This window comes from Dipodomys ordii, unplaced genomic scaffold (genome assembly GCF_000151885.1).
Source record: "Dipodomys ordii isolate 6190 unplaced genomic scaffold, Dord_2.0 Scaffold31, whole genome shotgun sequence".
NCBI lineage: Eukaryota > Metazoa > Chordata > Mammalia > Rodentia > Heteromyidae > Dipodomys > Dipodomys ordii.
In genome coordinates, this window is record NW_012267247.1 from 310,495 (window position 1) to 381,885 (window position 71,391).

Sequence of the window (71,391 nt, forward strand, 5' to 3'; positions counted from 1 at the left end):
TGGAAAGATGGATGGATGGCAGATAGATAGACATAGATGATAGATAATTGAGGCATTTCTGTTGAGACTGTATATATATATATATATATATATATATATATATATATATATATAGTTGATTTAATACACTAAATTTTGGGGTTGTTTGTTGTGCAATAGTAGCTAATTGATACATATGCCAAAAAAATAGGGGGGAAATCCAGGCACTGGTGGCTCATGACTGTAATTCTAGCTATTCAGGAGGCTGAGATCTAAGAATTTCAATTCAAAGCCAGTCCAGGTAGGAAAGTCTGTGAGGCTCTTGTCTCCAGTTAACTACTAATAAAGCTGGATGTGAATCTGTGGTTCAAAGTGGTAGAATACTAGCTTTGAGTACAAAAGATCTGAGACAACATCCAGGCCCAGAGTTCAAGCCCCAGGATGGGTATGCACACACAGAAGAATATTAATTCATTAATATCAAGTACCTAATCCTATTAAAATGTCCATGATTTTCTCTTAGACATTTTTCTTACAGTTATTTTCTTATTTCTGTGCCGATAAGGATGATACATTTTTTAAAGAAAAAAAATATGTTACTAGGGTTTAAACTCAGGACTTCATGCTTACCTGGGCAAGCTCTCTACTGCTTGAGCCATGCCTCCAGCTTAAGGTCTATAAGTTCTGATTGATGGATACATCTTGTTTTTTTTGTCATGGGACTTGAACTCTGGGCCTGGGCACTGCCCCTTAGCTCTTCAGCTCAAGGCTAGTGCTCTACCACTTGAGCCACAACGCTACTTCTGGTTTTCTGGTGGTTTATTGTAGAGAAGAGTTTCACGGCTTTTCCTGCCTGGGCAGGAAATAGCTAGGATTATAGGTGTGAGCCACCAGCTCCCAGCTTGGATACATCTCTTAAGTCACCCTTAGACAATAGTTTCCACTTTCAATATTTTCCTCCCATCTCTTTGTCCTTATCCTGCAGATTTTCCTACAATCTGATTTTGCTAAATGCTTCAGTACCACTTAATGGGCTGCTCTGTCCCTAAATTTCCTGTAACTGGGCAGCTAGATAAATTGGGAGACATGATTGAGTTAGGGCTTGATTCATTGTAGTCAGGGACATTACCTGGGCAGCCTGGGCTTGTCTAGCTAAACATATCTGTGTGTATTTGTCTTTCCCACATCTACCAACTCGTTAGTTGTCATGAAATTTTCCAGCAATTACTCATCCTTTACTTACCACTGATTACTTATGATTATTTATCATTTATCAAGACTGCAATATTCCTATTCAAATTTCCTCATAAATTATTTGGTTACCCAGTGGTATCATTTGTATGGAAAGGGAAGGATTTGTGTTTGATTCTATCTATTATTTCCTGGCTTTCAAAATTATGAGCGATTTCCCCAGCATGCTTCAGAGGCCACCAATGAGGCTTGTTTTTCACATATCATAATAAACTCATGGATTTAAGTGTTTTGATATATTTTAATAGAGTGTAGTTACTGTCTTCACTGATGGTTAAATAACATGGTTTTTGACCAGGGCAATGATCATTTTTCACCCCAACTCAGAAATATTTTCTAATGGTTAATAGTTTCCTTGTTTCTGGCTTTAAAATGCTCCAGTTTATTTTGAGCTTTTAAAATTTTTGGTTTTATTTATTTAATAATTAATTAATTAATTATACTGTTCTGGGGCTTCAACTCAGAGCCTGGGCACTGTCCCTAAACTTCTTTTACTACAGGCTAGCGCTCTACCACGTTAGCCACAGTGCCATTTCCAGCTTTTTCTGAGTAGTTTACTGGAGAAAAGAGTCCCATAGACTTTTCTTCCCCAGGGTGGCTTCTATCCACTGTGATCCTCAGGTCTCAGCCTCCTGAGTAGCTAGGATTACAGGCATGAGCCACTTAATTTTTGGTTTTAGAATGGGCCTTTTCTCCAAAGGTATTTGGCGCTTTTTGACCCTGTCACACAAGATGTTTCATAGTTTTGAAGGATGACAGCAAAGGCTTTGAGAAACATTTGTTGAAATAGGAAGGCTAAGAAATTTCCAAGAAGTCCAGTTCCTTAGTATAGACAGATGTTCTCCCTGGAGATAAATTGGAAAATTTCAACCAATAGCACGACATGATAGCATTTGCAAAGAAATGTTGGTTAAGGAGAGAGGCTATTTCTTGGTGAGCCATTGTTTCCCATTGGGAAAAGCTAGAAGAAACCTAACTTTTGTTGACAAAGGAGAAAAATGAAATGTGACTTTAGCACAGGTTGATTCCATATCCCAGGAGATCTGAAGATGCCCAGTACAGGACTTGTGATCTAATCTCTGGGGTAGAGGAGCTTTGAGTTGAGTCACAGGGTACCCTGGAGAGGCTCAGTTGTATCTTTGAGAGCAGAAACACCAGGGCTCCCCCATGCCTGGTTAGAATCCTGCTTATATTACTACAGTTTGAGTGATTGCCTTTTCTCATAGAAGGAGTGGAAGAAACCAAACAGCTTCAGACACATTTTGAGAACAAAATGATGAATGCCTGCAGACATGTGGTGACAACCTATGTCTCTCGGCCTGGGCTGTCTCCTTTTATTTTCTACATTCTTGCTGGGAGCTGTACTACTCTCAGACTTTTTCCATTTGGTTCTTTCTCAGAATCAATGTTTGGCTGGCACAGGTGGCTCACGCCTGTAATCCTAGCTATTCAGGAGGCTGAGATCTGAGGATACATGGTTGGAAGTCAGCCACGGCAGAAAAATCTCCGTGAGACTCTTATTTCCAATTAACCACTCACAAACTGGTAGTGGAACTGTGGCTAAAGTAGTAGATACTAGCCTTGAGAAAAAAAGAGCTCAGGGACAGTACCCAAGCATGAGTTCAAGCCCCATGACCGAAAAAAATATGTTTGTGTCAAAAAGCCTGGTCATTCCTTTCAGGGGATCTACATTGAGCAGGGGCCATGTGAAACATTTATCCAGTGCTTCTTTATTCCTAAAGTACGTCCTTAGGATCTCATGGCTCTTGATGGGACTGGAGGCATAAACTGATCTGGGTATTTCCTGATCTCCTACCCTACAGGATGGTGGTGATGAACTTGGCCATGTTGGCCTTAGTGATTATAGAGAACATTTGCTGAGAGATGTCTAGGCATCATGCTTTGCCCTAAGTATGATATATGTCATTCTTATGAGCAGTATTTATCTTCTGACCACCATGATTTCTCTTCTAGGTGACACAGTGACTTTGTAACTGGGCTTCCTCACTTCATGGCTGCCCTGATGTCCATTCTTCACAATCTCTCTTGGGGAAATCCTTGGAACACAACCAACCCAATCAGGCCATTCATTGTAGGCTTTCAACCATGTTTTATCTTGTTCTGAGTAAGAGATAAGTCAAGGGCAAAGGTCCTTGGGTCCCTTCCAATCTACCTCTCACTCTTTCTCTGATCTTGCCTTTAGTCTTCTCCATCCACGTTTGCCACACCAACCTCTTGGGTCGTCTTTAAGTCTGTCAAGCATGCTTCTGCTCAGTCTTTGCCTATGCCAGGCTCTTTACCTGCATTGCTCTCCTCTAGCCCATCTCTCACTTTCTTCTGGTTTCTGTTCAAATATCACCTTGTTGGCAAAGCCTTCCCTGATATGGTGTATGAAATTGTGTCCCCCATCCTGATGTTTTTCTACCCCTCTATCTATGTAGGATTTCCATCGCTTACCACCTTTCATTGCTTCTCCCTCATGATCACCTGTTTCTGCTGCCTGCAATTAGAACACTATGGCCAATAGAAATGGTTATCTGTATCTCAAGGACATGACAATGACCGGCAAACAATAGCCAATCATTACATATGTGTGATGAATGAATATTAACTCATATCACAACCTAAGCAACTCTCAAAGCTAGCGGAGAGACGTATCCAGTTTTACAATCAAGAAGAAGCCAAGACAAAGCTCTTTAACCGTCTGCTTGTTCAAGATCACATAGCAGGTAAGCGAGAAGATGGATTGGCCTATCTAGCTGCCAAATGGGCACCAACGTTGAGAATCTACATGTCAGGCCCAGTCTTTCTTTATCTCCTTGGTGCTCTGGCACTTTTTAAGGGTATTCTTTCCTCCTTAGAACAAGTTCATTCCCATCTGAGGTTCTGGGTGATTTGTGTCTGCCTCTCTCCCTAGAATTCAGGCTGGATAAGTAGAAGGCAACTGGAGGTTCCCTTCAGGTCATGGTGAGAAGTTGTTTCCAGCTGCATGTGCTGGCTTCCTGCAGCTTGAACCTCTCAGGCTCTCCCAGCAAGGGATCTCCATCATCACAGACCCATCTGCTTCTGATGGTACTAGTTCAAAGATAAATGATGTACAAAGGGAGACAAGGCAGCCTGGGCCATTTTTTCCCCTCTATCTCTGGAACCACTCCCCATCTCTATTCCAGAGACCTGAGAGGCACAGAGGTGGAGGGAAGAGGAGCCCTACGTGGCTATCATGTTAACTGGATGTCACCTTTTTACTTTTTTTTTTTGGTAGTACTAAGTTTGAACTCAGGGCCTCACACTTGCTAGGTGAGCGCTCCATCACTGTTATTATGGCCATTTTAAAATTTTATTTTATTCAGCCATGTTTGCTTTACTTTTTTTTTGCCAGTTCTGGGGCTTGAACTCAGGGTCTGGGCACTGTCCCTGAGTTTCTTTTGCTCAAGACTAGCACTCTACCACTTGAGCAATAGCACCACTTCTGGCTTTTTCTGTGTATGTGGTACTGAGGAATCAAACCCAGGACTTCATGCACACTAGGCAAACACTCTACGTCACATTCTCATCCCTTACTTTAACTTTTTAGTCCTGTCAGACAGTCTCTCACTTTTTTTTACCCAGAGTTGGGTTTGGATAGCAATCTTCCCTCATATGTCTCCACATAACTTAGATGACAAGTACATGCTACCACACCCAACTTGTTTACTGAGATTGAGTTTCAATAATTTTTTTTTTGTCAAGTTGGCTTTGAATCTCAATCACCCTGTTACTGCCTTCCATCTAGCTTGGATTTCAGGTGTGAGCCATCATGCCCCGCTGATGCTGCTGTTTTTAAACAGTGCTATGTCAAAATGGCCTTGCTAACACTTTTTCCCCCTCCATTAAAAAATTAGTTTTAGATATATCCTGAAAATAAATTTTACATTTTTGTGGTCAATAGTTCTGTAGGTTCCGACAGATGCATAATGTCATGTCTCCACTATCAAAATCGTGGTGCCGACTATCCAACCCCATCACTTTCCAGAATTCTCTGAGCATCCTTTTGCAGAATACCCACCCACACATCCTTTGAGTGTCTACTACACTCATATCTACCATCACTCATAACTACTCCAGCACTTTGCTGCTTTTTGTGTGTGTGTGCAGAATTATACAAAAGGAAGCATATCACACACAGCCTTTTGGGTCAGCTTCTTCAATGTAGTCACATGCACTTGACACGCACTTGTGTATTATTCCTGTCTCAATGGTTCCTTACTTTTATTGTGGAGTAGTTTCCATGTATGGATATACTGCAGCTTCATTTTCTTATTCCAGTTGATCCCTACTCCTCCTACCTTTTTTGTCAATTATGAAAAAAACTACTGCCAGTCTTGTGCAGATTTTTGGGTGAATGTAAGTTTTATTTTTTTTGGATAAATATACACCTAGGCACAGGATTTCTGGAGCAGGTGACAAGTACATGTTTCAGTCTAAAAGAAACTAATAATCCTCACCAAGACTTCATACCTTCTAAGTATATTCATATTCTTCTAAATCTTTGCAGTCATTTTCATGGCCTATGACTTAAGATTGTATATTCTCTTGTATATTCTTATTTGTATTTGCTGTATCTTCATGGTTGATATGCCCAAATGCCTCTGTAACAAAGATGTTTTTCTTTAGCCAGGTACCAGGGGCTCACACCTGTAATCCTAGCTACTGAGGATGTTGAGATCTGAGGATCACAGTTCAAAGCCAGCCTGTATAAAAAATCTGTGAGGCTCTTATCTCCAATTAGCCACCCAAGAAAATAAAACAGAAGAGGAGAGCACTAGCCTTGCGAGAAAAAGCTAAAGGAGAGGGCTTAGGCCCTGAGTCCAAACCACAGTGCTGGCACACACACACACACACACACACAAGATAAAAGATGTTGCTACTTTTATTTGTGTTAGTTTGTCAAGTATCCCCAGAATTTTGCTCCCTTGTCTGGGGAGCCCAGGGCAGAGCATCATTTTAAAGATGCCCCAGAACCTTTTGCTAGGCATTGAGAAGGCTCTTGGGTGTGTGTATTATCTAGAACTAGGAACCACAGAGGCTTTTACTTTTACTAGCTGAGAAAATTCTTCAAGGCTATCTAGTCTAATCCAATTCTCTGCTTTGTGGCAGAGATGTCTCTGCTTCTCAGAAATAAGACAACTGAAGCCCAGAAAGGCTTAAGACCTTCCATTTAGAAGGTTGATGAAGTAGATCAAGACCTTATATCATCTAACTTCATTTCTAAAGCTCCTAAGCTCTTGGAACAGAAGACCTTGAGTGTAGTGGTGTAAGATGTGGCCCTCATTCCTGGAAAATTTGGAAGAGAACTGGAAGCAAGACAGGGATATTTGAGGTTGCATTTCTGGGTTGCTGAAAACCCTGGAGGGCACAGAGAAGAAAGATGGCGTTGATCATGCCAAGCCTCAAGGAGGAAGGACACTCGGGTCCAGCTTAGCTGTGAAGTCTAACTTTCTCATTGGTTCCTCCATGGCTGTGTGGATTCCATCTCATCTGGTGCTCTATACCCCTCTCTATTCCTATCTGGCAGTAAACCCAGACATCTATAGGGCTCATAATGAGTTTTGGTTGGCAAATCTGTACCCTATTTTCTGGAATTCTGGCAAGGGAGTTCTTTGGTGACACCGCCTCCCCCCATACACACCCCATTCCAAACTCAGCTGCCAGAGCTGAAATCCAGCAAGCAGCTTCTCAGATTTGCTTCTAGTTGAAATCAATATTTGCTGAGAAGAATGCATCTTAATTTCAGCGGCCAGTTCTCCGGGCGAGAATTGCTCTAAAACAAACCTCCAAACCCACAGACTTAATGCGTCCTAGTTCAGTTGTTTAGTAAATCTCTCTGTACAGAGGAGAAAAATCCATTAGCTGGCAGGGGCCAGGGTGGATGGGTGTGTGTGGGGAGGGGTAGAGGAGGTAAGGTATAACAAGAAAGCTCCATGAAGGCTTCAGAGGTGGAGATGGGACCAGGCCTCAGAGCCCAGAGGACCCAGGCTCATCCTTGGGTGCAGGCCAAGTCTTCTCTAGCCAGCTGCTGCAAGCCTTCAGGTCCAGGCTCCATGCTGCTGATGGAATGAATGGGAAGTGACCTGACACCCCTTCCCCAGTGCCTGCCTGGGGAAGTGTTTTCTAACTGCCCATGGTCCTATTCTAAGTCTACAAGAAGGCAATCGATTTTCTTTTCAAGCAGGACTAGGGGAAAGCAACCATTTACCCCAGAACACAGACCTTAATGAATCCATGAAACCTAGGAGGTCACTCTGATTACATCTTCCCTGACAGCCCAGCCTGGCTCCTCACCCCAAGCACTCAGAGGACTAAGCTAGGAGGTTTGGGGAGTCAGATTTCTTCCCCTGCACCTTGCACTCTGCTGAGTCAGGCTGTGTCTTGGAGCTTTTCTACCTGGAAGGCAGGCGGCCTGGGCCTAGGTCCAACCCTGAGTGCATTAGGCACAGGCAACAAGAATCTGAGGGGAGAGCCGAAGGCTCCTGTCTCCAGTAGTCTGAAACAGAGTCCAACCTTTCCCCTTTCAAGCCATGTGTATGTCTTGGTAGAAGACCTAACTTTTCTGAATCTCCATCCTTTAAGAATTCCTATAGGAGCTGGGCGCTGGTGGCTCACACTAATAAGCTATTCAGGTGGCTGAGATCTGAGGCTCGTAGTTCAAAGCCAGCAGCAAAGTCTGTGAGACTGTTACCTACACTAAAGCTTACTCAGAAAACTGGAAGTGGTCATGTGGCTCAAGTGGTAGAGCACTCACCTTGTGCTGAAGAGCTGAGGGACAGATCCTAGGCCCAGAGTTCAGGCCCCATGACCAAAAAACAAAAACAAAAGAATCCCTATAGGGCTCTCAGAATTCTGGGTTATATATTTAGCCTACCAGAGGCGTAGATGGTGGGCAAGGCAGGGTGCCACACTATCACTTCTGTGCCTTAACTTTCTTATCTCTATAATGGGTTGAATAACATTGGTCTCACAGGACCGAGAGGGGGAAGGAGGATCCCAGTAAGGCTTGGAAATAAACAGTGGTAGTAGAGGAGGGTCCTCTGTGGTCAGAGGCAGCAATCAGAAGCAGGATCTCTTGGGGAAAGCAGGTCCTCCCCTCCCAGTCCCCCTTGGCTCCCCCCTCCCGCCCATTCTTTGCCTCTCATGGTGTCTGAGCATCCTGGGCTTTAAGCTCTGAGTCAGGACCTTACATGTCTAGCTTACCTCCTACACTCAGAGAGTAACAGCGACTTTCCTGGCGGCATCAGCCAGCTGGAAAGAGTGCAACCTTCACTCTGGGGCTCTAGACCCCAGGTCCTCAGCCTTTCCCCTCATGCTCAGTTCCAATCTTTGTCTTTCAGCTGACCCAGGGGAGATAGGGTGGGGTGGAGGATGTGTGGGGGGAGTGGTAAGAAAGCCAGCCAAGGTGGAGTTGATAAAGGAAGAGGGAGGGAGCAGAGAGGAAGAGGTATTTTTACCTTGAATTATTATTTATTAAATGTCACCACGGCTTTGGCTTCACAGCACTTGGGATCCAAGTAGACAAATCAATGAAAATAATTATAGTCAACATCCTGCCTTCCTCCTTCTCCCCTCCCTTACCCCCTCAGCTTCCTGGGCTCTCTGAGAGGTTGCTACCTCAGTCTGTACTCCAGCCTTGGGGGATGTGAAGAGCAGGGTGGTGACCCCTCCAACCTGGACCTTTTCTTCACTGGTTTGCAGGCAGCTCAGACTGGTTGGGGCTGGAATCCTGGAAGAAGGGCCAGTCTTATAGCAGCAGCATCAGAGAAAACAAGGCAGAGGTGAGAGAGAGAGAGAGAGGAAAAAGAGAGAGAGAGAGAGACAGACAGACAGACATATAACTCTTTCAGGGACTTAAAAACTAGGAAAGAGGCTTTTTTTAATTCTTAGAAGCCATTTATGGTTTAAAAATGAAAGCTTCTAACAGTTTTTGTATTTTGACTCAGGTGATAAGATTACTTAAAGCCACAAGAATGATGTCAGCTGGAGTTATCCAGCCAGCCAGCCATCTATCCACCCATCATCCATCCATGGTGGTGGGTAGGTGACCCTGTCTACATAGCCTTTTCCACCCTTGAGAGCTGTGATTGCTCCTTCAGGTAAGGACCCCTTTGGTTACCTGTCTTAGGTACTTCCTTATTCCCAGGGCTTCCCAGGGCTCATATCTTCGCAAGTGAACATCTCGCTAAACCCCTCGAGGTGGTTCCCATGTCTGCCAGCTACTGGCTTTGTGCTGGGACCCACCTTGGCTGATTTCCCATGTGACCTGAGTCACCAGTTTGAGCCTCAATTTCTCCCTGGTTACAAGAGGGTGGGGGGCGCAGGATCAGCTTTTTGTGGTTGTTGGGAGGTTGAAGAGGAAAGATGACTTGCCAGAGTTGGCTTTGCTTTCGGAGGGGCAGAGCTGGGAGACTAAACCAGGGCTGTTTAGACCTAAGCCCGGCCTTCTCACTGTTTGCTGGGATCTGGGGTTCCTGGGTGGTGGCACAGAGGATCACAATAGCGAACTCAGTGTCCACCCCAGCCTCCTGGAGGCCTCCTGGCCAGGATGTGGTGGGTGCCTAGCACTCCTTGCCCTGGTGAGGGCTCAAGACCCATCAGCATGACTTTTCCCAGGAGAATCTGTTCTGACTCTGTAGTGGTGATGGAGAAACACACCCCTTAAAGATATCTGATGTCTTTAAAGAAGTCACTGTCAGTTTCCTTTCAGACCAAGCAGATGGAGAACATAAGGAGAAGAGGAGACGGGATTTAATGAATGATCCTTGGAGTGCCGGATGCTTTGTAAATGAGCTCTTTCCCTTTTCTCTCCCGACAAGCAGTACAAGATGTTGGGCTCTTCAACTGATTCTGGGTAAAGAAACCGAGGTGCAAAAAAAGTTAAACAAGTAAGTTAGAGCAGGGGAAGGACAATGTCAATCCTGGGCTCTCAGGTGCTCAGCCTTGCCCACAATACAAGGCCAAACAGGAAAGCAATCATGGGCTTTATCTGCTCGGCAATCTGCAGCCGTTCCTGAATCTGTTGGGGGCTCAGGTTCATCATGTAATTTCTCTCTCTCTCTCTCTCTCTCTCTCTCTGTCTCTCTCTCTCTCTCTCTCTCTCTCTCCAGTATCTTCCACGTTATTCTTCTCTTCAGCCTGGAGTATAGCAGAGCAAAACAGGAGCTTGCTTCCCCTCACCTGCTCTGGTCCTTACCTCCTGGCCCCTTGTTACTGCCTCAGCCAGGCATCTGTCCCCATTAGACCCTGTCCAGCAGAGACCAGCCAACCAGTGGCCTCCTGGTTGGTGGTTTCCATAGCAACTCGGGAACTCCTACCTTCAGCATCACTCATTCACTCAACAAACGAAACCAGGACCAGATGTGCCAGGTACGAGTCTAGGTACTGGAGATAAAGCAATGAGCAAAAACAACAACAACAAAAAACCTCCCTGCTCTCAGGTTGCTCATACGGTTCACATCCAAGTGGGATGGTGGCTGTAAAGAAGTCTAAGGTAAGGAGTCAGTGATCAAGAGGAGAAGTGAGAGAGGGGAGAGATTAGCATTGAGAAAAGGGGGTAGGGTGGGACAGCCACCTCTGCACTATTTGCTACGGGAGGCCATCTTCCTTGTCCTTCCAGCTCTTTCTGCTCACCTGATTTCCTTGGCTCCTGGACCATTTCTTGGTCTTAGGGGATCCCTGACCTTGTTCATCTTTCCTCCTGTAGGTGTTGACTGTCCCTTGGCTGTTGATGGCCCTGCCCTTCCAATTCAGTAAGAATACTTACATTCCCTGAATGTAAGCATTGAGATCCCCATTGCTGCTCCTGACCTCCACGTGTGGTGATTCATCTGTCTTTGTCCCTTCAAGCACACCTCGGCCTCCATCCACAGTAGAGTGGAATTTGAATCTGGTCTTCAGGATGTAGAACCTCCTTGTCCTGTAGCTTTGTGGACAATTCAGCCTTCAGCTTTTTTTTTTTTCCTTATATCAGAGGCCCTGGGTAAAATATCTGCGCCACCTGGCACCATGCTCCTGAATTTGTGGGAATACCCTTCTGTGTGCTGAAGGATGTCCAGGTGTCTTCCTTGTCTACCCAGCAGCACCCTCTCTGTAAGCCCCAAACACATACGTCAGTATTTCCCTTTCACAGCTCAGGAACTATAGATCAAGTGCGGCCCTCCTGTCTTGTTGGATTTGAGAGATCTGGTACTTGGGGCGTTGGGGAGGGGTTGAGACAATTTTAGCAGCTACTTGCCAAAGAAACAAGCAGTTCCCTGAAGGGTGAAGTAGAGCTCACTGCGCCAAAAAAGCCGGGATTCTCAACTCATCCTCCAAAGGAGAGGAATTAGGTGCACACATAGACAATCCTGTGGGAGTGCTGGACTGCACAGGTCAGACTGAGCAGACTGAAGTTCTTATTGGCCCAGGGGACTAGAGAGAGCCTGCCTCCCAATCAATCCTATTGGGGGAGGAGGTGAGCTGACCCCCACTAACATTCATCCATTCTCCTGTTAAGACCACTGGCTGCCTATTGGAGCAGCATGAGGAACGAAAACAGAACCCCAAGCAAAACATTCCACTGCAAGCTGTGGAGGGAAAGAAAATATGCCATAGCAATGCATATTAAGTATATCTGACACTGTGTGCAATATATTTTCAATGCCAGGCAACTTGTTAGCTTCCTAATATGTATATTCTGGGATGTTTGCAAATATGTTACAACTGCTCTCAGCAAACAGCTCGGCAGGCATGCTGGAGAAGTTCCCCGGTTAAAAGCTGATGCTGCTTCTGGCTTTTCAAATCCAGCACCTTGGGTGGGTGGGTGGGTGGCTACTAGAGCAGCTCATTTCATTATCAGCCTTTCTTTATCACAGAGTGACAGTCAATAGATGGACAGACATGCCTGCTCAGTTTTGACCTATGCAGTCCTCTCCGCTCAGGCTGTCTGTCATAAGATCCTGCAGTATTGGGGGCCCATCCTATGGCAAAGAGAATTGAGGTCCCCGGAGGAGAGGCTCTGGCTGAGGCCACTGGTGCAGGAGATGGCAGAGGTAGGGTCTGGTTTGTATTCTGTATGTTCTGATGGGCAGTCAAGAGTTCAGGGAAGAGGCTGCACCCATCACTCCCCCTACTCTCCCTACCCATCCTCAACCAACCAGACCAGAAATCTGAGAAGGAAGGAAGAGAAGCACCCTTTTCTCAGGCCCCAGGGTGGGCAAAAGCCTCTGTCTTGGTCTCTGTTCTCCCCTGAGCTCACCACATTACAGAGAAATGGGTGCAGGCATTGCCCATCAGCCACAAGTAAGCTGTGATAAGGGTTCGAAGTCCAGTACTACCAAGGCCACCTAGAGATGCCCCAATTTGGCCTAAGGAACAGAGCCTGGGGACTCACCCCAATCAAAGGAAATCCCCAGCCGGCCCTGGCTTTATAATCTGACTGCAGATCTTGACTGGGTAACAGGCCGGGTCATTTTAATTTTCCAGAAGCTTTGGACTTTCCTTTGGATTCTTAATCAGATAAGGGGATCTGTGTGTGTGTGTGTGTGTGTGTGTGTGTGTGTGTGTGTATGTGAGACTCATAGTGGTATCTGAGCTCCTTTCCTCTCTTCCCATCTCCTTTCCTCTTCTCTCTTCCCCCCTCCCTTCCTCTCATCTCCTCTCCACTTCTTTCTTCTCTCTCTCACCCCTTGCCCCCCATAATCACTTCCCATCTCTTCCAGAATGTTTAGTGGCGTGTAGACCTGAGGATGGAAGGGTTTCGTCGGGAAGCAGGGCCGGCCTGTGTCTCCTCTTCCTGTTGCTTTGCAAATGCTTTTGCATTGGAGACAGAGCATTTTGGGGGAGGGAAGGGACCATCCCCCCACCCCTCTGGTAAAGATATTTTTGCCAAACACATAACACCATAGCTCAGGGCTGCCTGCGCTCAAGGAGCAGCATGGAGCTGAGGGGAATGAGTGCCTGGAGAATTAGAGGAGGAGGAATGGCGGGGGGCTGGTGACAGTGCCAGGGGAGAAAGCCTAACCGAGCATCTCCATCAGCTTATGCCCTAATACTTGCTAGAAAGCTCTTGTCTTGCCTTGCAGCCTGTCTCCCTGAGGAAGCTCAGTTGGGCTGGAGCCAGCCATCTGTTGTCTGGAGCCCCCAGCCCCCTCTTGCCTCTGATGGCTACTGGCCCCCCTGATAGTGGGCATTCTTCTCGAGCAGGGGCCTGGCCCTTGAGATGAAGGTTCAGCTGGTAGTGGCGGAAGGGGAAACAAGGGTTAATCTTTGTTGTATCCTATTCTTGTGCCCCATTCATCTGGGCACCACTGTGCCTGGCAGGGTGCTTTACAGACGGCAGGTACTTTATAAATGTTTGTGGTTCCAAACAGAAATTAAAGGCTGGACCGGTCACCTGAGGCTTTCCAGCCCTGAGAACCCTGGGTCTGATGATGTGTGCTGATGTGATCACAGCATGGGGCACTAGGAAGAAGAATAAATCAGAAGTGAGGTGGACAGTCTATGCTGATCGGCTCCTGTCCCAGGTCTTCTGAAGAGAGCCACTCTCTACGGAGAATCATTCTGTCTCATCACTTACAAGTGAAATCGTGGGGTCCCAGGATGGCTTGGCCCAGGACCTTAAGTCAGTCTGAAGCCAGTTAGAAAGCCACCTCAGAGGTATAGTGAGGGGATGTAAATCTCAGTTGCCTTCAACAGCGTGTAATGGCCAGAGAGTGAAGACCATTGGCATGGCATCAAAGCTGGGTCAGCCATCCTTGGAACTTTGGACCTGACAGGAAGTGTTGTGTTGTAAAGATTTCAGTTAAAGCAATCCCAGCCTTTATAATTGTAAGCTTGTCCATTAGCTCATTCATTCATTCATTCATTCATCCACCCAGTGACCATTTCATGAGCGAACACTGGACATGGTCCAGACGATCTTTGCAGAAGAGCATCTGAATCTTGCTGCCTCAGACCTGGCTCTGGCTGGAAGTCTTTGCTCTTTGAGCATTTTGTCAGCCCTCTGGGGTAATGTTCCTGGTTCTCACAGCTCCTGGGAGATCCACACCTGAGCCCCTGTGCTCAGCACATCTCACCTGGCCTGGCTTCACAGATGGAGCTCGGGTTCACTGCCCAGTGTGAAATGCATGCTAGGTGCACCGTACGAGTGTGTATACCCTCCCCAATAGGCAGAGATGCTGGGAGTGTGCCTCTGGCTTGCCGATCTACCTGTCCATGGGTGGTCTGGAACTCTGCACTTCTTTCTGTGGCTTCAGCCATGTCCAGCACAGGACCAACTGTCTTCAGTGAAGGGACAGGTGTGAGAACTCAGCTCAGTTTCTGGCTCAGTTCTGACAGCTGTTGACTTGGTTCCTGGCAGCTGGGTCATCAAGGGCCTGCCCAGGGTCTCTGGGAGGCCAGTTTCTCTGGGGAGAAGAGTCTTTCCAGGAAGAGGTTCTGTCCTCACTGCTATCTCCCCATGTTATGTTGTCATATTGCCCTGTGTTCACTTGCTCTGCCCTCATCCCCCTCCCCTACTGGCTTCTGGATCTCCCCCTATGGAGGCCCCATGCCAACTGCTTCTCTGATTGCAGCCTTCAGGTCTGACTCACGACACTGACCCAGAACCATCTGGGTAAAGCCAAGTCCACAGGAATCAATCTGCATGCTTGTCAGTGATTCCGTTTTCTTCCTTCCCTCCCTCTACCCTCCCTCCCTCCCTCCTTCTTACTTTCTCCCTCCCTCCCTTCCTTTCTCCCTCCCTCACCACCCCACCCCCCTCCTCTTCTTTGGAGCTAATGCTGGAGCTTTAACTCAGGGCCTGTGCTCTGTCTCTTAGGTTTTTTTTTGTTTTTGTTTTGACGGTCATGGAGCCTAAACTCTGGGCCTGGGCACTGTCCCTCAGCTCTTCAGCTCAAGGCTAATGCTCTACCATTTGAGCCACAGTGCCACTTCCGGACTTTTCTGCTTATGTGGTGCTGAGGAATCGAACCCAGGGCCTCATGCATGCAAGGCAAGCACTCTACCACTGAGCCACCTTCCCAGCCCCCTGTCTCTTAGTTTTATTACTCAAGGCTTGTACTCTTATCACGTAAGCTATACCTCCACTTCCTATTTTTTGGTGGCTAATTTGAGATAAGAAGCTCATTGATATTCCTGCCCAGGCTGACTTTCGACTTCAGTTCTCTGATCTCAGCTTCCTGAGTAGCTAGGTTTATAGGCGTGAGCCACTCATGGCTTGTCTGCAATTCTAAATTTTGATGAAAGTGGACAGGGAGGAACGGATGAATGCCTAGGAGCCCAGGAAATACCTTCCTAACCTGTAAACTGAGGCTGAGAGTGCAGGGCCGCCCCTGGGGATGGTTCCACGCAGGCTGATCTCCCTGATAACAGGCTGGGGTGGGGAGTTGGACTTGGGAGGCTCGGAGCTGCTTGTCCAGGGCCCTGGGCAGAGGTGCCACAGGAGCAATAGGCATTCCTGGTCCCAGTAGCATAGCCTTTCCCCAGCCTCCCTCCTACCCTGCCCCATACTTGCTCTGCTCCCATTATCAGTGGGTGAAGTAGAAAACTACCTGAGTCTTAGGGGGTGTCTTTGCGCCTTTCTCTGGCTGCTCACGGACCCTGCAGCTGTCCCTGGCCATATGTGGCTGCCTGACCCTCTGAGATAGGAGTGGATGAGGGTGTGGTGATGGGCCAGGGGAAAGGGTGCGGGGCTCAATTCTACTTCCCACAGGGCATGGCAGTTGGCATCAGGATGAAGGTAAGAGAAACAGTCATTGATTTGGAGGTAGAACCTGGTGTGGAATCACAGCTCCTGTGTATTGAGCTCCTCCTGTGAGTCAGGCAGTTTGCAAGTTGCTGTAGACACATTATCTCACGTAATCATCTCACCAATCCCTGAAAGTAGGTGGGGAAGCACTGCTGTGTTCTCCCTTCCCTGAAGCTCAGAGAAGTTCAGCTACTGCTCACAGCCACACAACTAGGTGAGGTAAAGGCTGGGATGTAAACTAGGATGTTCTGATTTCTAGGTTTTTGGCCCTTGTCCGAGGCTTCATGATGGGGTAGAAGGGCTATTAACCTCTTAGCTCAGAGCCTCACACTTGACTCCACCCTGGACAGTTAAGAACAACAGGACAGTGGGAAGGCCTTTGCAGATGATCTTGGTACAGATGATCATGAACCCACTGGAGTTTCCAAGAGCTCAAGAGAGGATCAATGGAATGGAGCACAGAAGCAGCCTGAGGCTGCGTGGTCCCGCAGAGAGCCAAGGGCCTGGCATGGGCTCAGGGCTGGCTACAGGAAGGTGCTTATGGATGCAGCACTCTGCTCATAGTGGCTGCTCAGTTAGTATCTGATCAACAGCCTACAGGCTTCCTGTGAAAGTTGTATTGCTCTGACACCTCTTGCATAAATAGGGAACCAATGTACCTCTTTTGAGCGTCAACTCTGCAGTGAGTACTGGCGAGTCTTTGGGCTGTCCCCCAACCTCCTGGGGGAACAACACAGTGGAAGGAAGCCCCATTCCCCATTTCCTGCAGATGCACAGGGTCCTGTCCTCTAGTATTCTTGCAGAGCCCCTGCCCTAAAGTGCATTCTGAATTCTACTTTCTACTTTCCTTTCGTAGTGTTCCCTGCTCCTTTCCTGCTGGGATGTGTTTCATTCTCTTGTGGCCACATCCATGTTTGAAAGTGGTGGTGACTAGTTGGGCAGATGGCTCTTGCCTCTAGCCTCCAAGGCCTCCATAGTTACTGGGTGGAGACCTTGAGCTCTATGGAGAGCTACGGAGACCTTAAGTCCCGACTTCCGTTTTGCTGACTAAGCTGTGTGAGTTCCATCAAGCTCGGCTCTAGCTGGAATCTGATTGCCAAAGGAGAGTCAGAAAGGACTCAGTGACCCAGCCCCACTCAGTCCCCAGCTCCTTTCTAACCAAGCCGTCTGTCTTCTCTATCCCTGGCTGTGAATCACCTGGAATGGGTGATTCCTGGCTATTTCCCATGCTGTGTCTCTGTGACACTGGATAGGTTCTTCACCTCCCTAAACCTCCATCCATGAAGGAATAACACTTTTGTGGGCTGTTGGGGGAATTAAATGAGATAATGTGTGCGAGCAAGGCAAGCACTCATCCAGCCACCAGCACAGTGTGGGTAGGGGGAAGATCCTAGGCTGCTTGGCCATCCTCCCCCTCCTCCCCACCCCTGCTGCTCATGTTCCTCACTGCCTTGGGATTTAGAATCTCTTACAAGCAATGCCACTGACCCAGCACTTGGGCAAAGCCTGCAGGGATTTGGGAAGTCACAGGGGTCAGGGCCAGGACAGGAGCTGTGGCTCTGTGTTTTCGGGATGATTGTTTCAGAGACCTGGGCTGGGTCCCCAGCTTTGATAGGAATTCTCTGAGTGACTGAGCTCAGTGTTTGCCCCTTTGAGCCATGATTTTCTCTTCTGTGGAAAGAGTTGGGATTCATGACTCTTAGTCACTTTTTATTTTCCAAACTATGGCTTGAATTCAGACTCCACCCCCCCCAAGGCTAGCACTTTACCACTTGAACTATAACTCCACCTCTGGCTTTTGGGGAGTTCATTGGAGAGAAAGGTTTCCCAGACTTTCCTGCCTGGGCTGGCTTCCCACCATGGTCCTTAGAGCTCAGCCTCCTGAGTATCTAGGTTACAGCCCTGAGCCACTGGTACTTGACTCCTAGCCTCTCTGGACTCCATGTCTATATTTCTGAACTTCTGCAAGTCTTGGTAGAGACAGCTGCCTGGGTTCACTACCAATCACAGACCTTTTCCTTCTCCTGCGCCCCCTCCACCTAGTCCTGACTGCAGTCGGGGAACTTCTTTACCATCCTAGAAAGGGTAGCAGGGCCCTGCCTTGTCTCCCTGCACACTCTCTTCTTCCTTCTTCTCTTCCATCCTTTGCCCACTGTTGGGTCAGCCCTGGTTGAGGTGCTGCCACACAGATGGACAGAGTTTACCATTTCGAGGTGCTTGCTCTGGGGCAGACAGTGCCCATGAAGACATCCACAGCATGCCTGGGAGGTGGGTGATGTTCTAGATCCACAAAGGAAGCAAGGACACATAAGGGAGAAGGGACAGGGGAGGCCAAGAATCTGTATCGAACAGGCAGTAGAAGTGGATCTCGAAAAGCCCTGTGGACAAGAGAGGGAGCAGATGTGTGGAGCATGAACGCTGGCACGTGCAAAGGCATGGAGGCCTGAAGGCCCAGAAGGTGTAGGGCCCATGTGGAGTGGAAGGCCTAGGCTCTTGTGGGGACCATGTGCAGCACAAGGGTCAAAAGGGGTATTGGGCTGATTGGGAGGGCAAAGTGTTCCTCACCTGTTCTACACAGACCCTCTGTCTATGAATGATGCTTACAGTGGTCACTCGCTCTCTCAATGCCCACTCTAATTCAGAGGCCATTCTGCATCCTTTTGTCCTCTCCAGCCTCTGTGAGGGGCACATTCTCAGCACCCCATTCTCCTGATGAGGAAACCAAGGCACAGAGAAGCCGAGTTACTAGCTTGCAAGAGTCAAAGATTGAAATCCAGGTAGTCTGGCTGAATGCCAGTGCTCCCAGCCACCATGGGGGTGGGGTGCAGGCTCAGAGGTAACCCTCTGTTCTGAGATGAAGGTCTCCCTCCAGGTCCTCTCTCTGACTGATTGGATCATCCTCTCCTCTCACCCATGCTCTCAGACAGACAGTCAGGGACAGCAGCCAGGAGCCAGATTTTTGGGGTGGGGTAGGGGCATCTGGGCTCGGATCTGAACATCTGCCTCCACTTTGATCCGATTACACCCATCCTCTCTCCACTGGCAGGAGGCTGCACCTGTTTCCCACCATCTTAATTAAGCTGCATTTTGGTTTTTATTAACTTCATGCCAGGGTGGGAAGAAGTGTCCCATGTACAAATGAGGACTGTCAGGGGAGAGGTGGGAGCTGACACTGAGAAAGGGGTAGCCCCGACCAACGCCTCCAACTCCCATACCTCCAAGCCCCCCTCACTGCCCAACAAGCCCGGCCTGCAAGGGCCCCCCTTCCACAATCTGTCACTTACCTGTTCCACTGCCTTCCACCGTGCCTCCCAGCTCAGACTCTTAATATTTTAGAGCCTCAGTTTCCTCATCTGTAAGGTGTGGTTCAAAGTACTTGCTGGAAGGAATTCATGGGTGACAAATGATATTCTATGAGGCCTTGAATCTGAGGTCATTACATTCTCCATGCTTTCTAGCTCTCCTGGCTCCATTCTATGCTCTGGCTTTGATGCTCTTGTCTTTGCAGAGTCTGTCTGGATTTATCAACAGAATGGGACTTCCTTGAACTTACAGTGTGTGTGTGTGCATGTGTGTGTGTGTGTGTGTGTGTGCGTGTGCGCGCACGCATGTGTGAATACAGGGCTTGAACTCTGGGCGCTGTCTCTTATGTTTTTGTTTTTGTTTTCCTCATGTCTGGCCTTGGCTGGCTCCCTCCAGCCTTGGGACAGGTATAGGGAGGGAGAAAACACCTGGGTTGGGATGCTAGGAAGAATGGCCAGGCAGGAGACAGGGTTTTTCTCCTCCCTCCACAGGTTGCATTTACTTTCCTAACAGTTCAGTGAGCTGAAAGCAAATTCTAAGACCTACCCTGGCAGAAGCTGCAGCCACTACTGTGTTCCGGGCTCCACCCATCAGTCAACCATCAACATGGTAGCCTGGGATGGCAGTGCAGGCCTAGGGCTGAGTGAGGGCATAGGCACTGCTAAGAGGAATTGCTGCTACCAGATCTGGCAGCCAGCTTGGATGGGGCATGGTAGGAGCTGAGCAGGAGGCACACCACACACACCTACCTGTCTGGGAAATGGGGGCACCTGATTTCAAATCCCAGCTTGCCAGTCTCCCCCTGGGAGACTTGGACCAAGTTCTCCCAGCTCTGGGCCTCATTGACAGAATAGGTACAGTCGCTTGCCTGCGTTACAAGGCTCTAGGAAGGATTTTTTTTTTCATAGAAGATCAGCATGAGCCAGGTGCTTGTGATCCTAGCTATTTAGGAGATTGAGGCAGGAGAATCTTGAATCAAGGTCCTATACAGCAAGACCTTGTTTCAAAACAACAACAACAAAAAAACAAACAAACAAAATTGAAATTTTGAACACCATTCTAAATGTGACTATGATTACTGATTGCTCTAGATACCATGCCCCCAACCAAAATTAGTATTTGCTCTTTGTAATTGGCTTATTTCACTAGCAATGTTTCCAAAGGTATTGGCCCAGAGACAGGCCTGTCTTCCTCTTATGTGAATAGATAGCCCAGCCAGGCAAGAAATGGATGTTTGGGTGGGGGGGAATCTCAAGGCCCAGATCTGATACCTTAGAAGATGGCTTGGGAAGGTCTCGTTGAGCCTCTGGTAATCTTGCCCCTTCCCGGAGATGGGGACAGAGTAGAACAGCCAGTAGCAGAGTCCTGAAGGTCACACAAGCCTGTGTGCTGTGGGTCTCCAGGGCTCCAGGACCTTTTCTTTCTTTGTCAGTCATGGAGCTTGAATCCAGGGCCTGGATTCTGTCCCTGAGCTCTTTTACTAAAGGCTAGCATTCTACCACTCGGACCCACAGCTCTACTTCTGGTATTCCAGTGGCTAATTGGAGATGAGAGTCTGAGGGACTTTCCTGCCCAGGCTGGCTTTGAACTGCAATCCTCACATCTTACTCTCCTGAGTAGGGTCTGAGGATTCTACTCCCCTGAATAGGTAGGATTACAGACATGAGCCACCAGTACCAGGCAAAGAGGACCCTTTCCATCCTGACTTTAGTTCAGGAGGCAGAATCCTTTCTCCTTGGTCTGCAGAGCCCCTACAGGCCAAAGGATACAGGGATACAGCACTACCAGGAGCCCAGCATGCTCTGCTTTCTCCTGTCCTTGGGTCCTGGAGGAGGCAAATACCCTCTGGGAGCCCTGTAGCTTTGCTCTCTGACCTCTGGAGGAAGTCTCAGTCATAAGACAATCCCCTGTGTTGGAGAAACCAGTAGTCCTAACCAGAAGTCTTAACAGCTTCCCAAACTCCAGGATCCTTTGATTCACAGGCAGGTCAGTGGAGGCCCTGGGATCCCAGACCCCTGCTAAGAGAGTGGATGAGTACATGAGCATCCATGCTGCTACTTTCCTCCCTCCTCACCATGCTTGGGAGGGGTGGTTACCTCAGCCCTGCAGATCCCATGCCATTTGCTTTTAAGAAACTCCCCAGAGTCAACATTCTGGGGACCCCAGGGAACAGCTGTCTTCAGGCTCTGGAAGAGGCCCCGTGCCCTGGAAGAGGTCAGCTGTTGCCACCTGAAAGCCCATTAAGGTTGCATGAGGTTTAAAATGTGAGTGAGACCCAAAGGCGGCTGGGTCTATAATAAACCTCTCCATTTAGCTGCTCCTTCCGCCCTCACTGGCCGGTGTGGTGGAGACATTAGGTGGTAGCTAATATCACTTATTTATTACAGAGCACTCAGGCAGCTGCTCTGGGTTTCTGCCTAGAGTGGCCTCCTCCCTCTCCCCCTGTCCCCAAGCTTAAGCCACACCTCCCTGCTTTGTCCTCTTCTGCCATGCCCTGTTGAACTGCCCAGGGGTGGAGTTCAGGGGGCAGGTCCCAAATGGCCACACAGGGACTCGGATTGGAATGTCATTCTTATATCAAGGTTCCAGGAAGGGGAGTAAACCTGGAAGACAGGGGAAGAATGGGCAGAGCTAGGGAGGATGGGCATTAGCTGTCCCTATCTTTCTTTCTTTCTTTTTTTCTCTCTCGCCCTTCCTTCCTTCTTTCCTTCCCTTCTTCCTTCCCTTTTTTCCTTCCTTCCTTCCTTCCTTCCTTCCCTTCTTCCTTCCCTTCTTTTTTCCTTCCTTCCTTCCTTCCTTCCTTCCTTCCTTCCTTCCTTCCTTCCTTTCTCTCTCTCTCTCTTTTTTTTTTCTTTCTTTCTCCTTATGTCCAGTCCTGGGCTATGCCAGAATTAGAGGACTCGGGTCATGGTGAAGTAATCATTACCCAGCCATCTGGAGCAGTGGGGCCTTTAGCTACCCTAGCTCGTGGTTTCCATTTTCTAGTTGAGAACACCGGGAGGTTAAGTGCTGTTCCCCAGGGCTCACTCAGGGCTTAGATGATGCTTGAACTCAGCTCAGAGCCCAGCCTTCCCTGAGTGGGTCCCACGTGATCAGCCACATGTACTCTGAGCAGATCAGGTGGTTCTGGCCTGGCTCAGGTACCCTATCTTTCCTGACAGTCTCTCAGTAGGGGTTTGGTTTTGTGCCTTAAATCCATTTCCATTTGTCCTAGGGGCTCTGGCCAGCATCTGGCCACCCCCAGCTTCCCTGGCTCTCCTGGGCAGTGGTGACATTAGACTTGTCCTGTCACCCCCCTCATCCACTACCCCCCTATCCTCCCCACCTCTGGGATGCAGCAGCAGCTGCCTGGCTAAATAATTCATGGGGCCTTGTTTACTCTTCCCTGCCTGGCTGATAGTGGTTCTCAGATTCCACCAGAGTCCCTTCTAGGTCCGGCTGCACTGGCCTCTACCCCAGTCCCCTAGTTTGGCCACCACAAAGCTGCTGCAGAAGTTGAGCTCTGCACTGGCCATGAATCATTCAGGCCCCCTTTTGGCTGCAGCAAGGGTGTATATTAGGGCAGGAAGGACAGGACAGTCTGAGCCATGGGGTCTGTCCCATGTGGGGTCCACACAGAGGAAGCTCATAAGAGATGAATTCTCTGTATCTCCATCTGAGCTGAAAGCCATAATGTGTTGCAATTAGTCTTCTGTCCATCATGAGCTCTGGGGACTGGAGTATGACATCCTCAAATTTGGTTCCGGCTACATGTTGATCAGCAGGCAGGTCTACCTCAACCAGCAAGGCTACCAGAGTCCTGGCGGAGTCCTCTCGGGTAGTTCCACATTGGGAATCTCTTCCTCTGCAACATGGGGGAGGGGATCAGAATGGCGACCACCTCTCAAGTGTGCTTTGCATGCATAGGAAGCAAACCTGTACAGCCACCCAGCTGGAAGGTACTGAGTGCTCTCATGCATAGCATTCTGTGGGCTTGGTTCACTTGGCCACCTCTCCATTGTCCTGGGAGCTTCTCAAAGGAAAGGTGTAAGCTTGTACTTTCCCTGGTCTCTCTAGAAACTAGCTGGTTAGTTGGGTACTCTGCCCGTGGGTGCTTGGTAAATCCTGGTGGAGTGAATGAATGAGTGAATGAGGAGTTGCTCTTCAGAGAGGCACCAGGATGATTTGCAAGGTAGTGAGTCAACCCCTTCTTACAGGGAGTGTCTGGTGCACCACGATTCATCAGACATGCCTCCGATAGCTGGCATACTCTCCATAGCCTCTTCCTTGCTCATTAAGCTGCCCTGGGGCTCGGCTTCCAAGAATAAATATGGCTTGTAGGGGGGAGTGGGGAATCCTAGACGACAAAGTTGGCACTGATGACAACACATGCCACAGTGATGATAAAGAGGCCAACTCTGTCCAGGTGAGGTGGGAAAAACAGCAGAAACAGCTGGTTCTCTAGTCTAGTCTACCAGATATTGAGCTTCTCAAGCAAAGAGAAGGGTGGTCCTTTCTTCTGTATTCCTAGCACCTGGCACATAGTAAGTCTACCATCGAAGTGTATTAAACAAGTGGCCATACTTTGTCCTTGGATAATCAGGCAGTCTCAGGATCTAACCCCTTTCCAATCTAGCTTACCAACTTCTCAATCTCCTGAGCCTGCTTCTGCAGCCCTTGTCTCTTAGACTCTGCCTCCGTTTCTCCAGTCATAAAAAAATGGGTCAAATGAGTTGCCTTCCTTCCTCTGGAACCTTCTCCAACTAGCAAATTCTAGCATCAGTGCTATCAGAGGGCAGATGGGGACTGGAGAAAGAGCTGGAGGAGGGGGCTGCCTGACTGGACTGGATCCCTGCTCCCCCTGGGGCTTCTGGGATCCAGTCAAAGGGTACCATGTCCAGGCTGCTGAATGCTGATAAGTTATTTTGATATTTCTGTTGCTTTCAGGAAGACAGCTTCCAAGATTCAAGACCAGGTGGTTCTGGTCTTTTTTTGGAGGTGCTAATTAATAATTTAACTTCATATAATGATAATTTTATCTTGTTGCAGTTTGTGGATTTATGATTACCTCATCCATCCAGCGCCTGGTGCTTGCTCTGCACAGAACGAGGCTCCTACTGCCTGCTGATTGTGCTGCTGAGAGAATTTCCCCCACGGGACAGGGGCGTGGAAAGTCTCCACTTAAACACACTGGTTGGTGCAATCCTGGTCTGTGGTTGGCTGGCTGCCTGGAATCTCTGAAGGGTTCGTATGTCAGGGAACAGGCCAGAGCCAGTAACCTTTCAACTCTGGACATGGCGGTGTCTGTGAAGACCGGCGGCATGGGGAAGCCCGGTGTCACTAACTTTCACAGGGGGCAAAGTCTCAGGACTGTGTCACAGCTGGCTCAGTCTCTCTTCATAGGGAACTGGGGCGAAACACAGGGAGGGACTAATGTAGCCAGTTGAGGAGCCCTTATTTCTCCCGCTCCTAACTGAGTCACACTGTCTTCAAGGTAGAAGACTGACCCTTCATGCTCATCCCTGGCAAAGAGACCAAGCACACGGTAGGAGGTGGTCTTTGTGCCAAGGGATGGCCCAGAGGCAGCTCCGTGCCTGCCTCTCCTGCCAGCACTGAGACACTAAGTACAAAGGGGAGTGGGGTGGGACGGTGGGACTGGATGTTCACATTGCCACCTCATGGTCCCTTTATCAGCAGTGGTGACATGGGTGTCTCTCTTGTGCAGAAATGGGTGTCATCTAGTTAGAATCAGCTGACTGGAAAAGGCAGCCCAGCTAGAACCAGAGGCAAAAGGAGCAGCCGAATTTTGCTGATGAGATGGGCCAAGACATTTCAGACAGAGAATCAAAGAGCAGTGCTGGTGAGCTGGAGGAGGGACTGGAGGAGGGATCTGGAGGAGGGATCTGGAGGAGGGACTAAAGGAGGGGTCTGGAGGAGGGGCCTGGAGGGGGTCTGGAGGAAGGGTCTTGGGGGAGGGTGTGGAAGAGGGTCTGGGGGAGGGTCTGGGAGAGGGGCTGTCTTGATACTATCTCCAGCCTCTGAAGGATTTGAAGCAGAGGCAGAACTGACCCTTTAGAGGAGACCCTTTGTCACCTGGCCTTCCATTTGGCCTCTCCTTAGGAGATGTCCTTTGGGGAGGGTGTGTGGGAAGGGTCTGTACTCAGGCTGTATGGGGAGTTTCTGTGGGCTTCTCTGACTTCCAGGCTCCTCCTCTGGGCTCACTTGGACTCTCCCTCCATGCTCTCTCCACCCCTCTGTCCAACAGGACCCTCAGTTGATGCTAATGAGATGCTAATGTTGAAGACCAGATTGGCTGTGGCATCTGAGCATCTTGGGACCCTCTTGACAGCTTGAGAAACCCCGCGGCCACACTGGGCAGCTCGTGCTCTAAGCCCGATGCTCCTGCAGCAATTGTGCCTGTCACTTCTCATTAGGGCTGATGCCCACGGTACCTGCCAGGGGGTTATGGGGCAGAACTGGCTGCATTATCTCCCAGGGCCCCAGGGAGGCTGGTGCCTGGTCTAGCAGGGACCTGGGGACCTGGAAGACTCAGGTGACAGCAGGACCAGGTGTTGTCCATTCTGGATCCCTTTGGCCATCTTGGAACGTGATATCTGTCATGCTCAGAGCAACATGGTGACCTTCATTTGATTCACCTCAGGGCCAGTGACAGTTTTTCTTCACATGTCCCAATTGTGGCACAAACTTTCACCCCTTGGATGCTTAGAATTCAAGATCCTTAGGGGCTAGGGGTGTGGCTCCAATGGTACAGTGCTTGCCTAGCACACTTGAGGCCCTGAATTCAATCCCTAGTACCACAAGGTAAAATAAAGCATAGCAAAGAACCAAACAGAAAAACCTTAGGTCAGAATGGAACAGTTTATAATGATCAGCAAATGCAGAGGGCTTAAAAAATCATCCCTTTAAAAATTTATTAGCATACAGTGGTTGTACAAGAGGGTTCTCGTGGTGACATTTGAATGTAAGCATTGCAATTTCCTTTGCTTTAAAAATTATCCAAATAAGACATGTACAAAGCCAAACATTCTTTTTAATGTCAGATAACTTGTAATAAAAATGCATGCTCCCCCCTCCCTCACTTTTTCTGTTCTCTTCTCAGGACAACACATTTTAAACTCTTTCAGCTGCTCTTCTTTGGCTGTTCATCTTTCTCATTCTAAATAATATATGTGTGCGGCTATCTCTTGCTTTATCAGTTTTAAACACTATCAACTTCCTGCTGTGGTGGATGAAGATCTTTTACTATGTTTTCTACTCCCCTCCTATCCCCTCCATCCTATTTAGAAAGTGGAAATGTGTCTCTCTTACAGTCAAGCAATGGGAGGTTTCTCTTATACATCATTTTCCCCCTCTGAGGTTGCAGGAACAGCCAGAGGTTAGGAAAAATCCATCTGTATCCTCAGTTCTTGACTCTCTTTCTAGTTCAGTGTGTGTGTGTGTGTGTGTGTGTGTGTGTGTGTGTGTGTGTGTGTGTGTGACTTGAATAGTCTCTGTGGAGAAAATCATCAAGAACCCAAGCTGCTCTCCCATCTCTTCTTTCCCTAGCACAGAGACTGTGCAGTTCATGTTGGGTAAATACACAAGGAAGGGCTTCCTCCTTTTCAGAATATAGAGAGTGAGAACAAAGCTTTTATCCCCCATGGTAGCATCTAACATTAATCACCTTGATGACTATATCCAGAGGCAATTTCATTTTTAATTGCATCATTTTCTTAACTCTTCCAAATGTTGCATTAGTTCTCCTCTACCATTAAGTATTAGTTATTTCTTCCCTATAAGCATGGTCTTTTTTATATATGTTTTTAATTGTAAAAATACTGTACTGAGGGGTTATAGTTGCATAAGGTAATGAGTACTTTTCCTATGGAGCATTGTTACTCCTCCTTTTTTTCCCCCCTACTATCCCTTCCTTCCCCACCTCCCCAACTCCTCCCTCCCCCCCCAAGTTCATTTTCAACATAGTGTCTTGTACATCTCATTGTTACAATGGGTCAACCTGTAGCCTTGTTTCAGCATTTTATTTCCCTTCCCCTCCCCAAATTAGAAAAATGTATATACAAGATTTAGGACACCAGAATCAAATACAGTGAAAACAGGGGTTATACCATAGGGGAAGCACGTACAAAAACAAAAAACAAAAAAATCACATAGTACATTAAAAATACACTAAAAACAATAGCAAGAAAGAAAACCCATTTATGTCCCTATCTTGGGGTTCATTTCACTTAACTTCATCTTATATGGTCATATGTACATAGCTTTTGACCTTTTCTGCTTGTCCTAGACATATACTAGTTATTGCAAATAAGGGAAACTATGGGAGCTATGTTTCTTTGGGCCTGGATAAGCATGGTCTTATACCATCAGGGTACACGTCAATCATTTCGCTTTCCCTGAATTCGTTACCTCCTGAAGCTTTGAGTTTCTTGTTTCAAGCTGGCCTGTTGCTCTCCATAACTCCTGAAAACTTTTGTCCTGAGCATTTCCCCCGCCAGTGCCTTAGGATGAACCCTCTGTTATCTGGACTCTACTTTCTTGATTTGCTTCTTATTTTTGCCAGAGCATATCCTGTGGTAGAATACCAAGCAATGGCATTTGCAGAGTAAGATTTCTCAATTCCTTACATGTCTTAAAAAATACTAATATTCTCAACATAGGTCTCAATATCAATCTAGGTTTACAATGCTGTATTGAGACAACTCTCCTTTTAGTTTAAAAGGCATTGCTTCATTTTATCTGGTTTCCACGGTGGCACGTGAGAAGTCTTACAACCACGTTCCTTTGTATGAAATCTGTTCCCCCCTGCCATGGCCTGCACCCCACCCCTCAGAAGCTTTCGAGATCATTTCCTTGTCCATATGTTCTAAAATTTTACAAGAGGATGTCTGAGAACAGATCTATCCCATCCTTTAACACCAGGTGACCCAAAGCAAATACAACATCAGAGCAAGGGGCCTTTTTAGTGGGGAGGAGGGAGCTGCAATAACTATTTAGTGAAAGAGTTGGCTAGTGGGCTGAGTCAAAATTCAGGGAATGAGTTCAGTCTACCTCCATTCCTGTATGATTTTTCTTCGTGTATGTTTTTCATCGTTTGTGGGTTTTTTTAATCCCTTATTTTTTCAGGTCTTTACCACTTGATCTACTTTCCAGATTTCCTTGATTCTATTTTATAAAATTGGTTGTGGATGCTATTTCCTATTTTGTTTTCAGTTTTCTAAAGACCTTTCTTATTCTCTATTTTTTCATAGTACCCTATATCTATATTATGCATGCAATATATTTTCTACATCACTTAGAATATTTGTTAGCATTTTTCTGTCTTTTTAAAATTATTATTTCTATTCCCTCCTCCCTTTCAGGATCTTCCTTCTGCTTGTGTTGTCCTGGGCCTCTGTCTTGCTGGTACTGTACATAGCCTTAGAGGTTTCAAGGGTGTACCTAGAGGCAGACTATTTGGGTCCATAGCTTCAGTCCATGGCTTAGTAATAGTATGATTGCCTCTCTCCCCCACGGTACTCATCTGTCAATTGGAGACAGAAATGTAACCTACTTCATGGAATTGTTGAAATTAGGTGGGAAAAAAAATCCCATGTGAACAACACCTGGAAGTGCCCTGAACACATAGAGCAAAGACTTGGCTGTGCGTTTGCCATCAGAATCTCATTAAAACTGACTGGAGGTTTCCTGTTCCATGGAGAAGTGTGGTGGTAGTGGTGGTGGGGTGGTAGGGGAAGATGGGTTTCAGAGTGGAGCATTGGGTAGGGAGTTTGAAGCTCTTCCCTCCTAGCCAGCCCCCACCTCATATGATTGGCAGTAGGGAGTTCAGACTTCTGCAGGCCTAAGGCTCCCATTTGCTTCTGCCCAGATATCCACTTAGCTCCTGACCCTGATCCGGAAGTGATGAACATCTCTTGTGCCAAGCACTTTCACAACGAAAGCCTTTGTTAATGGGGTTGCTGTCATTGGAGTGGGAATGGGGATTCTTATTTTTTTCTAATTTATTGTTATTGTAGAAGTGTTCTACAGTGGGGTTACCTTTACATACGTCAGGTGATGAGTACATTTCCTTTCATACAATGTCATCCGTTCCCTCCTTCTCTCCCATTCCCTCCCTCCCATCTCCACCTATGAGTTGCATAGTTCACTTTCCTCAATGTCCAGTGTGCACCACGGCTGCACTTTTTCACCCCCTTTCCTTTGATTCTGTGCCCTCCCTACACCCTGCCACAGATGAGCACGTGAATACACCATGATGTATAAGGTAAAGAATACAGAGTCCTTTGCAGTTAGTTTCGGTATGTATATTATTTTACATGCATATGAAGAGGTGCTTGCGTATTGCACCTTTGTGATTTTCTCTTGACTACTCTTTTGTTCTCATCGTATGTGGAGTATCTAGAATTCAGTGTAATTTATCATATCTTTAAGGGGTTCTTTATCTCAAAATCAGAGCTATTTCAGTTGCAGACATTCTGGATCAAGGAGCGGGGGCTTTTCCTGTAGCGAGGTATAAAAGCAAAGAAAGCTGGTCTTTCCATGTTGGAAGAACCACCCCCAACGTAGCTTCCGCTACCAGCAGCCTCCCTCTGGGCTCACAAGAACTCCATTTGGAAATCAAGAGGTAAACACATTGCTGCCTTTACTTTCCAGATGGTGAAGCTCAGGTGGAGAGAAAGCAAGTGTCTAGAATTTGGCCTCTGAGCCCTGACTCAGCTCATCTTTCCAGGCCATGTAGTTTCTGAGTGGAGGGTGTGGTGGCTGAGCTCCATTCCTGTTCTCTGGAAGTTAGAGATGAAGTATGAACTTCTTACCCTCCCCCCACCGCCCCCGCCCTCAGACTCCTCCTGGGTTCTGGGTCTACTTTCTCTGATTCCATCCTGACATTCTATTTTCATCCTGCCTCCTCTGGGGATAATAACAAGGGGCATATAATTGCTACCTGCTGGGAAAAGTAGCTCTACCTTCTATTTGTCCTCAAATGTTCTCTTCCGATCATTTGGCCCCTTACCACCTCTGTGACCTAACTCCCCTCACCCCCATTTGGGACTGTCAGTATCCCGCACTCCTATGATTTTAAAAACCTCCCCGGCCATGAACTCTAATGGATGGTCCATTGTGTTATTCCCCTCCCCCACCCTGCACCTCTACCTCTCTCTCCAGGGCAAAATTCTATCTTCTTTCCAGGTAGAGCACAAAAAAGCCACCTTTTTGGTAAAGTCTTCTCTTTAATAAGTTAACTTGATAGAGCCCTTGAGCTTCATTTACTGGTCTGTGGAATGGGCAACAAGGGGCCTAGAGTTACTGGGCTTTGGGGAAGAAGAAATATGCTAATATAGGAGCTGGCAACGTGCTGGGCACACAATGGCTCAATACGTGTTAGCTGTTATTACTGTGTGTGCATTTATTGGAAAATGACCCATTCTGTCTTTTGGTATATGTCTAATTTCTCCACTAGATGGTTGGGTCTCAGCCCTGACTGAACATTAGCATCACCAGAGGAGCTTTAAAACTCATGACTGGCTGAATCCCATTCCAGAACCACTGACTATAAATCTCAGGGGGTGGGGGTAGGAAACCAAGCATACACATGTTCAAGCATCCGGCTGGATGCTGCTGACTCATGCCTGTAATTCTAGATACCAAGGAGGTGGAGATCTGAGTATTGTGGTTGAAAGCCAGCCCAGGCAGAAAAATCTATAAGAAGTATCTCCAATGACTAGCAAAAAGCTGACAGTGGAGGAATAACGCAGGTGGAAGAGCACAAGCCTTGGGCAAAACAAACAAACAAAACAAAACTAAGAGTAAGAGGCTCTGAATTTAAGCCTCAGTATCTGCTCCACCCCCATCTTTCTAGGCACCCTGGGTTCTAGGCTGCCCAATAAATAACCAAAGTTGAAATCACTGAGTTGGACTGTGAGCTGCCTGAGCACTAAGATTGTATGCTATCGATGTTGATCCCTAGTGTCTCCTAACTACTGAATGATGGAATGAGAGACATTCCATTTAGGTGGAATAAAATGGAATAAAATGTTTTTGTGGGTGCACATTAATGTTCATCAAGCCCACATCTGGCTGGACACACATCTGGCCCAGCACACCCAGGACTGGGGTGGGGAGGGTCCCATTTATGTTTATCTAGCCGAGAGCTTACAAAGTGCTCCACCAATGAGCGTAAGTCTTACTTCCTTACTCGTGGCCAGAGACACTGTGACCACCCAAAGCCTCCAGACGATGGCAGGCAAGTCATTCATGGGCCTGTGTCTCTGTACATTGGTCTCCTGTTCAGTCACCCTCTTTGGAGTAAGGCTCAGACACACTTTGAATGGCTTCTGGGAGTGAGGGTATGCAGAGGGGAAGCAAAGGATAAGAGGGAGCCCCCACTGAAGAGGTTGGCTCTAGACGCCCCTTCCTCTTGGGATAATGTGAGATGGGGGAAGCAGCTTCAGGTGGAAACTCTGTATATATACAAGTGCGTGCAGGTGTGCTGTGTGTGCTGAGACTTTGGAGTCTGTGTCTGGGGAGTCCTCCAATCCCAGGCTGGCAATCCAAGGACCCAGTAGCTGTCCCTCCCTGGTAAGGGGAATGGAGAAGGGGAGGAGGCATACGCTCCTTCACTCCTAGCCCACCCCCTCTCAGACCAGTAACCCCTGACTCCCCTCCCCTTGGCCTGCTGTCCCCATGCTAGTGGCTTGCTGCCAGAGGAGAGGGAGCAGGCCGCCGGTGGAGGAGGCTGCCTCCATCACTGCCTTTTGCCTGCTGTGCCTACCCGTCTGCCAGGCTCTTGTCTGCAGGAAATTTCCCTGGGCACCTTTACTCCCAACTGTGTGCTAATTGCTTAGTCTCCAACCTCCCCATCTACCTCCAAACTGAGGAACTATCCCAGTACGAACTGTAGGAGAGAAAGGAAGCCGGGGGCTAGGGAGCAGATGAGGGCAGGCCACCCCATAGAGGACACATAGCATGAGCTACTGAAATTCTCAAATATCAACTTCCTTGCTCCTTCTCTTCCTCCATGCCTGTATTTAAATGCAGAGAGGACTTGAGGCAGATTACATCTTAACTGTCTCCATTTGTCAAAGGTTGGTTCCCTACCATAGCACTGTTAGAAGAGGAAGCCTCGTGGGAGGTTTTTAGGTCATTGGGGGTGTGCTCTTGGATGGGGGTTATGGGATCTCAGAGTCATCGTTTGTGTCCTGGCCATGCGGTGAATGGTTTTCTCTACCACTGGCTCCTTGTCATTACACATTGACACTGCCCATCCTCTGACATCTATAAGTAATGGGCTTGCCCAGGTATGAACCAAATCCTCCAAAACTCTGAGCAAGAACAAACTGTTTAGAAGCCAATTGTCTTTGTGTGTGTGCAAATGTCTGTATATGGATTCTTTTATATGAGATCAGAGATTCACATCCTTTGTTTATTCAATAAAGGTGACATATAGGGAATACATTAAAAGCCACATATCATAAATAATTTGCACAACATAATGTACCTTTAAATATAATATACTTTTAAATATTCATAAATAAATATATGAACTGTATGCAATTCAGAAATAGAAATAACTTACTTTTAAATAATTTTCAGAAAAAAGAAAAAGTCCTTTTATTAATAGGTTGACTGTATTATGAATATTATATTCAAGGTTAATAAGCAATGAGTATAAATAAAATTTCATACATACATCATCAAAAAAGGGAAAGATTCAACCTTGTAGTCACATACAATACAATTTCCTTCCTTTGTAAATAGTGAATGATGCTTCATTGGATGTAGATACTACATTTTGTTTATGCATGCATCCACTTACAGCATCTTTACATTTTTAAAGGCTGTCAAGTTAACCTATAATAGAAAACAGCCCTTCAAATCTTCAAATCTTTCTCTGCTTTACTCTCTCTCCTTCCCTAAATCTCTACTTCCTTTTCTTACAAAAAACAAGAAATTATGACTATGATATCTGTGCAATTAGTAAATATTTCAAAAATGTCCACTAAAATACACTTAATCCTCTTTTGTTACTTTTTCAAACAAGTCAATCTGGTTCCTGAGATGAATATGTACAGATATATTTAAAATATATACCATTAGTGAAATTCTAATAGTGACATTAAAAAAACGAAACTAGGGCTGGGAAGTTGGCTCCATGGTAGAGTGCTTGCCTCTTGCATGAGGCCCTGGGTTCGATTCCTCAGCACCACAGAAGCAGAAAAAAAAGCCAGAAGTGGCTCTGTGGTTCAAGTAGTAAGGTGCTAGCCTTGAGCTGAAGAGCTGAGGGACCGTGCTCAGGCCCAGAGTTCAGCCCCCATGACTGACAAAAAAACAAAACAAAACAAAACAAAAAACAAACAAAACTAAACACAGCTAAACAACAACAACAACAAAAACAGAAGCCAATTGTCTTACACGTGAGTTCCAGCAACAGAAAGCTGACTAATACAGGACTTGTTTCAGGGTTAGCAGGCCTGTTTGGGTTGGGGAGGAGTCTTTTCCAGGGGAGAATGGGAGGTGGAGGGGTAGCAGACCACAGGAGCAGAGGCTCACCTGCATGAAGACACCTGAGAGGCTTTGATGGCCCAAGTGCCTTTCCTCATGTGGACCCTATTAGTGAGCACTGCTCTGTCTCTTGGGTGTAAAATGTCTGTTCTCATTCCTCCAGTTCTCCTCCCCTCTACTCATTCTCCTGCTGCCTGGTTAGGCTTTAGAATCCTTTCTCTCAAAGGCACACAAGTCTTCTTGTCCTAACCCTACAACCCTGAGGCTTTGTGACCCTACATACTTCACCATTGCCCTCTGTGTTTTGACTTCTTTACCAGTAAAGAAAAACCCCAAAGAATTTGCTGTCCCCCTCTATCCTAAAGTGCACTACTTGGGCCATAACACAGGAAACATCCAAAGGAGACTCAAGGACCATTGGAGAACGATTGGGAAAAAAAAAAAAGAATGAATCTCTCAGGTTTTAAGCCCAGGCTGGCTTAGAACCACGATCCTCCAATCTCACCCTTTTGAGTAGCTGGGATTATAGGCATGAGACACCAGTGCCTGGCTTCATTTCTCATTCTTGCTTCCTATCTATTGGGGTTGACAGGAGACACTCAAAATAGTCATTTAAGCTTGGAGGTCACTGATGGATCTGTCCCTGCCTTGAACATTGTCAATCACTGTGTTTCACAGAACATGACTTTGAAGGTCTCACTCTAATAATCAGTCAGCCTGGAAGTTCCACTCTTACTTGTATGCCATTGGCCCAAACTAATCACAGGGTTACTTTGTCTCATGAATCATTGGCTAGAGCCAGTCACATGACACATCCAACTGCAAGAGAGCCAGGAAATGTCTTGCTACCATGTACCTAGAAGGTAGAGAGATAGAAACACCTGATGAATAGCAGTAGTGCACATGATTGAAAAAATTAGTGGAGAGCTGAAAGAGACATGGGACAGCTGACATTTTAGATCTTCACCCACTCGGATTCCAGAGCCCCAAGCCTGAGTTTATACTCTTTATAATTTGCAACCCATAACTGCCCCTGGGAGCTAATGGGGAAAGGCAGCTGGGTGTAAATTGGGCACCAATTGGGGGGCACAGCTATGTTGGAATCTAAGACAGATGCAGCCGTTGCTCTAAAGGAGCCAATAATTCAGTAAGAAACACCAAAGCATAGAATAGCATGAGGATTTGACATCCTAAATCCAAGTTGGAAATCGGCCAGCTGAGGAAAGAGGAGGCAGTGGGATCTGTAGCTACACTGGGTGGTTGTCATTTTTGCTCCTGTCTCCACGTGCTGGCTGCCCACGGGCTATATTATTCTGTGGTTTCTGATTTCTGCCTCTATCTCTGTCCAGGCTCCTCATGGAGGGAGCTTTTGGAAAGATTTCTCATTCCTGGGGCAGAGAGCAAAAGCTTTTTCCAAGGCTTTGGTGTTGGAAGTGCATTAAGATTGTTTTTAGTAAGTTATGTGTTCTTATTAAAGGGACTGTTTCATTCTCATTACATTTTTACAGATATTTTCCTGGTAATATTGTGCTAACCTTGTTCTGAACTCCATAGTCAGAGGAGGGCGGAGAGGGAGAAGGAGAGGAGGAGGGAGGGAGGAAGGGAAGTTAAATTTGAATTTGCTATCATTTGGAGGAAAATTGCTCCATCACTGAAACTTTGAGTTGTGCAATGTGGTTTGAATTAGGAAAATGTAAAGGCTTGGTGGATTACATATTAAAATGTGAATTGAGCTGGGCACCAGTGGCTCACACCTGTAATCCTAGCTACTCAGGAGGCTGAGATCTGAGGTTGTGGTCAAAGCCAGCCTGGGCAGGAAAGTCCATGAGACTTATCTCCAATTAACCACCAGAAAATGGGAAATAGTGCTGTGGCTCAAAGTGATAGAGTGCTAGCCTTGAGTGAAAAAGCTCAGGGACAGTGCCCAAGCCCCAACTTCAAGCCCCATGGCTGACAAAAAACATACATACACACACACACACACACACACACACACACACACAAATCTGAGTTAATATCTAATATAGCAATGTCAGAAAATAAGAGAAATCACACATGCATAGTCATTTATAAGATACAGTTTCACTAAGAACTATAGCTTAAATCCTTTTGTTCTCAGAAGATATTCCAAGACCCTAATCTTAGCTTAAGTACCCTTCCTGTTACCATCCTGCCTTCCCCTATAGCCCCCTTTGTCTTTGACTTCTGTCTGCACACTCTAGGTCTAGGCCACCTTACACTTACTCAAACAGTGCCTTTGTATGTGCTATTCCCTCTGCCAAGGGCACCCATCCCCATCACCTACTTAGAAAATCCCTTTTCTTCCAGTGACTGCCTGCGCCCCTCTCCCCGCCCCCAGCTCAAACTTCTTCTATTCTGCAAAACCTCCATCGAGTTTTTCCCTATCCCTATATGATCTCTTATCAACCACTGTGTACATTGTAGAAACTTCTCTGACAGTCCTTTTCACACCAAATGACAGGTGTTCCCTGCACAACCAAGCCGTACAGTCTTTTTTTTTTCTTTTTGGTCAGTTATGGGGCTTGAACTCAGGGTCTGGGCACTATCCCTGAGCTCTTTCACTCAAGGCTAGCACTCTACTGCTTTGGGTCACAGTGCCACTTCCAGTTTTCTAGTGGTTAATTGGAGATAAGAGTCTAACAGGGACTTCCAGCCCAGGCTGGCTTCAAATTGTGAAGGATTACAGATGTGAGCCATTGGTGCCTGGCTCCAAGCTGTAGAGTCTTTAAGGGCTGCATTTGTGTCTCTTTCTATCTGTGATACCTAGTATAATGCCTATAATAGACATCCAGGGCTCAATATAGCTTTCTATACTGAGTGAACAAATGAATGAGTGAATGGATAAATGAATTGAAGAATCTGAAGGACTTCCTAGTATAAATTCCTCTCCAACACAAGAATACCCTCCTTCACTGATGTTAACCAGCTATGGGTCCACTATGGCCATTAGCTTGCTTGTGTTGATAAAGTTGTATTAGAATACAGCTGGCCTCCATTTCTTGGTGTGCTTTTGTTCTGTGGCAGCAGAGTTGGGCAGTTGGGATGCCATGGTCCTCAAAGCCATCTCCAGGGCTTTATAGAAAAGTTCACGTACCTCTATCCTAAAGCTTTGACGGAAACTCTGAGAGATTGGTAAAAGCTTTGAAACTGAGTATAGATGTATGCATGTGCAGGCAAGTGCGTGTGTGTGTGTGTGTGTGCGCACACAGATACACACACTCAAAGACACTACATTCAATTTCATCAGGATCAATGACTCTGTGAAGCTTGTTTGTCAGTCTCTCAGGAATCCATGAACACCAGGCTCCAAGATTCTGTTGCCCAAGGCCAGCAAGGCCAAGGTGGAACCAGTGATGGGGCCTGGTACAAAGCTTGGGGGAAATACCTTCTCTCTTAAGCATCAAAGGGTAAATGAGTGCAGCCCCCTAAAATAGCCCTGATACAGAGTCAAGCATCTTGCATCCATGGTTTGAACAGGTGTCTCCCTCCAAAACTCACGTGCTAGCACTCAAACCCTAATATGACAGAAGTAATAGATGAGGCCATTGGGAGGCTGTTAAGTCATGAAGGTGGGGGTTGCCATCAGTGGGATTAGTGACCTCATTACGAAGACTAGATAGTACAAACTAAGCAGCCATTTTGCAATGTGAGGATGAAATCAGGTTCCATCTTGGAAATAGCGAGCAGCCCTCACAAGACCCGGAACCTGCTAGCACCTGGATCCTGAGCTTCCAACCTCCAGAATAGAGAAAGAACACATTTTTATTCTGTATTAATTATCTAGCCTCAGGCATTCTGTGATGGCAGCGGGAATGGGCTAGTAATCGCCCTCATCTCAGGGAGTACTTCTGTGTTCCATGGAGATGAGCCCAGCTTGTAGGGTGTCTTCAGGCTCGCTTCCACCTGGGTAATGAGCCTTGGTCCAATTGCACATAAGCCCATGCTCTCAGCCAATGCAGAGAGGCCAGGAGAAGGCAGAGTGGGAGGGGAGTGTGGCCCTCCAATTCTCCAAAGTAGCGGAGCAGTGGAAGCAGAGCCAGCCCCATTAAATCGATCACACCCCAGCTTTGCTTTCTTATAAACAAGGGGTGGTCTGAGAATGCCTGTGTCTGAGAGTTAATGAAGCTATGAGCAATGGGCTTTGTGAGGCCTCTGGGAAGCAAATTGTAGGCCAAATGAGCTCATTTTTTTACAGGAATTATTAAATTAGCAGATGAAGGGAGCACATTAGACATTATGAATCTTACTTTAGCAGACCCTTTGATAAAGAGGAGGCTGCACAGATGCTGGCTAAATTCCTCCTTTCTAGGCTGGAGGGGAGCTGGTATCCCTAGGATCACCAGCAGAGGGCCAGCACCCTTGGGAGGGATGTGGGGAGGGGACAGTTCAGTGGCCCTGGATTGCAAGTCAGGCTTGTCTTGGGGGCTCAATACACCACAGTCTTTGGCTGAAAAGGGGCTACTGCTCTCATCTTATAAGAGGTGTTATGCTCAGGGTGAAACTACTTTAACCATCTTCCAATGGCACCTCCTCTTAATGGGCCTCACTCACCCCTGCTCAGGGGGTACAGTGAGCTGCTGGGTAGTTTGAGGGCTTAGTCTGAGCCTTAGTCTCTAAGTATAGTAGAGGGCTCCTGGTCAGGATCTCACATGGGTGACTTAGAAATGGAGCAAAGCTGAGAACAGGAATTAGAGAGATGACTGGGGTTGGAGCTTACCTCAGTTGGTAGAGCACTAGCCAATGAGTAAAAGTGTCAGGTATTGAGTTTGAGGTCCTATTTTGGACAAAAAAGAAGCAAAGCAAAACAAAAAAATAAAACAAAAACATAAAAACCCCCAACCCCCAAACAAAAAGGAATTAGAGAGAAAGAGAGAATAGGCAAGGGTTGGGGTGAGCCTTGTAGGCTGAGGGACACAAAAGGGAGATGGCCAAGGGGGAGGAAGGGAGAGCAGGGAACAGTTGCTGATCGCCATGCTGAGGAAGGTGTGGCGGAGAGAAGATGACCTAGAGGAGTCACCGAATGTCCAGCTTTGTGGGTATCAAACAAACTCTCCATTCCTAAAGGCACTCCAGGACCAGAACCAGGACTGGCAGAAGATAGGAGAAAAGCCTGATGCTAGCTGAAGGGAAAGGGCTAAAGCTCTTTGTCTGTGCTCTGTCTGTCTGTGGAAGCTGTTCCCACAGCAAAGCCTCCCAGAGTGGCTGCAGGTATATGGAAGTGGAAGGGGGAAGGTCCACATTTACCTCTAAGAGTCACTAGGAACAAACCATGTCTGAACACAGAAGGGGTTAGACATTCCAGCTTGAAGATTACTCCCAAAGGGGTTGAGGGAGACCTACCAGTCTTCCAACCCTCCTGGCATAAGGGCTGGGGTGGAAATTGTTTTCTGAGAGCTTTCCCTAGAAGTGACACGAGAGCCATCAAAATTGGGAGAGGGATGGGCACTGGTGGCTTGTGACTACAACTCTAGCTACTCAGGAGGCTGAGATCTGAGAATCACTGTTCGAAGTCAGCTAAGGCAAACAAACTAGAGAGACTCTTTATCTCCAATGGCACAGCAAAATACCAGCAATAGAGAGTGTGTGGTCAGTGTGTGTGTGTGTGTGTGTGTGTGTGTGTGTGTGTGTGTGTGTGTCTTTGAGTGGTAGAATACTAGCCTGGAGTGAAAAAGCCAAGTGAGAACTCAAAGCCTGGGGGCTTGAGTTCAAACCCCAATGCTGAGAGAAAACAAACAACAAAAACTAGAAGAGGGAAAGACAAGGAAGGAGCTGGCTGAGAAAATACAATCCCCGCACAAGCCTTTCCTGAACTACTATAGTGCATCCAGATCTTCAACAGATGGAAAGGAGCTGTGGGAAGCTTGTTAGGTAGCTGGCAAGGTGCAGAAGGCCACCAATCCGTCTTAGATCCGTTGGACACAGCCAAGGGCTTGCTTGGGGCTCTCTGGAAACAATGGTATTCCCTGCGGGGGATTTGCTTCTTGGAGCTGGAGGAAGATACAGTGAGTGGTGAGGGACAAGCAAGGAAGGTTGAGGAGTAATTTTCTCATGGCTGCACAGCTGCCACGACCTCTTCATTTTGGTTTCTTTCCTGGTAGGAGAGTATGAGTTCCATACAGGATAAGGAACAAGGTCAGTATCAGATGGATTTGGGAGCATGGGTGTAGCTTGTAGGTGAATGCTAGAACTCAGGGGACAAGGTCAGAAGCCAGGCGGTCAGGAGGAGAGGGCTCATGGCACATTCCTAGGGTAGCAGAAGCTTCAGTTTGGTTGCTAATGGAAGTGGAATTCTTACTCCCGAGAGTCTGCATTTGGTGCAGAAGAATCAACATGTGCTGTTCAGAAGTGTGTCTCAAGGTATGTCATGTTTGCTTTGCTGCAAAGGGTGTGCTTGACTGCCCCAGGAATCCTGAGGCTCTTGCCCTGCATATGTGTATGTGTGTGTCTATGGGGGGAGTACTTGATCACACACCACCTTGCCCATCTCTGGATGGAAGTGGTACTGAGCAAGCTTGCTCTCACACAGCCAAAGTCCAAGGCCCTTTGTTCCCTTGTTGACTGGCCTGCCACCCTACCTTGTAGTGGATCCTGGGCCACTGGAACAGGTTGTATACATCTTATCAGGGCCTCCCTAGCTCCTCCACCCTGGGCCCTCACCATCTCCTCTCCTGCCCTTGTGTTCTAATTGCATATGGATGTTGAAACAGAGAGAGGGGCAGTGCCAAGCCTTTCCTGAGTTTCTTCAGGAGCACTAAGGGCCAGGAGCCAACTTAGGACACAAGAGGACCCCTTCCCCTTATACCAATGCTCACCCTATGCTGTTCCAATGAACATTTGCCACGTGCTCTGACTAGCCAAAGCCACATGGAGCCCAGTCTCTTCAGAGTCCGAAGCCATTTGTTCCAAAGGCAGACTGCAGATGAGGAACCTTTGCCTGCAGACAGAAGGTCTCAGCCCACAGAGCCAGGCCCCTTCCTCACCCACAGAATGATTTGGGGGTTAGCTCCTATCTTTAACCTGAGCCTTTTACTCTGTGGAATGAGGCTGGGCTGTCTTGTCTGGATCCTTCAAATTAGGATTGGGGCAATTAGATGAGCTATTATCTGGCATGCAGATGTGTGGCACCCTGTGGCCAGGCTCAGTTAGATAAACTCTCAATTCACGGGTGTGCTGACAAACACCCAACAACTGGATGCCCACAAAGCCAAAAAGCCCTGCTTTGCAGAGTTTGCTGCTTTCTCTGGTGTAAATCCTCCAGCCATGGCAGACTGCAATCTGCTAGCATGAAACCATTGAACACAGAGGCAGAAGGAGCTGTGCAGGATCAGCTCTTGTGAGCCAGCAGGAGCCGCCCCCAGCACATGGGTGACTTTATCTTACACATAATAGCCGCCCAGCCAGAGGAAGAATCTAGACCAAGGTCAAGCAGGAAGGCACAAGAGCTCAGCACCTAGCACTGGGTCTGAGCCAGAGGTGAGGCTGTAAGTGACCAACATGAGCCAGAAAATGAGGTCCTAGGAAGAGGAGGAGCAGGGTTGGAAGTGTGACACGTAAGAGAGCCCAGGCTGAGGGGGCGGGGTCATCGGATGCTGGGTGATGGACAGGTGGGTGGGCCCCTCCCATGTCTGGAAAACAGCATTGCCTCCTGATGTTTCCAGACGTGGGGAGGGAGCCGGCCAAATAGGCAGGTGTTCCCTGAATATCAAGGATGACGTGTGATCAGGCCGAGCCAGGAAAGGGCAAATCCAATCTCTGTAATTGTTGGTGCATCGGTTCCTGTGATGGTCTCACGAGGATGATGCCAAGGGCCTGGGGAGGGGGGGAATGCCCTGTCTGACATCATCTGCTATTTCTGGACCAATTCACAGCCTCTTCCAGTGGGGACTTCCTTCAGGACATAAATCATCTAGTCTTCTCACGAATACCTCGCAGTCCTGAGAAAACAGAGTCAGAGGGAATCCGAGTACACGTAGTCTCTAAGGAGGGAAGTTGAGAAGAATCACTGAGGTGAGAGTTCACATCTCACCTTTGCCCCCTATTAGCCTAAGGGCTTTGAATCATTTCTCTTCCCTGGCATCTGATTTCCTGGCATGGGCTAATAGTGCTCAGTGATCTCTCTCACATCCTCCTCTCCCTGTGCTCTGGGGGTAGGGCTGGGGCAGGGTAGGGAATATGGGAGGGGACAGGCATGGGAAAGTGGGCTGGTGCGCATGACCTGCATTCCTCCTCTTGTCAAGGGGCTCAGTCTCTTTGTAAGAACTTGGTCATAGGGGGCCTCAGAGGACGAGAGAAGAGCCTGGGTTCTCAAAGGCTCAAAGCCAAATGTCCTCAAGTAAAGACACCTGTTGTCTGTCACCTGTGTGTGTGTTTGCCTAGTGTGTCTGACTTTGTTTCCCCTCAAGGCTGTTTCCATCTGTCTGTCCATCTGACCTGGGTGAGGGAAGAGATGCATAAGGGCTTGTCTCCCACCTGCTGCCCGCATCTCTGCAGAGGCCAGGCCAGCTTCTTGTCTGTCTGTCAGTCTGTGGGATCTGCTTCCCATGGCTCTGATTGCAGTTCATTCTCGCACACCTGGGCTCCACTGTATGATGTGTGAGTGACAGCGCGGTGACAAATGCGAGCAAGAGAGTGACAGACGGGAGCACACATGCTGAGGATGAGACACGTGCACACACAGAGGGTTGACAGCTGGGTTGTTCCCTTTGAGAGGAGGTCACTCAAGGTCACCCCCACATCAGAGAGGTGCCCCAGCACTGTCCATCCATCGCTCTATAGAGCCCTGACTGTCTGCATCCCTGATTGTAGACAGAGATGCCCCCACTGAGACCCCAGGAAGGGGGAGGAAAAGGAGGAGGGACAGTACCCATGGCAACTGATGGAGACACACATGTTGGTGCAGAAAGGACCTCTGAAACAATGGAGCTGTCCAACAAGCAAAAGGGGCTGTTGGTGGGAGTAGTGATCTCCCTGTCCCTGGAGTCATTCAATTATGGGCTAGCCATTCACCTATCAGGGCTGTCATGGGCAGAATGTTGTGCCTTGAGAGATAAGAGAGGTTGAGTCGAGCTGGCAGCTGACGGTGTTTTGTGTGAATGAATAACACATGACTTTTTAGTGCCTGGCACATAGTAGGTGCTCAGAAACAGAACTGTGGTTAGACTGTATGGAGCAACCTTACCACGGCTTTTGTGCCGGGAGAGATGAAAGGCTCTTGGCCACAGGTTATAGATAAAGAGGAGCTGGAAACCTGGGGTAACAAAAGGTTTCCCAGAATAGGAGTGTCTCTGTCTCCTTCACCCTCATTTGCATGGCTCCCACAAGCCTCCCTCCCATCTCCTAACTCAATTTCAATTTCAATTTCAATGTCAATAACTTCCCTGGCAAGACAAGCAGCCAGGGGTTGCCAAAGTGGATGGGAACATTGAGTTTCAGACTCGGCCCAGTTTGTCTAGCCAGAGCTTGTCCCTCTCTCAGGCCTGCCAGGCCCTTCTGACTGCACATCTCCCTCTCCTCTCTGCCCTTTAGGGAGAATTATTTTTTACCTTCTCCAGCTGTCTGTGAAGTTATTCGATACACTCCCTTCTTTGGTCAAGACGTTCAAACAACAGGAGCACACTGGAGGGGGAGCCAGAAGCCTGCTCTGTGGCTCTCCACAGGATGTGCTGGGGGATGGAAGGATGAAGAGGGCTTAGCCCAGGTCCCTGAGAGCCCAGGGAGGCAGAGGCAGATGAGAATCAACGGTTCCAATAATGTGGTGGGTACTTTGCAATAGGAGGGCAGAGGGGGCTCTAGAGCACAGAGGGGGACTCTCAGTTTGAGGTAGGGCTGGGCGGCTGTCTCAAAGAAGCAGACAGGGAGGCACTTCCCAGGTATCCTTGGATGGCAGGCTGCCCAGCTCTCCCCACACGGGTCAGTGGTGGCTGGAACATCAGCAGGGTAGACACCCTGTCACTTTAAGACACGGCAATATTTGGCTACGTGGCTGATCCTCTGCAAGGGACAGATTTGGCATAGAGGTATAACAGGAGGCATCTAGCATGTCAGTCACTAAGCTCACAGGGAAAGGTCCTGCAGGGAAGGTTGGAGAGAGGAGCCAGGAGGGCCCAGGGCACCACTGGAAGCCCTGGTAGTGTGGAGCAGGGCAAAGGTGAGACAGGAGCAGCCCCGATGGGCAGAGATGAATGGGAAGATAGCGTGAACTGACGCAGACTTTGCCAACTTGGCATCCCTACGCAGCAACTGACCAAGATCACTACTTTCTTCTACTTAGGGCCACAATTCAGGGGATCAGACAGACAGGGGCTGAAGCAATGCTGCCAGGAAAACCCTGTTGAGCATGAGCCCTCTCTTCCTCCTCTTTCAACCCAGCATACTGCCAGGAGGAGGTGCTCTGCCTGGCGTTCTTTATAACACAGCAGAAGAGAGGTCGCCGGGCAGAGTTCCTCAGGCAGGAAGGACCTGGCTCCCAACTCTTATTTCTCAAAGCCTGGGCCAGGCACAGGAGAGACCCTGGGATCAAGAGCACTGAGCAAGATGGACAAACCTCAGAGGGCCAAAGAGTTCTGTCTGTGCTGGAGTCTGGAGATTGCCACGAGATGATGCTTGGGTTTCTTGGGGCCTCTTGGACTTTGGGATTTGAACCTTTGTAGAAGATCCTGGGTCAGGAGCTCCAGCCCATCTATTCCTCCTGCCTCCCCTCTTTACCTAGCTTTAGAATGAAATGTAACCACAGGTTGGGGGCAGATGGGGCACTGTGGAATGAGGGCATGCTTCCAATATTGTTGCTGGGTACGTTGGGGTGCGTTCTTGCCACTTCTAGAGCTTTATTCTGCTCCTTAGTTAGATGAGAGCCATAGGTCAGATCAGCTGTTTACAAAGTGGAGTCCTTGGAAGGCTGTTCCTGCGTGTTGTCCTAGGGAAAGACGTTTGGGAGAATTCACATGCCTCCTTGTAAACTTACATAGGAGGCGGTGGCACTGCCCTATACACAGATTCCTGCTGAACTGTGTAAGGCCATGTGTTCCCCAAACCACTACTTCATCCCATAGAAGGAAGGAATGGCCTCGGCCACCTTAGAAAGTAAATATTAGACTAAACGTTTCTGGAAGATTCCTTCCAAGTCTGAGAGTCTAGGTGTCTGTTTCTCCAAAGAAGGCGGAGGTGGCCTCTTTCTGCTTCTCTTAGATCCTCATGGCAGGGTGGGTAGATTGTCCCACTGTTTGTTTGGGAGGGGTGAGTCGTAGAGTGCTTCAAGGTGGTGGGGAACTGGTTCCAGACCTTTTTTTTTCTTTAGCAGAAGGGGTAATCCTTCCAGGAAGTCTAACTGGGGAGTTATAGCTCCCTTCCCAGGCAGGCTCAGGCTCTGTCTAATCTCTGTTGTCCCTATGCAGGTCTTACACCCTTCTTGAGAGAGACTATGGAAGAGATTATAGGTGAAGACAGGGTGAACACAGAGGTTGAGGTACATCATCTACTAATAACCCGAAAAAAAACAGTATCCAAGAATTCACACCCACATAAGGCTAACCCTGGGCTAAAGTATAAAGCACTCCATTGTAGGGTTTGTGTAGCGTGTGTGAAGAGCTGGAGTTTTGGATTCAGATTGATTAGGAGACCATTCTGCCCACCAAGAGACTTAGGAAGATCTGAGCTGATCTTCCTGAAGTGATGGACTATGTTAACCCAGCTCTCTTCATGATCTGTTGATCATGCCAGCAGCAACCTTGAACTGTGGAACCTTGGAATGCCAAGACCTTGGAAAGCTAGGTCACTGGATGCCCTTGTCTCCTTTGCCCATGTTATGTGTTCCCAATTTGTGTGTTCCCCATCCTGTCCCTGGCCATTACACTTGTCCCTGTAAATAGGTAATTAAAAAATTCAAATATAACATAAGCCAATTAAATACTAGCGCAGAAAAGTTGTGTTTCTATGGTAATTAATTTATGCTTTGGAAAGGCTGCTAAAAACTTGCTGTGGAATTAGGTGTGGGCAAGACTAGAAGAGACCTAAGGGGGAGAAGCTGGGAAATCAACCCTATACAAGGGGTCAAACTCAAGGAGTCTCCTTGGTGATTGATGGCTTGTGTGAACAAAGACAATGTGCTCTTCATTCTGTGAGACTGGGAAACCTGTTCCCTCTTTCTCAACTTCATTTTTCTTGACTTTAAAATAAGTACAATATTTTCCTACTTTGCAGAGTTGCTGTGGGGAGAAGATAAAACCTGGGCAGTCCTCATCCTGTTAGTTCTCAACAATTCCACTTTCCTCTTCCTGCCTTGCCCACCTTCCCCCATCACAGATCCTAGCTAATCTCATTGTGGCTAGGGTTGAAGGAGTGGCCTCTCTTGGAAGGGACAGCTTTGAAGGAGAAAGGTCTTTCCTGAAGAACACCTGGTCTATGGAGTGATTCTGGCTGTGTGACACAGCAGCAGGAAGACGGTTTATGCTGGAGACCCTCTTTGCCATTCCGGAGGTCACAGATGCTAAGAGAGGTGTGTTCATCCTGTGACTTGGCCATCTTTGTCCCTTCTGGTGAGATCCCTCAGCTTCTATCAACTTGGGGCTCATCTGGCTATAGCAGGGACCCTCAAAGAAAGCCCAGGCCCGACAGAAGAATGTGGCTTTGACCTTCACAGTTCTGTTTTGATTTTTATTATTATTATTGTGAAAATACTGTACAGAGGGGTTACAATTACATGGGCAAGATAATGAGTACATTTCTTATCAAGCATTGTAGCCTCCTCCTTTGTTTACCCTTCCCATCCCTTCCCATCCTCCCCCCCCCGCCCTCCCACCCAATCCTCCCCGCTTCCCCCCCCACCAAAGTTGTAAAGTTCGTTTGCGACATAATGACTTGTACATCTCATTGTTGCAATGGGTCCACCTGTATCCCTATTTAAACAATGTGTTTTTCCCCTTCCCCTCCACAAATTATACCGACATCAAATACAGTGAAAGCAGGGGTTATACTGAGGGGGAGGGACATACAAAGCAACAAAGAAATCATCTTATAAATGTGTTAGAAACAATCGCATGAAAGAAAAAATTTTTCAATACATATCTTAGGGTTCATTTCCCTAACATCAACTTATCTGACCTTTTCTGCTTGACTCAGACACATACTAGATATTGCAAATAAGGGAAACCATAGGACCTATGTTTTTTGGGCCTGGCTTACTTCACTTAATATAATTTTTTCCAAGCCTTTCCATTTCCTAACAAATGGGGCAATGTCATTCTTTCTGATCGAGGCATAGAATTCCATTGTGTATATATACCACATTTTCTTGGTCCATTCATCTACTGAGGGGCATCTGGGTTGGTTCCATATCTTTCACAGCTCTGTTTATATTTTTATTGTGTGTATGCATGTGTGTCTGCTAGTACTGGGGCTTGAACTCAGGACCCGGGCACTATCCCTTAGATTTTCTTTTTGCTCCAGATTGGTACTTTGCCACTTGAACCACATTTCCACTTCTGTTTTTTTTTTTTGGTAGTTAATTGGAGATAAGAGTCTCACAGACTTTCCTTCCTTCCTTCACATCTAGATCCTCAGATCTCCGCCTTTTGAGTAGTTAGGATTTTAGGCGTGAGCCACCAGCACTTGGCTCAGAAAACATTTTCGTTGACAAATATTCGATTAAAAAACATGTATTGACCTATGAAATGCTATTATTTACTCATCCACTAAACAAATATTTATTGAGTACTTGGCAGCTACTAGGGCAAAAGGGTAGAAATAGGGGTTACTCAGTCTTGCTATGCAGTAAGAAAGGGGTGAGATCCCAAGTTAAGAGGAAAGGAGGCAAAGAGAAACAGCCAGGTTGTCTCTGGCTGTGCAGCCATAGGCCAGGAGGCTGATAGGCCCATGGGGAGGGGCTTCAGAGTCTAGCCTGAAGCTGTCAAGGTTCTTCAGCTCCATCCAATTATCCACTAATGACTCACAATGAATAGATTAGGAAGGGGACTGAGGACAAGGACGCTTAATTATCCAGCAGAGTAGAGGAAGAAACAGGGCGCATCCTGCGACAGGTCTGAGGGAGGATGCTGAGAGGAGATGGCTGGGGTGGGGGGGATGAGACAGGGGCTGCATTGCACTGGAGGCTTTACCAAATCCCCCCATCCCAGACACCGCAGGTGCCCAAAGTGGAGCTCTGTATCTGGGGAGGGGAGACAGGTTCAGGACAGGGTGGGTGGTGGAACAAGAGAGGTACCTGGGGAGGACTAGCAGGCACAGAGCCCATCCATTCCAGGCAGGATGTTTTGAAAGCTATCCCTCTGTCAGAACAGGTGACTTCAGGTTGTGGCTGGATGTGGGGCATTTTCTGCAGGTAACCATGGCTCTGGCCCTTAGTTGTGGGTGGTGTTGTCCTAGCCAGCAAAGTATACCAGGTCCTGTTGTTCTTTCTGCTTATACCTGGACATCTGGGTGCCCTCCTTCCTCTGGTCTTCGTGGGTAGAAGTCTGCTTTGCAGCAGGACCACAGCCAGCTTCTCCACCTCAGTCACGGAGGGCCCCAGGACCAGTGGTGAGCCCAAGGGCCCTTTGTCCAACCTTCCTGACCATTTTGAAGGGCAGATGGGCAATCCTTTTACCCGTTAGGCATAGGAGGAAAAATGGAGGTACTCAGGTTATTCAGCTCTCCTAATGGCCTCACCAGCAATGTGGGAGATGTGGGACTTGAACTCAGATCTACTCAAACTCCCCTAAGTAACTTGACACTTGTCCTCCTGATCTGTAGCTGCAGATGAGGACAGCTGACCAGCAGCTGGTGACCAGAGCAGCTATGTTGGAAGACACATTTATACTTGCCCTGAGAGGACTCTTCTAGTCCTGGCCTGGCTGACGTTCTTGTTGTATGTTTTGCATCATTACTTAGGTTCTGTGTCTGAGTGGTCATCCAAGCAGGTGTTCAGTGCCTTCCCCACATCCCCACCTTCCGCCTTACTCACAGTATGGGGGTTAGCAATCCTGGCTGAATGGCTAGAGCAAGAGTGGGTGTGGACACAAGGAGAGTGGAGACATATATGAGGCAGAAGGACCCTTAGCAAGGGGCCAGGAGATGCTAGTCTTAGTATGGTCCTGGAATCAATGTCTTTAGAATTCAGCAAGCAGAAGTTTTCTTGCCCTTCCATCTGGTTTGTTCCCAATCCTTCAAAGGCTCAATGCCTGCCACTGACGAAGCTCACCTGTGTGGATCCCGGTGTCCCACCGCTGTCTGCTGCTGCAGCCTCCTGCTCGCTGTTCCCTCTCTACCTCTGGGCCTGACCAGATGAACTATTCTAGCTGGCTATCTGCTGCTTGAGCCACAGCCCCACTTCTGGCTTTTCGGTGGTCACTGGGAGATCAGAGCCTCATGGACCATTCTGTTGGGCTGGCTTTGAACCACCATCCTCAGATCTCAGCCTCCTGAGTAACTAGGACTACAGAGGTGAACCACCACTGGTGCCAGCTGTAATCACTGTTTTTTTGAGAAGGTAACTGCATGTATGAGGGCTTCCCTGGATGACAAGCCACCCTCCCACCTCTGCCTACATTGGTGACCCTTGTACGTGGGTAGGAGAGATGGTCTGCCATAGGGTGTGCAACCTCAGGCCCAGCTCAGGTACTGTGCTACCATGCAATTTGTTGAAACCTAAAGCAGCAGGATCATGATGTCTCTATAGATGTGGAAGCTGAGGCTTAGGGGGATGGGTCCAGGGTCACAGAGTGCCCAGCGGCAAAGCCAAGGTCTAAACTTCCCACTGTGTAGAGCTACAGGGGTGTGTACAGGGCAGAGAGGAGGGAAGAGGGTGGGAAGAAATGTATTGGCCAGGCCTTGCTGGGTCTAGTCCCTGGGATGAGCTCATTTCAAGGATGCAATTGAAACCTGCTTCCACCACCAGAACCAGAAGAGGAGGGAGACCTCTGAGTAGAGCTGAGCAGGTTTGATGTGTGGCTGAAATCCCAGCTTCTACTCTGGGGTAGGGAGGGGAGGGAGGAGGGGTGGACGGGTGGGAGGGTGCTCCATGTTCTCCCTCCCCCTTCCGGGTGGGAAATCTATCTTCCCCTGGGATTTCCTGAAGTTCACATCAGCAGGGCCACATTTCCTGGGCTCAGCACAGGCTGGCTGCCTTCCCGGCTCTGCAGGCACCTGACTGGGGCTGAGCTCACCATTTCCATCCCTCCTCCCCATTTGTTTCCTCTCTGCACCTCTTGCCTTGCCCAAGTTGGACTACGATCAGCTCAGTGGCAGCCAAGCAACCTGAGGAGGACGGGCTGGAGTCCAGTCTCTGATGTTTCTCATGAGAAGCTGAAGTCCAGAAAATGGGGAGCAAATTGCCAGGGTCAAAGTTGCACAGCAGGTCATAATCAATGGTGGATGTGATGGACCGGTCCATCCAAGGTGATGGGCAGCCTACTCCATGGTTGGGCACCAGCTATGCCCCCTAGTTACTGGGGAAGCACAATGGCCAGGGGTAGCAGTGCAAACTTAGCATCCCCAGTGACATGGAGAAGCACAGTAGGAAAATCCCAGCCCAGGCCAGTGATTAGCTAAAGTGAGACCTCACCTTGAAAATGATCAAGGCCAAGGAATTGGCTTAAGTGGCAAAGCACCTGCCTCACAAGTATGAAGACCTGAGTTCAATCCTTAGTGCGGCCAAAAGAAAAAAAAAAGTTATTCAAGCTAAAGGAACTGAATACGGGGAGCCACCCACTGAAAGGAGGACTGTTTGTGATGACAATCCAGTGAAGTTCACTATTTTAGACAAATGAACAACTGCCTATATTCTTCATTGCGATCTATAAAACCCAGAGTCACCTTCACAATGTCCAGGGTACAACTTAAAATGACTAGACACGAGAGTGAATGAGAAACTTTGCCCCATTGGGAATAATCAATTCAGAGTGGCCCTAAATTAACCCAGATGGTAGAATTAAGCCATTATCTTAGAGCTGTTCTTAGAACCTGGTTAAAGATATAATTGAAGATGGCTGGAGGTTTGACTCAGGTAGCAGAGCACTTGTCTAGCAAGTGTGAGTTCAAACTCCAATACTGCCCCCACTTAAAAAAAAAAGATGTAAAGTATGCAAATACTGTCACAATAAATGTAAAGAGAATTCATCTCAGCATGAAAAAAAGAGAAAGAAAAATACCACACAAAGAAAGAACCAAATGCAAATTTTAGAGCTGAAAAATATTTGATATAAAGAAATATAATCACTGTTTAAATTCAGAGAGATTGAATAATTCTCCCAAAGCCACACTAATAAGTAATAGAGTTGGAATTTGAATCCCAAATCTGCCTAGCTTTAAAGATTATATATATTTCCAACCACACTAGGGGGAAATTAGAGATTAGTGGGAGTCTGGGGAAATGAAATTAGAATACGAACACGTCTAAAATGCCAGTGACACTGGGGTTTGTCTCACTGAGAGATTGGCTGTCAGACCTAGTGGTCTTTCATTGAGAGCAGCCAACAGGGTTATCTACTGGTAATGCTGAAGTTTACTCTACCCTGGAGTTCATTTCTATCTACTCCATCATTTCCGGTTATTTCCACTCATGAGGACAGAGAAGGGGAAAGAAACCATGCAGGGCAGCCCATGCTATTTTGTGCACAGGGTTTTTCTCTTGCTCCATGTTTTGCATAAGCATTATCCTTGTGTGTGTGGGGGGGCTGGCAGAGAGTCTTCCTGTATTCTCACTACCTGTCCATAAATGAGATCCAGAGAAACCCAGGGTCTATTCTGTGAGTTTTGTGTGTCCTCCATGGCAATGTGTGTTGTTGTGGAAGGCAGACATGCGGCCACCACTTGGAGATAAACACAGAGGAGAGAAGCAAGGCAAGCGGTGGTGCTTGGTAACCACCTGTGTACCTACCAAGTCCTGCCTTAGGACTTCAAAGGAGGGGCAAAGTCACTAGGATTGAGAGCAATCACAAAATATATTCTAGAAGATGTGTGTGTGTGTGTGTGTGTGTGTGTGTGTGTGTGTGACCTGATCTGTGAAGGCTAAGCCTAAGACCATTCCAAAACTTAGTAGATATTTATTAAAATGAAGGAATCGATAGCACGATGATTTCTTTCTTGGCCATTTTAAAGTGCCTGTCTTCTAAAATGGTTGTTTAAAATGTCAAAAAAAACCAGACTATTTTAAAGCAATCAGTAATAGCCCCCTCCTTCTCCTCCAAGCTGGAGTCTACCCAAATGTCCCCATCAACAGTTGAATGGATAAATAAATTCGGGCGCATTCCCAGAATGCAATTCTACCTCACAATAACAATAGGTCTCTCCAGGAAACTTTGTGGAGGAATTGGAGTCTCAGAAGCACAGGCTGCAGGAAGGCAGGCACACGCACAAAAGGAGATCTGTTGTTAAGGCTCCATTTCCATTAAGCACAAAAAGGAGAGGTGAAGTTAATCTAGGGTGTTTGAAGTCAGTGTAGAGGATTTGGTAGTAGTGACTTGAAGGGAGCCCCGTGGGAGCTGTGGAGGATTTAGGAAGTCTTCCTTTCTTGGCCTGGATGTTGGTTACACAGATGACTTGGATATTGACACTTTTATTGGGCTGGATGCTTAGAATAGGGTCGTTTTTCTGCAAGCATGCTGTATTTTGACCAAAAAAAAAAAAAAAAGGTAGCACACACACAAGTGATATGTTTTCTAAGCTTGCCTCTTGGACCTCCATTCCCTGTTCTCTGTACAGATGGCATAGATAGCACGACTTTGCTCTGGAAGAAGCATCTTCTAGTTAAGACTAAAGGTAAAAAGGCAGAGATCCTCTCCCCTTTTGAATGATTGGGAAACTGAGGCTGACCGACAGGAAGTACTTTTTCCTTTTAAAATACACACACACACACACATACACACACTATATGGTAGTGTTGTACTGGGGGACATGCAAGACAAACCATAGGAAGATCACTGTCCTTGAAGGGCTTACATTCTGGAAAGGTAGATAAATGCTTTAGATGGTTATAAAAAGTGCAGTAAATATCTGGACACTGGTGGCTCATGCAGGTAGTAATCCTAGCTACTCAGGAGGCTGAGTGAGACCTGAAGGATCATTGTTAGAAGCCAGCCTGGAAAGAAAAGTCCATGAGACTCTTATCTCCAATGAATCAGCAAAGAGCTGGGATGGAGACGTGACTCAAGGGGTAGAGTACCAGTTGTAAGCAAGCAAGCCAGCTGTGTGAGAGCTTTGGGCTCTGGGGTCAAGCCCTCGTAACAGCACCAAAACCCAAACAAAACATGTTTTGCATGATGAATGCCCGGAAAGCTAAGGAGTAGAGTGGATTCTAGTCTCCAGGTGAAATTAAGCCAGAGAGGCCTTCTAAGAAGATGAGATGTCCTAGCTGGGTTTGGAAGCTGGAGAGGTCAGATTAGGTCAATGAGGGTTAGGATCATCTTCTTGTCAGAGGGAACAATTTATCAGAGAAGCAGAGGGAGATAGGCATCCTTCTTTGTCCACAGTCACGTCCATGTGGCTAGAGTATAGGGCAGGGGGCTGGATGGTGAGAGGTGAGGCTGAAGCTCTGATCCAGCCCTGGTCAGCAGACTGGGGTGGACGGCAGGACAAGAGCAAGTCCCTTTTCCTCAGAGTCCCTCCTGGCCTTCCCCCTTCCCACAGTGGGATAAGACCTGGCTTTCTGCTTCACGCATGCTCATCCCAGCCCCCTGAGGCTCTTGGGTCAATAAGCTCTTTAAGGAGCCAAGGAGAGGCGAGATCAATTCAGCTGCCATCGATCCCACCTCAGTGGCTGATTCGTTAGCAGAGATGGAGGCTGGCCTGGGGAGCCCCTCACTAATGCTCTGTGGTTCTGCTCAGGATTAATCCGGAAGTGCCCAGCAGCCCCAGGGAAAGCATTGGGCCTCCCCCTCCCCCTGCCCCAGGTCCCCTGGAAGAGAAGCAGGGAGGTCCTGACCCTTAACTGCATCAGATGCCTTTACCACTCCAGCTAGAAAACCAAAGCCCCAGGCTGCCCGCAGCTAGAGGGTTATGTTGCTCCTTGGCTCCAATGCTGTCCGTGTGCCCCACTGCCTTCGGGGATCTGGAAAATTCCCTAATTGGGTGAACAAGCCCCTCTGTGGACTGGGGCTCCTCTGTCTTTTCCAGCCTCATCTCTGCCCAGCGGAATGGCCTCGTGTTCTCTGCCTTGTTACTACATCACACAAGTTTACCTGTCAGTTCTAGAAAAGTTTCCTCTGGCCAGGTGCTGAGGACTCACACCTGTAATCCTATCTACTCAGGAGACTGAGGTCTGAGGATCTCGGTTCAAAGCCAGCCCAAACAGGAAAGTCCATGAGACATTTATCTCCAATAAACCACCAGAAAACCGGAAGTGATGCTGTAGTTCAAGTGGTAGACTGCTCGCCTTTAGCTGAAGAGCTGAGGGACAGTGCCCAGGCCCAGAGTTCAAGCACCACAACCGACCCAAAACAAAACAAACAAAAAAGAAAGTTTCCTTTGATCCTCCTATCACCACTACCACCATCCCCTGCCCGCCCACCCCAAATCCAACTTAAGCAGCATTCTTAGAGCAGACTGGCAACCTGATTGCTTATTTTTCCTTGTCTCATTTCCTGCTGACTATTGGAAATGCTTGGGAGCTTTAAAAAGTGCAGAATTACATCGGGGTTTTCTAGGATAGAGCCTGAGTATAAATGCTTTCACACCTCCTTCCCTGGGATCCTTGGGTCTCCTGAAAACAGGGACCACAGGGATTGACTAGGTCCTCTGTCCCTCCTGCCTGGCACAGGATGTGGGCACAAGTTAGACATGCAGCAGGTATCTGTGGAATTGTACTGTCTCAGAGGCATGTGTGGCCTGGGCTGAGCATCCTTACCACCCCTACCCTGTGTTCCCTGTGCAGCAGCCATCCCTGACTTCCGCTGGACAGCATGAAAAACAGAGGGTTAGCTCTTAGACCTGAGCTGAGCCCATTGAATCTTTCTTTCATTATCAGGTCACAATCAATTATCGCTGTGGCTTTGGAGGCAGCAGGGCAAATAAGAACATCTTGTTTTATAAAAGGGGACCTTGAACCCCAGGGTGAGTTAGCCCACAGACCTGGGTGTTTCAGCAAGGATTGGCAGAGTTCAGCTCACTCTATGGTCTCTCTGAAACTTCTTCTCTTGAGCCTCATTACCAATGGCTTCCTCAGGCTGAACCAGAACCCCCTCCTCGGTCCCTCATCCTGCAGTCTTTGGCCCTACTCCTTTCCCTTTCTGCCCCCCTCTGCCTTCCCAAAATGGTTGCCCAGGGTCCTTCAGGGTCTTCTCCCAGCTGACCTAGCAAGGTGGCTGGCATGGTGATCTAGAGAGCTCCATACTGAAAAACAAGCAGAACTGGGCTTGAATGACAGTGAACCTGGACCTGTCTTCCTACAGCCAATGCAGGTAAAGCGGGAATCCCCAACCGTGCAAGACCTTAAGATCCTTCTGGGTTGTGTACAGGTACGGTAAGGCTTGGGGTAAGGAGGCCCAGCCCAGACCTTCAGCTTTCCTTCCTGAGTGTTTAGCAGGTCCAGAGCTTGCTTCATGTGCCTCGATCATCTCTATAGAAGCAACCAGTCCCCTAGCTTTCCCTGCTGTGGTAGTCTAACCTGGAAGACCCATCCACAGTCTCAGACCCTTCTTCGTCAAGTCTCATTCATCCCATAGCAAAGTAGCAGGTTCTTGCTTTTTTTCTTTTTTCAATTTTGTGCTGGTCTTGGGGCCTGAACTCGGGGCCTGGGCGCTCTCTGAACCCCTTTTGCTCAATTCAAGTGCTCTACCACTTGAGCCACAGCTCCACTTCTGGTTTCTTTTGTGATTAATTAGAGACTGGACTTTTCTGTCCAGGCTGGTTTTCAACAGTGATACTTGGATCTCAGCCTCCTGAGTCGCTAGGATTATAAGTGTGAGCGATCAGTGCCCAGCAGGTTATTACTTTGAAAGAGAAACTTTTCTGGATAACATGGGCGTTGCCATTCAACTCAGAAAGCCAGAAAGGCTCAGGTGTCCAAGAGGCTAGGAGAACTGCTGTGGTCCAACTTTACAATTTACCTTTTCTTGTGACATTTTCCCCCTAAACCTTTTGTAAGCTCACATGCACAGAATGTAGCCAATGAGTCTTTATTCCACTTTCCTCATTGGCCTATTTTGGTCCTGTGGGTTTTTTTCCGTCACTCATTGGTACATGTGAACCATATAAGCAATGCCCTCAAACTCATTTCCTAGCAGTTGAAGGCCTGATCTGAAAGGTTCTTTGCTCACACAGCCCATGGCATCTCCTGCCTTCCCTACCCAAGGTAAACCATTCTCCTCTCAACTCTGTATCTGTCACTATCTGCTTTCTTGTACAGATTTGACTCTCGCTTTCCATCTTGTAGCTCCCTGGGAGTGTTTGTCTACCCTTCATCTGTGGGGCTGCCTGTTCTTACAATATCCTGGAAAGAAACAAATCATATGCAGGTTGTTCCATTATTCTTGGCTGTAGCAAACTCTTTAGCAAGACTACCTGTTGACCTCCAGTGTTCTCTAAGAGGAGGGGACAGAGAGCAGAGATGATCTCCCTCCCTGCCCCCAAACGGGGCAGGCGACACCCAGAGAATACTACTTAAAAGGAGCTGTGTGAAGGAAGATGGACATGCTTGTACCTTGCAGTGCTGAGAAGTGTGGGCTGGCTCTGACCCCCACTTCCACTCATGCTTGTCCACAGCCCCTGAGACTTGTAAAACTAGCAAACGCTTCACACATCATCTAACCCTGGCCCAGCTTATGGTCCCTGATTCCAGACTGTGTCTGTCCTCAGGAGGGGATAGAGCAGGTGCCCACAGGGGACTGAGGATGCCACCTAAGATAGAATTACTGTGATGAGCTGACGGAGCCTGACAGGAAACCCTGACAAGCCACAGCCCTGGCCCCTCGGCCTCTCGGTTAGTGTGCCAGCCCCAGGCCTTCCTGTAATGCTCAATAGGGAGACCTCTATAGGCCCAGAACTAATTTTATCCATGAGTGACTCTGCTTAATCCTCTCTGGGCTCCCGTCCACTGTTGGGGGGCCACTCCAGGGGCAGAAGGAAGGGGGAGCACGTAGGCTGGGAGAGCTGGAGCCACAGCTTGGCTGGAAAGGTGGAGGGAGTCTTTGGGGGAGAGAGATTCAGCCTCTGGGGCTTCTGTGGCCAGGGCCATTGTCATCTTCTGGTCACTCCCTTAGAGGGCCAGCCCAGGTCCCCTCACCCCCCCCCGCAGTGAGGAAACAAAATCATCAATAAGGCCCAGGGAGGTCACTATCAAAGCCTTCATCCCACTTTGATCTGAATGGACTTGGGGTGTAGCCCTGGTGGGGGGCATCTTCTCAGAGTCTTCTGCATTGAGCAAGGGGAGAAGCTCTCTGCCCAGAGCATGAGGTGCCCCAGGGTGTCCAGGAAACTAGAGACTCTGAGCTACAAGGGTCTCCAGAGGGAGTGCTATACCGCATTCGATGTTGGGAGCCTAAAGAAGGCCTGGAAATAACAGACACCCAGCCAGAGTTTCCCAATGGCAAATGAATGCCTGCCTGACACCCCTGCATCCTATCCTACTAGTTGCTATTGTCCACTCTGTAAGTGCCCCCTTGCAGGAGGGGGCGGGAGGGACAGAGTGGGTATTTCTAGAAGTCTCATCTCAGGATCCTGTGCCCACTGGTTCAGCACAGAGGTTGGCACTAAGGGGCCCTGGCTCAAGGGCTGGCTCCTCCCCTTGTTTCTTAGCCCCTCCCCTTGTTTCTTAGCTCCTCCCCTTGCTTCTTAGTTCTACTCTTTTCCTAGCCCCTCCCCTTCTTCCCTAGCTCCTCCCCCAGCTTCTTGTCTCCTCCCCTTCTTTTCTAGCTCCTCCCCTAGCTTCTTAGCTCTACTCCTTTCCTGTCTTTGCTCCTCATACCATCTCTCCAAACCCATTTTCTTTATTTAGAACACAACAACAGGAACTCTGCTAGTAAAGGTGACTTTCAGGCTTGTTGTGAAGCTGAAGGGAGACAAGGCCACAACTCAGTACCTATCACATAAACAGTCAAGAAATCCTAGCAGTTAAGGTTATCCCTGAGCTGGTGGGCTCCTATTCATCCTTTGCAGCCCTGTGGAAGTATCATGGGCTCCTGTTGAAGCCTTCTCTCATAACCCCACTCACGGATCTTGATGACTTCTGGAACCCTGGCAGCTAGGGCCTCACTTTCCTCTGGGTTGGTTTGCAGGCTCCATCTCTGCTAGAATATAAGTCCCTGAAGGGGGAAGAGGGTTGTGGAGGAGGTGGTTCCATGGTAGGGTAAGAACAGAGCTGGTGGAACTTCAGATCTAGGTGGTGATAAGCCCAGCTGGGTCCTAGAAATCCTCCCCCCCACCCATGCAGTCCGTTCTTTAGGGACTCTGTCTGTATCTGGAGGCCTTCACTGCCCTCTCCTGACTTGGTGACCGGGCCTCGCTCACTTGCCCACGGTTCTCTCCCGCTTCCTGAGAGACAGTGACAGATCAAGAGAAGATGGTTCCAGCTAAAAGAGTCCTATAATTATCAACTGCGGATTATTTTAATTAAAACGCTTTGCATCCTCAGCTCTTAATTTCTAAAATGATTATAAATGTTATTATTAAAGAAAAATCCTTGAAGTGAGATTCATAAATCTCTGCCTGGGCTGAGATGACAGGGTGAAGCCGGTTACAGCCAAGGAAACTCAGCCCGGGGGCTGAGGAGGCTCCATTTGCGGGAGTTGAAGGAGAAAGCGAGAAGAGAAGTAAGCGGAAATGGAGTGAAGCACGGATTTAGGGGTTCTACGGGTACCCCCTTCCAACGTTACCTTTTAAACTCATTAAAGCATTTGGGTCTGAGAAAAATCACACCAGATCTGAATTTGAAACTTGCCCCTTGCTGCTCGCTGTGTGACCTGGAGCAAGTCAGCTAACCTCTCCGAGCCTCCACTTTTGTCCCGTGTAAATGAAAAGAATAGCCATCTGGCGGAGCTATTTTTAAAGGCGTGCTGATATTGTATGTGAAACACTTGTCACAGAGTAGCTACATGATAGAGTTGGATCCCCTCCCTCCCCATTCCTAGACTGATTGTAGTCATCTCCAGTCTCCAAGCTTTCCTTGGCTCTCCTACTCCTAGTCCCTGTCAGGACCCAAGGGTGGACAGGTGGGAGGCTCTGGCTTCTCAGTCTTTTATCTTAAGGAAACAGAGGTTTAGAGAGGGGGGGGAACGTCTGGCAGAAAGTCATGAACCAAATTGCTTGGCAGGTCGTTTTACCCATGTTTAGCAGATGGCTGAAGTCTGCCTTTCTTATTTATTTTAAGCCTGTCTTTCTAATGACGAAGGAGAGATGGCCAAGCAGCAAGCGGCCCCTGGGGGGAGGGGGTGAGATACAGGATTCTTGGACACTGCTCTCAGCTTTTTGGGGTGCTGCTGTGTGCCCTTGAGTCTGAAGCCTTCTTCTCTGAGGACCTTAGTTCTCTCCTTGGTAAAAGAGGACTCAGTAATCCCTGGCCCACTGACCCCTGGGGGGCTGGCTCTGAGGACCAGGCCCTGATGATAGATCTGAAAGTGCTTTGTAAGCAGGACAGTGAATAGCAAATGCAGATTATTAACATTAATATGAATGAGCTCACTCACAGCTGGCCACTGGCCATGGAGGAGGCTGAGAGAAGCTTGGGGAGCCTGGGAGGAATTGCTGGTTGAGGTCTTTAGAGGAATAGCAGGAGTGGTGGGGACTGGCAATTCTCTGCAGGGCTATTTCTCCACTCCTGTGGATGCTCGGCCCGGAGAGAGAGAGAGAGATGGGGGACATCTTGGGCCGTTGGCGTTTGGATGCAGTTGGAATGCTGGCAGGTGGGAGGGGTCCCATTGCTTCTGGCAAGGAGAGGCTAGTCTTCACATTCAAGTCTCTGAGCCCAGGAGGCAGTGGGGCTGAAGTCTGGGCTGTGTGCTGTGGGGCTCATTCAGGGCCCAGGACCTTCCTTCTCTCTGTTCAATGCTCCTTGTACTAGGCTCCTGGCCCTTCACTGCAGTCTCCTCCTTCCCAGCTAGGCCACACTGCTTCAAATGTACTTGTCTATAGAGCTGCTTTGTGTTCTAGACCATTAATTCATTCATGCATTCATTCCTATATTCAGTTAAGGATTTCCTTTTCTTTTCATGCCAGTGCTGGGCACTGTCCCTTAGTTCACACACTCAAGAGTTGTGCTCTGCCCTTTGAGCCACTGCTCCACTTCTAGCTTGGTGGGTAATGGGCCACGAGTGTCTCACAGACTTTTCTGCCTGGGCTGGCTCTGAACCACCGTCTTCAGATCTCAGCCTCTGGAATCACTAGGATTACAGCTGTGAGCTACTGGTGCCCAGTAGTAGAGGATTTTCCCTGGTAAAGAGGTGACTGGCACTGTGCCAAGGCACTGAACACAGAAGAGAATGAAACCCTGGCCTGGTCATTAAGGCTCAAAGGCTGCCGTGGAGACAGAAGACGGCTTTGTAAACTGATCATTGGTGTACCAGCTGAGGTTGGGAACTTTGGGCACATAGTGGGGCCTGGGGGCAGGGCTTAGGCCTTGAGAAAGGATATCCTGAACCCCCTTTAACTAACTCAGTGGGAAGAAAGCAGTCAGGGAGGCCTGGAGCAGCTCCCCTTCCAGCTGACCCCCCCACCCCCAAACCACACACCTGAAGGTCAGAGCCTTCTGTGTTCTGCCTGTGGGGTAAGGAGTCAGAGCCCCAGGACAGGGCTTGCTTGGATCCCAGCTTGTCTCCAAACAGACTGCACCCTGGGGCCTCATTCCCTGGAGGACGGGATACAGTTGTGAGACACTGGAAGATGGCGGCTGTGGCCAGCACTCCAGAAAGGAGCCACACTGTTGTCATGGCTGACCGTTGTATTCCTTGGATGTGGAGGGTGTTGGGTACCCAGTGGGGTGCAGGCCTAAGACGGCACACCTGGGATTTCCTTTCAATGTCTGTTGATAGATTTGCACCAATGACAAGGCTTAAGATGGGAAGATGAATGAGATGCCTGTGGGCTGTGTGCATGTGTATGTATGTGGATCAGAGAGAGAGAGAGAGAGAGAGGAGAAGCAGAAGGAGGACGAAGGGGGAGGGAGGAAGGGAGGTCCGGAGCTCTCTTTGGCACACATGACACATGCTGCCTCTGTTTCTCAGCATCACTGTTCCTTAGAGCTTCACCCCGATCCCGAGTCCTGCTCACTCCCCCCCACTCCACCCGTTTCCCTCTTACTGCCCTTCAGTCCCAGCTAACATCTTGTTGTCTGTTAACATTCAACGATACAAACTTCCATGCAGGCTGACAAGAATTGCTCATCTCTGCAAATCGCCGTAGTCTAAGTAGATTTTGATGAGCACTAGGCTAAAGGCTCCAGATGGATTCTGGGGGAATTCTGGAAGGCAAGTGAGCATTTTTGAGCTGGACAGGGAAGGTCTGAGCACAAACAAGAACAGGATGAACCTGGTAGTGTTGCTGAGTGAGGGCAGGGTGGGGTGAGGGCTGGAAGCCATTGTCTTTCAAGCACTACCAGCCTTGTGCTAGGCGTGGTGATGGTCAGGGATTGCCACGCTGTAACGCCATTGGCCCTGGGCAGTGTGCCTGAGCCTGGGACAGGAAAAGCAGACCTGGGCCATGATGCCCTGGGAGGCTAGAGAGGGAGAAAGCAAATGCACCAAAGCCCAGAGACTCAGGGAGAGCGCTTGGGCAGCCTGGGGCCATCAGCCCTCTTTCCTTCCTCTCCTTGGTCTGCAGAGAGAGGAGAGTGGAAAGTGGGTGGTGTGTTCAGCATGAAGGACTCTTCACCTGTTCTCCTGGGCATCTTCCACCACGCCCACCAGGCAACTTCTGCAGCCCCATCTCAGAGATGAGACAATGGGATTGAAGGACGCGGCTGATGGACTCCAATCCCTCGGGGACTTTGCAATCAGAGCTAGCCTTGGCTCTCCTCCCTTCCTCTTTGCCACTGCTGCTGCTCCAGCCCCACCCGGCCCATCTAGAGAATTGCTTTGGAGTAAGGCAGAAGGGAGTTGCCTGGGCTTCCTGCCCTCACCCCCCACCCCATGCTTTGTAGCTGATTACTCTGCAGCCCTTTGATCTGCTACAGAAGCTGGCGGCCAAGCTTGTCCCTGGCCACCGGCAGAAATCGGAGGTCTGACTTCAGGTGAAAAAGCTCCTTCTCTCTTTTCCTTCCCAGGTTTTCCTTTCCCGCCTCCTCGCCCGGTTTGTTTTGAAGCTTATTTTTAACAAGGATTGAAAACTTCAGATGCAGCAAAGCTCTGGAGCCCTAGGGGATAAAGGCTGATGCTGATTGGCGGGCACAAGGGTGGCAGGAGACAGATAGAGAATAATAATTGGGTTGCCTGGCGTTTACTGAGCACCTACTAAGCTCAGGCATCAAGTACCCAGGGAGAGCCATTTTGTCTTTGGTGTTGCTGTTCCCTGCTGTTCTGGGGGGAACAAATCTCTGCTCATTTTACAAATGCAGAGGTAAACACACACAGGTCCGGGGGGGGGCCCGGGGGGGAACTCTCTGGGTCACAGATACACAGCTAGTACGGGGTGCGGTAACATCAGGGTATGTGTGACACTGCCCCCAGTGGGCTGGGAGGTCTAAAGTTCCCAGGACCCTTCCCAGACCCCTTGTCACACTGTTGAGACTACAGCGTGGGAGCTCTGCTTTCTTCACTCCAAGGCCATCTCCAATGTTCCCAGATGTGCCCCACAAGCCCCCAGCTGTGTTCTGGTGGCCCGGGAGGAATTAGGAGGTAGCCCTGTCTGTCTTTGTTGTTCCCATCCTGGGGATCATGGGGTGTGGCAGTGGGAAGACTATGGGCCCAGCTCATGTCTCTGTGACAAGGAGAAGCAAGCCCCAGAATGGGAGCCCATGGTGTCACGACCTTGATCCCTGTAGGACCCTACGGAAGGTTTCCAAAGAAGTGACTGTCAGCTTCTTCTTCAGGGACAGCTGAGGATGGAGAGGTGGACGGCAGAAGATGATGGAAAGAGCCTGTCTTCCGATGACCTTTAGCAGCAGCATCTATCTCCCTGTCCGTGGGAGAAAATGTGGAACTTTCTGTGGGCTGACCCTGTGTGAGGTATATGTGCCTCCATCCAGCCCCACCTGAGCATTGGGTACCAGCCTAGACAGGAAGTACCTCCCGACAAATAATTGGATTTAACTCCGCCTGAATCTTAATCTCTTCATCGGCAAAGCAGGGTAGAAACCAAAAGCAGACAGTCTAGTTCATGAGAAGGTGAGCCGAAAAAGGGCTTGGCACTCAATAGGGGCTCCATAAGTGCCCATCACGGTTACAACAGTTAGCTGTGGTCAAACCCAGCTGGGCGTGGCTGGCATACTCCTCCATCTTGGAAAAAGAGAGTCTGAAAAGCGTGGCTGGCATACTCCTCCATCTTGGTAAAAGAGAGTCTGAAAAGCAGCCTCTGTGGGCCAGCTGACCATCTTGGGTGGGTAGGGGCTCGCTCCTGCCCCTGCCCATGCTTTCTTCTGACCCAGGGATGGTCAGGTGGTTTCTCCTTGCCTCACTGGGTCTCCGAGAGATTCAACAGGGATAGAGACAGTTCTCCCGCAGGGTCCTTACATCATTAACCATTCTGGGCCCATCTCTGGCCACCCCAGTCCCACTGCCCTTCAGCAGACATCCCTCTCCCGCTACACACATTTGCATGAGCAGAACATCTTCGCCATGCCTCCTCACCACCTGCTCGTGTGGCTCTCTCCCCACCTGAAGCCACAGCTACATATGCAAAGGCCAGTATATTAATTTGTGTTTGAGCGTGGAGCTGGGGACACTGCGGAGAAGGGAGATTAGGCAGTGGCAGTGGGTGGGAGGCAGACAGATGGCTTGATTGCTTTTACCTGTTGCTAATTTGTTAGGCAACAGCTCCTCATTTGTGTTTAATCTTGCCCAGACCCAAGACAACCATGATGCCAAGCCCCAAGCACCTGGGCTAGAGGGCAGGGGTGGGGTGGGGGGCAAATGTCCTGCTTGGGAATTGAATACCAGGCTTGAGAAGTGAGTGGTGGGCTGGGAAGGTGGCTCAATGGTAGAGTGCTTGTCTCACAGGCATGAAACCCTGGGTTCAGTTCCTCAGTACTACATACGTAGAAAAAGCCAAAAGTGGTGCTGTGACTCAAGTGGTAGAGTGGTAGTCTTGAGCAAAATAAGAAGCTCAGAGACAGTGCCCAGGCCTTGAGTTCAAGCTCCAGGGCTGGCAAAATAAAAGAAGTGACTGGTTCTTTCTTATCTTGACTCTGATGCTATCTCAGGCTGTTCACTGAAAAGCCTTCTTGGAACATTTGAGCCACCGGGAAGTGAGCTGAGAAGCTGCGGGGCTAGCTGTCCTATTATTCAGCTGCGTGGTCTTGGGTAGGTTGCTCAGCCTCTCTGGACCCTATGTGCTGAACTCTATCTGGAGTTGTGGAGCGTGAGCCAGGGAAATGGACCTGAGAGTACTCAGACACATGTAATACGTTGTCACGGGGAGGCATGATTTGGGAGCAGAGCCAGCAGCACTTCCATTCTGGAGTCAGTGGGGCCTGGTCTGGCTGAATTCGGACTTGGCCATGAGAGCTATGAAATCTCAGGGTGGACACCTAGGCTTCCTGGGCAGGCTTTTCCTCCCTGAGTCAGTGGGATGCTGATGCCCCTCCTTCAGGGGTTGCCTGGAAGATGAAAGCGTATTTAAGCCCTGGGCAGGCTCTCAGGTATACACACACAATCCCAGGGAACATCAGCTAGGAGACAGTGCTCTGTTGTCTTTTCCATCATCTATAAGCTCGGAGGTTGGTGAGCTGAGGCCTGTGAACCTATCATGAGAAGACAGCCATGAGGAAACACGCTCCCCCCTCCTCGAGTTAGCAGAAAGGTCCCAGCCTGCCTGATAGATGGGGCTGAGGTTTGTGTTCTTGGTGAATCCCTCCTCTGAACCTCAGTTTCCTCTCCCGTGTGAAGAGGGGCTGAGGCTTCCTGGGTTATTGTGAGACGGCGTGCCTTTCGGAGATAAAGTGCTCTGCTCAGTGTCAGGCATGTAATTGGCACTCTGTGATGCCTGATGGATTAATTCTCTATCAGAGGACAACCAGCAGTATCGCTTCCATTTGAAATGAGGGAGAAAACCAGGCTGGGTGAGTTTGTCAAGAAAGGAGAAAGAATCCTTTTGAGAAACTTGCTCAGGGGGTTATTGACTGAGAATCCATCTTATCTCTCCTTGGCCTTTGGATTTGTCTCAAGGAAATGTGCAATTATTCAAAGGGACAAGGGGAGGGAAGGAGTGGGCGGGGGTGCCTCTGTGGTGGGAGAGAGGAGAAGGAGGGGAAGAGAGGGAAGACAGAGAAGGTGGAAAGTAGGTGCGTGATACACATTTCAACATCCTTTTTCTACCTTCCCTTTTTCCTCCTCCATCCTCTTTTGAAGCTGAAGTCCATGTCTAAATATTAACCCCCTCCCCAAGTATCCACGCTTCTTCCCCAGCATCAAGTTTAACTGGGCCAGTGCACAAAATGGTTGAAAACATTTTTTTCCTTGGTTGGTAGCCTTGGGCAGGAGGATCTTCTGCTGAGGTCATTTTCTCCCTGGTGGGAGGTCATTTCTCCACTGGGGTCAGCTGCCCTCCCCTTCCTTCCCTCTCCTCCCTTCCTCTCTCCTCCTCTCCCTCTCCTTCCCTCCCCTCCCCTCTCCTCTATAATGTGGCAACATAGATCAGAGCATGGAGCAAGGGCAAGACTGGGTCTTAACATGGAGTCTTCTGGTAACTACAGGTGACTTCTGTGGCAGTCTCTGGCTCCTCTTGACATGGGGTGTGTGATGGTATTATATGTATCCAAAGGAGCCCCACATACAGGGTCTCTAGCACAGGTCCTGAGCACCAGGCAGAGCTCAGAACCTGTGTCAGCCACTGTTGGGTGTTCAGTCCCCTGACCCAGCTTTGAGTCCTTGGCACAGGGCCTTTCTGTGTCTCTAGGAACCCTTGGTGCAGGAGGCAGGTGTGCGCAACCAACTCAAGGCTGTGGAGCCTGTAGGCACCATAACCTAGCTGGATCTGGGATGAGCCTTGTGTGGCCTTACCCACTATCCCCAGTTCATTCAGAGTCTGACTTTTGTGCTTTGTAGCAAGCCTTTCTTCTCCAAGTCTGCCCTGTCTGTACACCTACCCCTATGGTCAAGGATACAGAGAAGGAGCCTCTGTTTGGGACTGTGTGCACTGTCTCCTGCAGCCCCCTGCAGCCCTCCCGTGGGGGTGGTGGAGTTGTTTTTTTAGCTGCAGCCATCAGGGTTAGCACAGCCAAGAGACTTCCTCTATGTATGGGGACTGATGACTCTGGATTAGACAACACAGATGCCAGCCCTTCACAGCAAACTGCTTCTCTCTCTCCCTGCTCATGGGCGCCTCTCCCAGTGATATTCCGACTTGTTGATTGTAGATGGTCTTCCCTCAGACTGTCCCAGGCTCCTGGATGGTATGTGGGGCACACATGTGGCCAGTTAACAGCAACTGAGAGACTGGTGAAAAATACGGTCTTGTTGGGTAAGGTGTGGTCAGCAGCAAGGACTGTGGGTTGGCTTCTCTGTGTGTGTGACAGAGAGAGAGGAGAGAAGCTGGCAGGAGGCAGCCCTCCCCTGGATCCCAAACCTAACTGATGTTTACCAAAGAAATGGCGGTTCTTAGAAAGCTAGCAACTGCTGACTTACAGTGAGTTTTAGAGCTTCCCAGAAAGCTGTAGAAGAAAACCACGATAGGGAAACAGAGCAGAGGACTTACTGGTAACTTGGAAGAACTAAGCATGACCTGACCTTTTGAGGAAGGACAAAAGGACTCAGTCCCCAAAGGGAAGTGGACCTGACTCAGAGTTGGACAGGGCTTCCATCCTGTGCTTACTCCTCTTGGGAACTCTCTAACCCACTGGCAGAAAGAATTTGGAGGAATGAACATGTGTTCAATTTAGATACCGTAGTGTTTGATGCCAAAGTTTTCATCAGCTTGGGGGAGAAATGAGAGAGAAGAGAGAGAAAAGAAAACCATATGAGTACATTTTTCATCAAGCTGAATTTATTTATTTATTTTTGACAGGATTGTCCTTTTCTTTACCCATCTCGCAGGGTTATATCTTTTTTTTTTCTTTTTGGTTTTTTTAGTGTAAAAAATATTCTGTGCCCTCTGAAGGGATGATGATGGCAAACAGGAGTTGATTTCTCAAGTATCTATACTTGGCAGTCCATAAAACTGGCAACTCTGTGAATCCTCCAATTTTCTTCTTAAAATTTTTGCTGAACTACAAAATCCTCTAGTCTGATGGGGTTGTACTTGGTCGGTTAACATTTATGTCAACTCCCTTCTCTATCTTGGGACATCTGATTTTCTTTTTTTTTCTGCTTTGCACAAACAGTCATTGAAATTCAACGACCTCAACCCTGTGCTTAAATCCAATCGCTTTTCCTTTAAGTCTATGGGGAAATATGGATGATGTTTCCCATACCCCACAATGTGGGGGAAGAAGACATCTCTTCAGATCGTATCTCTGCATCTCTGTACCTGTGGAACGTGGTGGGAAGTGCATTGTCTTCCGAAAAGACAGAAGATCTCATCTCATGAGATGAGGTAGGGGATGGGGATGGGGAGGGTCTGCTTTCAGGGCCTAAGTGGCTTAAACATTGAGTGTTTATCTCTTACAGATTTAGAGGTTGGAAGTCTTTGCGCAAGGTGGCAGCAAGGTGTCTCACTTTGGGGTAGCACGCTCTTTTGTGTCTTCACATGGTGGAAAGAGCTAGTAGGCTCTTTGGTCCCGCCCCCCCCATTTCTATTCTTTCTCATCCTTCATTCAGTACTTGGGTTTGAGCACAGAGCCTTAAACTTGCTAGGCAAGGATCTCTATCATTTGAACCATGCCTAAAGATAATGAAACACGTGTCCACACAGATGTATTTGGACACATATGCAGACATTCTGTAACCATCTGAAATGAAAACAACATAAGTATCCATCAACAGGAGAACAGAAAATGTGGTCTAGCTATACAATGGAATACTACCTAGCAACCAAATGAATAAACTATTAATTCCTATCAGGATGGGGATGAACCTCAAACACAAGTACACACACACACACACACACACACACACACACACACACACACAGAGGTATGATTCTACTAGATTTAATGTCCAGAGAAGGCAGAGAGACAGAAAACAGATTAGTTGGCACCTAGAGTTGAGGGTAAGAAGGGGATTAAACTATGAGAGAAAGAACTTGTTGGAATGGTAAAATGTACCAAAACTAGACTGTGGATGGTAATTGTACAACATGGTAGATTTTTAATAAATGATCCACTTTAATCATTAAACACTTAAAATGGGTGGGTAATCAATTGTTCTTTTAAACAACACTTAAAAATATGCATGAAATAGCTCTTTGTGATGGCACCTGTAATTCTAGCTACTCAGGAGACTGAAATCTGAAGATCTCCGTTGGAAGCCAGCCCACGTAGAAAACTTTCTGAGGCTCTTATCTCCAATTAATTACCAAAAAAAATCTGGAAGTGGAGGTTGAAAGGGTAAATAGAGAGTGGCTCCATTTAGGAGCCTCTAACTCCTCTGCAAGATTCCTTGTTCCTCAGACTGGCTGGGTCCTGGGGATCTAAGTGCTCATTGCTGGGATAGCTCATCCCAGCTGGCATTCGTGGGGTTTGAACTCAAGGTCTGGGCAATGTCCCTGAGCATTACTGCTAGAGGCTAGTGCTCTACCACTTTGAGTCACAGTGCCACTTCCAGTGTTTGGCTGGTTAGTTATAGATAAGGGTCTCTTGAAGCCAGGTGCTGGTGGCTCATGCCTGTAATCGTAGCTACTCAAGAGGCTGAGATCTGAGGATCGTGGTTCAAAGCCAGCCCAGGCAGCAAAGTCCGTGAGACTCTTTTCTCCAATAAACCACCAGTAAACTGGAAGTAGCGCTGTGGCTCAAGCAGTAGAGTGCTCACCTTGAGCTGAAGAGCACAGGGACAGCGCCCAAGCCCCACGACCAACCAAAAAAAAAAAAAAGAGTCTCTTGAGCCATGCTTCCAGCCTGGCTCTTTGCTGGTTAGTTGGGAGATGGATTTTTAGAGGGATTTTTCTGCCCAGGCTGGCCTTGAACTGCAATCCTCAGATTGAATGAGTTTTTGCCACAAAACCCCTTTTTATTTACAATTAAAGCAACAAGAAGACCAATAGGAATAATGAGCAGAGCTGACAACTGGTAGAGTACCAGCCTTGAGCAAAAAAGCCAAACGTGAGTATATCGCCCTGAGTTCAAGCTCCAGGACTGGTACACACACACACACACACACACACACACACACACACACACACCTCTTCCCATTCACAGATCAGGAGCCATGGAGAAAGAATTGGGGGTGGGGGGAGAATCCAGGCTTTCTCATGGGTTCCTTTCCTTCTGCCATAGTAGACAAAGGGGCCTCTCTGCTCCCAAAGCAGGGAGGCCCACAGCCTTTGCTGCAGACCTGGGCACTGCCAAGCCTGCTCAGGCCTGGGCTGGACCCTAAGGAGGAAGGAAGGCAGGAGGGGAGGGAGGAGAGAGAAGGCAAGCTTTGCACTAAAAAGGGAAAATCTGGAGTCAGCAAAGGAAAACCAGAAGGGCATCAGGGGAAGAAATAAAAGCTGTGGAGAGCCTTGGGGGCCGCCAAAGGGAATCAGAAGGGCGTTTTACAAATATATCAGGGGACGACAAGAGATACTTGAAAGCCGCCTGGCCCATTAATAAATGAGAAGGGAAATAAAATTAATGATGATGATAAAAATGGCTGAGCTGCTGAAGTGCTTTGTAAAATTGGTCTTTAACAAGGAAAAGGAAAAGAAAAAAGTTGAAGGGATGAGCGATTCGAAAGGGACAGGCACCTTGTCAATGCAGTTGATGAAAAGTAGGAAGGAGAATACTTAGGGAAAAAAAATTGGATGATGCTCACTGTGTTCCAAATCACCACATCCGGATATAGGCATTGGGATTTGGAGGGAATTAGCTGATGAAATTATTCGATCTTTGGCAGGTATGTTCCATTCTATGTATTGGGGGTGGGGGAGAGTGGAGAATCAATGAAGATTGGAGAGGTTGAGATTAAAAAAAGAAGGGGAGAAGCTGGGTGCTGATGGCTCACACCTGTAATCCTTGCTACTCAGGAGGTTGAGATCTGAGAAGCGTGGTTCAAAGCCAGCCGGGGGAAAGAAACTCTTATCTCCAATTAACCACCAAAACACTGGCAGTGGCGCTGTGGCTCAAGTGGTAGAGTGCTCTCCTTGAGCTGAAGAGCTCAGGGACAGTGCCCAGGCCCAGAGTTCAAGCCCCACAACTGAAAAAAAAAAAAAGGAGAGGGCAGCGTGAGTGTGCATGTGCATGGAGCTCCTGTGTTGGGCTTGGCATGTGCTGGGTGCATGGTACTGATCTAACATACCCTCACCACCTCCATTAGCCCTGTATGGGTTCTGTGAACAGTCCATTTAAAAATTTTATTTATTTATTTGTATTAGATTTGAATTCAGGGCTGTGGGCTCGCTAAGGCAAGCTCTCTACCATGTGAACCATGCATGCCTTCAGTTGCTGGTGCCATAATTTGAACCCATGTCTTTCTGATTCCCTTGGGTCCAACAGCTGCCTGTTCTCCCTCCCAGTCTTTGCTTTCCTCATGTAATCCTCCTCCATCAATCCCAAAGCCTTAGGAGTGTAATGGCACAGAGGGAGGAAACTTGTCTTGGTTTTGAGAAGATTTCAGAATTGGCAGACTGAGGCGAATGCCACACCTGTCGTCCAGGAACGATGATCTCAGTCCTCAGAGGTGGGCGGATTCCTAGAGTCCTTAGTCCTTGTCACACCTTTGAAAGGCAGACTGAGCAGGGCTTGCCTAGGTGAACACTGGAAGTTAGAGCCAGCTGACTTGAAGCCCAAGGCTACATTTTCTGCCCTGCTTGTCTGAAGTCTGTTTTTATTTTTGCTCTAGTCTGGGCTTTCCATATTGCAGGATACAAGGCCTTGACTTTGAGTGTTAGCTTTGGCTGTGTCTCCTCCTCTCTCTTTCCTGCTGGTTTGTGAACCCAGATGCCCCAGGCATGGGAGAGGACAAAGATCAGGTAAAAAGCATGGAGAGGGCTGTGGAAGTGAGCCAGGCACACATCCTGATCTTGTCATCCCGGGGCTGTAGGTAGTATGATTAGTTCCAATCCTGGCCTCAATCTTTGCACCTCTACCCTATCCCCTGCCCCATCTAACAGTTATCAAGGATCCATCATATGCACTATTAATTTCCTTGCCTCTTCTCTTTGAGCTTCACTGAGTGACCTGTGTTGGTCAACAAGCTAATCTAAGTTAGTGACATGACTCCAGCAAAGACGTGAGGTGTGTGTGTGTGTGTGTGTGTGTGTGTGTGTGTGTGTGTGTGTGTGTGTGGCTGGGAATCAGCTCTTGCATTTCAGTCCCTGCAGCAAAGATGCTCCAGCTAGCCCACCTCTGAAGGGCATGACGGCTACTCCCAAGTCTGTCTGTCAGTGAAGAGCAGAGCAGCCCCAGAGACTGTGGTTTAAACTGTAGCTGTTTAGCGGATCTCAAA

General features: G+C 48.2%; 1 long non-coding RNA gene across 1 annotated transcript; it reads right to left on the reverse strand.

Moving 5' to 3' along the window:
* Nucleotides 1-9,832: 9,832 nt before the first annotated feature.
* On the reverse strand, nucleotides 9,833-33,202 carry LOC105985795. The gene is made up of 3 exons (XR_001175073.1): nucleotides 33,113-33,202; nucleotides 14,196-14,201; nucleotides 9,833-9,843 (listed from the first exon to the last, which is right to left on the reverse strand). It is a non-coding gene; the product is annotated as an uncharacterized LOC105985795 (long non-coding RNA).
* Between the last annotated feature and the right edge of the window lie 38,189 nt (nucleotides 33,203-71,391).